Raw genomic sequence first — 72089 nt, forward strand, 5'->3', positions numbered from 1 at the left:
TACAAGATAGCTTGCGCCTTGAGGCAGTTGAAGCCTCATGAGGCAAATTACCCCACTCATGACCTGGAACTGGGGGTAGTGGTGTTTGCCCACAAGATATGGAGGAACTATCTATATGGAGTGCGGTGCACCATTTATACTGATCACAAGATTTTAAAGTATTTAATGGATCAGCAAAACCTCAACATGCGACAAAGGAGGTGGCTGGATGTGCTGAAGGATTATCATTGTGAGATCCTATACCATCCAAGGAAGGCCAATGTGGTGGCCGATGCGTTGAGTCGCAAGACGGCGGGGTCCCCAATTGGGAACATTTGTATGAGGATAACGGTTATTTCTCCTTTGTTGGATATAATCAAAGAGGCCCAGGTCAAGGGAGTGAAGAAAGAGAATTGGAAGATAGAGAAAATTCGGGGAGAGTATCCTTTGTTTGTTAAGGATAGTCGTGGCCTCTTGACACAGTGTGGTCGGGTGTGGGTTCCGGTTACTGGAGGAATGAGGCAGATGATATTAGAGGAGGCTCACAAGTCCAAGTTCTTTATACATCTAGGAGCTACGAAAATGCATAAGGACTTGAGACTGAGTTATTGGTGGCCCTGCATGAAGTGGGAGGTCACCTGGTTCGTAGAGCGGTGCCTGACCTACAGGAAGGTCAAGGTCGAGCATCAGCGGCCTCATGGAAAGGTTCAGTCGCTACCCATTCCCATGTGGAGAGATCACTATGGACTTCATCACAAAGTTACCGAGGACGGAAACGGGCGTGGACCCCATATGGGTGATCGTAGACAGACTGACGAAGAGTGCCCACTTCATTCCGATTTCTGAGTGTATATCCGCAAAGAAGTTGGCAGATATTTATGTATGAGAGGTGGTGGCTAGGCACGGGGTGCCAGTGTCGGTAGTCTCTAATAGGGATGTTCGGTTTACATCCAGGTTTTGGAAGAAGTTCCACGATGAACTGGGCACTCAGTTACATTTTAGCACTGTACACTACCCCCAAACTGATGGCCAAAGCGAGAGGATGATCCAGACACTGGAGGACATGCTTCGAGCATGCATGTTGTATTTTGGAGGTAGTTGGGACACATACCTCCCACTAGCAGAGTTTTCGTATAATAATAGTTATCATGCCAGTATTGACCAAGCATCATTTGAGATGTTATATGGTCGGAGGTGCAGGACCCCAGTTTGTTGGGATGAGGTTTGGCACCGGGTCATGGGGAGCACGGAGGTAGTGCTCAAGACTACCGGGCTAATTCAACAGGTGCGCGACCAGCTGCGGGTCGCGTAGAGCCATCAAAAAAGTTATGTTGACCGACGTCGATCGGATCTTGAATTTCAGATGGGGGATTTTGTGTTGCTGAAGGTGTCACCCTGGAAGGGAATTATCAGGTTTTGGAAGAGGGGCAAGTTGGGCACTCGGTTCATAGGACTGTTCAGGATCACGGGTGGAGTGGGCAAGGTGTCATATCGCTTGGATTTGCCGGAGGAGCTTAGCCAAATTCACAACACCTCCCACGTGTCTCAGCTTTAGAAGTGTGTCACTGACGAGTCCTCAATCATTTCATTGGACGATATTCAGGTGGATGAGGGCCTAAACTACGTCGAGAGGCCGGTTGCCATCTTAGATAAGAAGACAAAGGGTCTTCGAAACAAGGAGGTGAAGCTGCTAAAGGTTCAATGGCAGCACCAAAGAGGCTCCGAATGGACTTGAGAGTCGTAGGAAGAGATGCGGGAGCATTACCCCGATCTATTCGAAGCCACGGACTTCGAGGACGATGTCTAGTTCAAGTGGGGGTGTAAGGTCCTGAAAACGAATCTTACCAGTGATCAAACAATCAAAAAGAACAAGAATTGGAGTAGAAGTAGAATAGAAACAAGCTTACACACGCTTTATAATTGAAAAACGCCGGGTACAACTTGTTTATAGTGATCGTGAACTCTCTCGTATCAACAACTGATAATGACCTACACAACCTCTATTTATAGGCGAGTTGGGCCGGAAACAGGGTTTACGGACGTAAAGCAGTTTACGGCCGTAAATGCACTACAAGGTCATAAACAACAAAATAACCTACTATTACGTCATAAAGACTCAAAAGAACTATTACAATTGAAAGCCTAGACCAAACCACTAACTGGACCCTTCAATATCCCCCTTGGTTTGGTGCTAACTTCACTGAATCTTTGTCGACGACCATCACGTCTGACTTCCCCATTTCCCTATTCCACATCCTTTTGTTAATGATATCGGCAACCATAGTAGTATATTCTTTAGTAGCTGGCTCAAAAATGTCTTCTGCGACCTTGATCTGATGATGGTTCGGCTGATGAATATCCCATTTCCCAAACTGAAGAAAATCTCTTTTGTCATATAAACGAATGCATCCATTTTTAAGCTTTATGACAGCAGAGGCTGTAGTTTCATCAAATACCCAGTAAAGCATAGACCGTAGAGATCGATCTGGATGATTCTGAAGAATAGGAATCTGCTTTACTTGATCGGTAGCAGGCCACATCACAGATCGAACAGGTTGATTGGTTTTGGGATCAAGTACACTTGGGTATAGTTTAATAATCAAATCTGCAGTCTTCATTGAGGGAAAACCCTTAAGCACTTGATCTTCCAAGAAATGCTTGAATTGTGTAGCCTTGGGATTTTTAGAGGGATTTGCGAAAGGAGCCTTTGATAATTCTGAAAGGTCAACCCTGGTCCAGGAATGGAAGTCATGAGCATCTTTATACAGTTTTGTGTTGCCACTCTTCCATCTCACAATCCACGTATTTAAAGTGTCGTGAAAGCCCCAAGAGATAATCCCTGACCTATCACCATATACATCTCTAAAGCGATTCTCTCCAAGATCTGTAACAGTAATGTTAGGGTTGACCCCCAGGAGCATTTTGATCTGAGCTCCTTTTAAAGAAAAGTTGACCTTTCTCAGTTGCTTTGGCCAATTTGGCATGTTTTAGAGCTACCACATTTGGAGCTTGAGCTGGATCCTTATCAAATCGGTCCACAACTTGAGGAGTGTGAGCAGAAGCTGGAACAACGGTAGCATCTTGATTGGTGATATAAATTCTAGGCTCATCAACGGGCGACTTAAACTTATCTCCAAGTTCTTCTTCCAAGTTCTTCTTCAATTCGTAGTAACTTGCAGTGAGAAGACCGAAATGAGTCTAAAGATCAGTGATTTTCGTTGTCTTTAACACCTTGTCTTCTTCAAGATCAGCAACTTGAATCTTCAGCTTGGAGTTTTTAGTTAAAGGATCGGCCACCTGAATGTCAAGCTCAATATTCTTCTGATTGAGCACATTTATTTCCTTTTGAAGACCAAGAAGTGTGGGATTATCTCTTCCTGGGTGACCTTCTCCGATAGAAATTCCCTTGGCTCGGGAGGAAGGCATTGAGCTTTGTTCTTGAGCCAAATGCATGGCAAGCCTCACAGAGGCAACGTCATGATCAGGACTGTGAGGAGAGAATCCAGCGGGAGTTGAAGAACCACCAGCTTCATATGTGGTGCTAGGTCCTTCATTGATAAGTCTTGATGAAACAATAGGAGTAGTGGTTGATGGTTAGGCTGGAAGACCTTGAAGTATATCAGAATCAAGAATTCCCTGTCTAGCATCATGTCTTCTTCTTTTTAGAGGAGGTTGAGAGGTCTGGTTTGTTGTATGATCACTCTGAAGTGGTTCTGTGGTAGGAGAAACAATATCAAGGGGAGGAATCCCTGACACTGTCTCCATAGGAGTTGTGTCAACCACTTGTTTGGTAGTAGGAGGCGTTGATTCCTGAATATCTTCTATTTCCCGTATCTCCGTTGCTGGATGAGCAACATCATGGATATTGTCAAAAAACAGGTCGAAGTTTTCATTGGAAAAAAGGTTTGCATTGCTCTCAAGGGAAACTGTAATATCATCCTTGTCATATCCCGTAAGGCCGAGATCATTAAATGAGTCGTTTTCACCTTCCACAACTTCTGTTTCATGTGCCATGGTATCTTTACCGTAGTCGCTTTGAACACGTACTGATGTTAGATCATGTTCCTTAGCCACAACTTCATCAGGAACTGTTGTATCTTCTTCTTTCTCGTGATTTGACACCGTGATAACATCATTATCTTAATTCACCTTATCTGAATACGTAGGCTCAGAAGATAACTTGTCAGAGGATCCATGAGAATCAGAAGCTTCGTTCAGTTCAGCAAATTTTCCAAACTTCACAAGTGGATACTTTCCTTGGAACACAAACTTTCCCTTGCAATTCTGCTTGATTAGCCCACCAATATGTGGACCTAGAGACTTCATATCTAAGGTATATCCTTCCTTGACCATCTCGGGGAATTGTATGTCAATGAACACTTGGATGAACCAAGGATACTATAACACCCCGAGATTCAGGTGCATTTCTTTCACCCTTATTTTTTGTCGATTGGTCATGATTAGTCCTTGAGTGGAGGGAATATAGCAAGTGAGTACGCTGGGCGTACCAGAGGGGTACGCTGCGCATACTCATGCGCTTAATTTGGACGCGGAGTCGCCAAGGTACGCTGGGCGTACCCAGAGTTACGCCGGACGTACCCGACCCAGGTGCAAAAACCCTAATCCGTCTTGTGCACTATTTAAAGAGTGCTAAGGCTCATTTCTCAGCCTCCATATCAGTGAGTGAAACCCTAAAAGAGAGCCTCCCATCGTCCTTAGTGTATGAGAGTGTTGTTGGAGCTAATTGTGCTTTGGTGACTTAGTGAAGAAGAAGGAAAGGAGCACTTGGAAGCTAAAGCTTGAGGTGCCATTTTGGATCTGAGATCTACAGAGAAAAGGACTACACTTGGAGGTATAAAGTTCAAAACTTTCCTCTTCTTTTGGTTGTTGTTGCATGTGCCATTTCTAGGGCTAAAAACCCCAAAGGTGGAGACTTTATGAGTGTAAAGTGCTCCATGGTCCGAGACCTGTCCCTTTTCAGTGGTATTAGTGATTTAGAACCATAAAGTTTCCATCTTGGATGTTAGTTTGAGGTCATGCTTGTGTAATAAGCCTTCTAGAGTTAAAGGATGGAACATTATGGGAGTTGGTGGCTTGTTCAGCCATGCAAAGGATTAAAGTCATCAACTTTATGGATTAAGAGGCTTAGATGTGGTCAGATCTAGAATTTGGACGTGGGTCTTAACTGTTTAAGACCTCGAGAGCTAAGGGGCTGAAGTTGGGGTGTACGTCGGGCGTAATCCTAGTACGCGCCGCGTACTGGGTAGCGTTCCCCGATTCTGAGATGCAGTCGCGTACGCTCCGCGTACACATCTGGTACGCGCAGCGTAACTCGGAAAGTTGACTTTTGGTTGACTTTTAGGGTATGGTCTATTGTGGGGCCTTTTGAGTTATGAGAGGTGTAAAATGGTCTTTTACCCTTCTGAGAGTGTCATAAGAGGACATAGTCTAGCCTTTCAGAGTTATATTAAATAGAGTATTTATTTCATATGATTAGGCGGAGGCTAAGCCAGCGTTTACTGAGTCAGAGATTTACCGAGATACCAGAGGTGAGTCTTCTCACTATACTTTACCTAGTGTGGTAACAGAGTTATGTGACAGTGTACTATAGAGTTATATGCCAGTGTATTTGGATGTTATTTATGCGTTGTGATTTATTGTGATATGTGATATGCATGATTCAGAGTTACAAAGTTGGGACTTTCGGGGTCCCTAGAGTTAGGGCCAGAGGGCCCACAGAGAGTTGGGGCTGGAGGGCCCTACTGAGACACACTGACCAGAGGGTCGACAGAGTTACAACCTCGAGTGGCTATTATGTGTTAGAGTGGTATTTTGGGGAACTCACTAAGCTTATGCTTACAATGTTACGTGTTATGTGTTTCAGGTACCAGTGATGACCGCGAGAAGGCGCCGGCTTGATTCGTACACACACATGGGATTTTTTGTATTTTGATCTTGGGAGATATTTTGTGAAACAAAGACATGATACTATGACATTTTATGAATGAATGAGTTTGTAAAAATGTGTTTGAAAATGCGAAAAATTGTTTTAATTTTTACGATGTTACAAGTTGGTATCAGAGCCTTGGTTTGAGGGATTCGGGTTCACCTTCGGGCGTATCTGAACTCAAACCGAGGATTTGAGGAAATTTTGATAATAAAATAAGTTTTTAAAAGAAGAACTTACGAGACAAACAGAGCAGAGTCGTGTGTACGAACAGCCAGCGCCCGAACGGTGATTTCCCAAAATACCATTACTATAAGTGTTATAAGATATGATGTGATATGTTATATGATGAGCTATGCTATGCATGCTAAAGTAGACTAGGTATTCTTATTAGGACTAGAGTGGCCTGATATGTGATGCCTGAGTCTAGGAGTCTTGCTGCTAGGAATACTTCAGAGTGTTTAGGTAGCAGCGAGGAGGTTGTGAGAGATCTGTTAGCGAGTATCATAAGATTAGAGAGAGTAGAGTACTTGGGACTTGGGAATCTGGGAGGAGGACTTGGGGTGAATCCTGATGCGGTGTGGACGGTAGTATTGGGCCCGTACTACTGAAGACACCGGGTCAGTGCACAGTCCAAGTAAGAATCCTTGGAGTACCAAGGGACAAGTAGGGTGGAGTATTCGAGTGTGAGCATACTCGAGCGAGTCCCTGATATTTATTCTTGTGTTATATTTCAGAGAGAGGGAGACCATGGTTGGGACGCGCCATACACCAGGGACCAGCAGTACGAGTGATGAGGATATCCGTAGGATCATCCAGGAGGAGGTGGTTGCGGCCATCAAGGCAGAGATACCAGAGATGTTCGGGTCTATCAAGACCACGCTGATAGAGACATTTGATGAGAAGTACGGTGCTCTTTCTGAGGCTACTGTTGCTGCGGCCACTGCAGCTATAGCTGCGACTAGGCCGCAGGGTGGTGATGCGTTGCTGTTCCGAGAGTTCAGCAACACAAAACCACCGGAGTTTGACGGGACCCAGGACCCGATTTCGGCGATGAGATGGATTTCAGACATAGAGGGGTGTTTCTTTACTTGTTCATCTCCAGAGCATCTGAGAGTGCGGTTCACGCTGAACTAGCTTCTCTTGGGAGCGAAGGATTGGTGGAAGTTTGTGACGGCGCACTATACGCCTGTTGAGCTTGCTATAGTGACCTGGGAGAGGTTCACTGCTATGTTCCGAGATGAGTACATTCCCCAGGTGGAGAGGGAACGTTTGGCCCAGGAGTTTCTAACCCTCAAGCAGGGTACTGAGTCTGTTACAGTGATTACGAGGATGTTCCTGTTGGATTAGTGTCTAAGTCCATAACTATTTTGGTATGTGCTTGACCCGATGGTGCATGGTCCTTTTGGGTTGCCTTCACCAAAGCAACTTGATAGGATGAATTATGAAGAGAAAGGATTAAATATGATTTATTAATATATTATGAGAATAATATATTAAAGGAGAAATCATATTTTTTAATTAATATTAGTCAATAATTAATTGGTAATTAGTTTTGTGACTAAAAGAGATTAATTAAACTTAAGGGACTGGAATTGTAATTATAAGATAATTGCAATTGGGCCATGGATTGCCTTGTATTAAGGGATGGACGAATTCTATGGGGAAACCCATAAGGAAATCGTCCAAGGCCCTAATTAAAGGAGTCTATGGGTTGCTTAGGGCTTAAGCATCCAAATTAGGGTTTCCTTGTTAGATAACCCTAATAGTCTCACTATATATAGATCCCTAAAGGACCAAAAACGTGGACAAGACTTGTTCTAGGGTTTGTAGACGTTTTGGGCAGCCTCTATCCTCTCTCCTCTTCATCCTCTTGCTTATGGTGTTTGTGAGCCATTAGAGGAGTGACATTTGTGACTCTAAGCTTTCTAAAGTCAATACAAGGAGATTTGGGATTGTTATTGCTACATAACAATCAAGGTAACATCTTAAACCTATTATCATGTTAATATGATTACTTGAATGCTAGAATTAGGGTTTATAGTCTTGGATAACTTGCATGTACAATAGAGAAACCTAGATCCAAGCATTAGGGTTTGTATGAGCACATAGGATGTTCTTAGGACCAAAACCCATCAGTGGTATCAGAGACTAGACTGGTTTCTATTGTATTGATGCATTATATGTTTGAAAAATTCGAATTTTGTGTTTCTGGAGGCTGGACTCGCCGAGTCCATAAATGAACTCGCCGAGTCCATGCCTGACTCGGCGAGTCGGCTGGTCAGATGGAGGGAAAACCGGGATTTCTTGTTGTTTTTGCTTAAGGATAGTTGCCTTATCATATTAGATCAATATTAATCCGATTTATGATATATTTGACTATATTCTTGATCTAATTGAAGATATTTATCAATTAATAAGATAATTGTTTCCTTATGTGATAATTGATTAATTATTTTGATTAAATAGATAAATTGTTTCGCAAGAAATCATTAAATAAATCAAATATGGATAATTATGTGATTACTTGTTAATTTAGATTATTTGTTATTTGATCCTTGTGTTATGAAAAGTTTCATATTTTCCCCTTTAGGTTTTATAGTTTAAATTTGAACCCAAAAATTTTGTTGTTTTGAAATTTAAATAGTTAAAACCCTAATGTTTTGAAAAAGGTTTCAAAACTTGCCCTCAAGTTTTGGAATTTAAATTTTGGTTAATTGTTTAATTTTGATGTATATTTAAATTCTAAACCCTAATGTTTTGAAATGTTTCAAAACTTGCCCTCAAGTTTTGGAATTTAAAAGTTGATTAAAAGTTTAATTAGGAATGTTAAATTCTAAAACCCTAGTATTGTTTTGAAAAAGTTCAAATTACACCCTTATGGTTTTATTAATTAATTAAGGTGTATAATTAAAAGAGGTTTAATAAATCCATAAAAGTTTTGGTTTACAATTTAATTGAATTAAAAGTATAATTGTTAAATTTGACCACCTAATATTTTAAAAGTGTAAAATACACCCTATACTATATATAACATTAAAAGTCTAACATTATATATATGTATGAGTAGAAGTCAGTCTTACCGTTAGTAGGCCTCATTCACGAAGCTGGTCTATAAGGGATGTTCAAGGAAATTGCCTATAAAATGGCGATTGAATGGGTATCCACTCTTACCCACCGCACTCTTGACTAGTGGAGGGTCGTTAGCCGAACGGGTAGGATAGGACGAAACCTTCCATTATAAGTATAATGAATTACTAAAGTAACTAAATGTTTTAAAAATTCCCAATCTTAGTTACTTAGGCTAAAGTGAATTGATGCAATTCCATGAAATTACACTTTGTGCCCTTGCGAAGACGTTAGTGGAGCGTGTGTGGTTTAACGGCACAGTAAATAGTTCTAAGCAAAGGTAGCAAAGCATGACTCAATGTTTGTCATAGTTCGGTGGAGCGTGTGCGGTTTACCGGCACATTGAATAGGTGACTGTAACATGTGAGGGCACCATGTAGTTTGCATGGTTATTCACACCCGCTTTGTGATCCTCGGCATCCCAGTCACAAATAAGAGGGGCATATCGAGATTTAAACATGCCATTGAAATGTTCAATGAATCTCAAAGATTCTAGGAGTTTTCATAGATTTAAAACTTAAATTTCTTTTTCGTTTTTCATGGTGGAAATTAGTGAATCGTCATTCACTTACCTTCAAATGTTCTGCAATTTGGGTTACGACATCCTTCTCCCGAGTTGTAGAATATTGTATTGGGTCCTAGCCTTAGTATCTCATTTGGCTGATTTACTAAGGACTCAATCAATCAACTAACTTGAATTCGTTTTTCTCCCGTTTTGTAGATGTCAAAGTTCGAAAACTATGGTCTTCCCAAACCCCGTGGAACAAGCATTCCACATGAAGATGATATTCCATGATTCGATCGAGGAACAAGAAATCATCCTTCACTTCCTCCACCTCCTCCAATTATTCTCCCTAACCCACAAGTTCGAAGGATTGAAAAGTTCAAGCTCACTCAAGCCCTTTTGGCAAGTAAACATAAAGAAGGAAAGTCGGTGTGTGCACATGTCCTAGGGATGAAGTCACACATTGATAGGTTAAGAATGTTGGGATCCGTTGTCTGTGAGGAAATGGATGTTGATTGGGTTCTTCAGTCACTTCCTAACTCATATAGTGAGTTCGTAAGAGAGTACTATATGATGAACCGCAACGTGACCCTTATAGATCTCACCTATATGCTTATTGTTGCTGAATCAGCAATGGTTTGGCGCAATAGAAAAGCAAAGTTGATTGGTGAATCTGCCTTCAAGACCTCTATGGATATAGACAATGGCAACGAAAGACATGCTATGATCGAAAATTTTGATCATAAGAGAAAGGCAATGTCTGAAGTAGCTCCATGTCATGTTCCAAAAGAGTCAATTTGCTTTTATTGCCAAGAGAAAGGGCATTGGAGACGAAGCTGCCCCATTTACCTAAGAGATCTAAGAGATGGGAGAGTCGAAACGTATGGCTCTAATATAGGTAAAATCCATTAACTAACTCTTTTAAGCTTCTATTCTAGATTCTTAATACATAATGTGATAAGATTACAATTGATGTTTTGTTGGATCGAAGAAAAGAAAGAAAGCTTAAGGGAAGAAGTGAGCAGAATCTAACCGTGAAGGAATGGATTTCGATCGCATTCTCGAAGATTAGATTCTTGAGCTACTACTTAGAGTTAGAATTAGATTGCTAAGAAAGATGTATTAGCATAGTTTTTCAATGAATTGCATTGTAAGGACAAATTTTTCCGCAATAAAATAAATTTTGATTTTATATTATTTATTTATCCTTGCAATGACGTATATGAAAAATTGATGTTTGAATATTAGCAATAATGGATTTGGTTCTTATTATGTTATTTATGGAAAGTCGAGAATTTACCAAATAGGGAGAGTTTCTCATCGCCCAAGTTTCAATTGGACAGAAACTTGGAATCATGCAACTTGGTTGCACGATGAATGAGAAATTTCATATTTTGGAAATTAGACTAATTCATTGACAAAGTGTCAAGTGAAGGAATAGGAGATCGAATACACAAAGTTGCGTGTTGATCAAGTCCACCATAAGAGTAACAAAGATATTTTTCATGATTTACTAAAGGTTTAGTAAATATGATTATACTTACAAGATTAAGTGTAATTCTGAATTGATTGAAAAACTTTAAATCAATAGCAGAACGAATAAGAAGAATCAAGTAGGCAGAAAGATAAAAGTTTCTCCATTCTAAGAAGAAGGGAGAGTAGCTTTTATGCTTTATGATAGGTCTTAATGATTAAGAACCATATCTCAATTGATCCTCTAAGTGAGTCTTAGTACAATTGTATGTCTAAGAAGAGGAATCAAGAATTGAAGAAATGGTTAAATCAAGAAGTCAATCATACTTCGTTCCAAAACAAGTCTTAAAGTTAAGATTGTGACATTGAGTGAAAAGTATTAAGAACGTTTGTAACATTCATCAAATGTGGAAAGTTGTGATGTCTTGGATAAGACAAAGACCAACTAGGACCAATTTATGAAGAGTTTTGATAAAAGCTACACTAACTCTTGAATATTTGTTTGTCAATAAATGTTTTGACAAGAGAATCTTATATGTCAAGGAGTAAGTGGGAGTCTTAATGGTCTTGAAAGGTTTCAAGAACAAATCAAATAAACCTTATCGATCATCACTAGCATACGAGTTGAGGTTTACAACCTATCGTGTTGACATTATTTTGTTTATGTGCCAATCCAATCGAGTTAATTATGCATGTGAGTCCTATGAGTTCTCATTTGAATGCATAAAAGGCAAGGACCTTGATCAATGAAAAGTACATTGATAAGAAAAGGTGAGCTGATTAACTACTTGGAAGATGTGGTGGGCAGCTGTGCTACCATAAGGCAAGAAATCGAGATTAAGAAAGTTCGATCCATATGAGTTTGAATTTGTCGTAAACTTTGGTTTTGACAAATTCACATGGATAGGAACAAATACACCATTTAAATCTAAGTGTCATAAGATTTCCTCCTTCATGAAAATGATTGTGAGGAAATGCTTTCACTAAGAAAGATTTTAAGAAGATAGTGATTGTAAAATTGCATTCTTGAATTCAATTATGGTTACGGTATCCCTTTCCATGATTTGAATTATGAGGTTTGGAAATTAGTCTTAATTGTTTAGACACACATATGAACTATCTAAGGCAAAGGTGTATAAGTTCAAGAAGCCTTAATAAAAGATTATCAAAGCACTAAGTATTAGAAACATGAACTTAAGAAATTCAATAAGCATTGTTTTTCTGAAAGTTAAGCTGTTTCTGAATACATGTCAAAGCTAGTGGGAGCATAAGTGTTATGTTTATAATAATCATCATGATAGTGGGAGCATAAATGTTATGATTGTATGATTATTAAGGAAAGTATTGCAAGTTGGCAATATTAATTATAGAAAACAAGAGTCATTCTTTGCAAAGTTGTAAGGATGGAATAGTTGTTTTGCTATAATTAAGGGAGAGAATATTATGCTTCATTTCAAATCTAAAGGCTTAGGTGGTGGAATGTTAATAAATTTAGTCAAAGGTACATAGTGTGTTCTTAAATTTCGATTATGATTGCGGCATTCCTCTTCACAATTCGAATTTTGAGAACATAGCAAATAAAATATTATGGCAGAAGATTGATAAAGTATCAAATCTTTATGGAAGACATTATGCATCGTATCCTATACGCTTTGGGTATAGGATCGATTGCAAATGCTATAATATTTGACCATTCTAAAATTTTCCAAATGTCTAGCGCATTTAGAGGGAAAAAGAACAAGAATCGGTTTTGACTAAGATAATTAAACAACTATCAAAGGACAATCCAAAGTTCGCCGAGGATTGGTCGCTTGTGAGTAGTTGGAAGTATAGTATTGGATGGACCATATCGACATTATTATGAATACAAAAGATTCTATTAAGAATGAGTTGTCATATGGAAAATATGGAAATGTATCCATATTGGAAATTGAATATTGAAAAATCTATGACTAGATTAGAAACTTTTATGCAAAAGGATGTTCAAAGGAATGTTATTTGAGTGAGAGACATCATATCTAAGGAATTGTCTTGTAACAATCTCCGATAGAGGACTTTGTAATATCATTGGCAATAGTCTTTATGACTTTGGTGCAGTGACATTACGAAAGGATCATTGCATAAAATGTTAGAATCTAACATATTCCATAAGTGGCAAGAATTTGATATTCTTTCACTTATGAAAAAGGATTTGGAGTTGTGAAATGATAATGATTGGAAATGTGCTCAATTTGGTCTATTTCACAAAGTAAGAACCATAGGTAACCATTGTGTGCATGCTAAGAGCATGGGACAAGTGTAATAATTCAAGTAAGAAGTTGATTATCCGAAACGACAAATAATGAGTAATCGATATGGTGATAAATAAAAGGTGTTTTGTTTATACTCAAAGGTTTGAGGCCATATGGGATTAGTATTATTCTTGTGTTTCACATTTGCATGTTTTGACTTCCTGAATAATTTAATTGGTTAAGAACAGTTAAATTATTCGAACGTGCCACGGTAGTTCATATGTTGGAAGTAGGTATGAATGAAGACTGTCGTGAATTGGTGTGTGGATTGTCTAAAGAGCATTAGACATAAGCAAATGTTTGCTGCAACGTTCATGAGTGCTTATGAATATGAATTTGAGCGTTGGATTAAACCCACGCTCACTTGGATCATTCCATGAATTGTATCACGAGTAACTGGTGAGACGATAACATCTTATATTCTTGAAACCGAGATGTGTGAGTTGTATCTTGCAAATCGATTGCACATTGATAATATGTAAACGCATTAGTAACTTGGTGTTATAAAACATATTGTTGTGTGTAATTCGGTGGGTGAGTGCAAGCAAGCATTGTATCAAAGTTTATCCGTTCCTTTTATCCAGAGTAGGATAAAAGTGATATCTTTGGGCCCCTCGATGATTTAATGATGACAAACATAAATGCTCGGTCGGGCTAGGGCTAATTTGATTTGTTCAATTAGTCAGTCGTCATAAATCGGAAATCGAGATATAGTACAAAGAGAATGATTTGAAATCATATCTCATATGATATCTAGAATGGAGGAATATATGATCCCTTATCTAAGGACACGCGTATCTGATAGGATGAGAGTTAACAGCGGCTTTGGAAAGCTACGATTGCAGATCAGGATCTGAAGTTATACGCATAAAAGTTTTTACACTTATCCAAGTGGGAGACTGTTGGATTAGTGTCTAAGTCCATAACTGTCACACCCCAAAACCACGAACGGCGGAAACGTTTAGGGGTGGAGGACGTCATGTACAGTATCACAATAGTGTAAAATAATAAACAAGCAACAACATCATCCATTGCATTATCAGTAGAGTTTTAATACATGTGTGTTATTTCATAATGCACAACAATAATATGAATAATCAAAATAAGGCGAGTCATGTCTGTGCTCCATCTTCTCAAAAATCTGGCCTTCACTCCTGTCTAACTGATGACCTGAGAATACAAGTTATTTTGAAAGAGAGTATCAGCTTTAAAGCTGGTGAATTCATAAGTAATTAAGTGTCGTTGTCTTGCTTATGAAAATCTAGTGTGAAGGCCATGTAAACCTTTAATGAAAGTGTTGAGGTAAGTATGAAAAACCCTAGAAAATCCCTTAGTTTCTATTAGTTTGAGATGTAGTCTTCTACCAAGACCCGAATGTTTTGTAGCTAAAATGATAGTTTTTCCTTCAATTGTTTAGTACTAAATTACTTAGTCTAACTCATCGTTTATGTGAAAGTATCACAAAATAAAGTTAACAGGAAAAATGTACTACTGTAAGTGTTGTCACTGGGTACTAGAACTAACACAACATCGCAATAAGCGAAAGATATAACCTAATGAACATCCGAAGATTGTCCACTTGTCCTCTGTAGCAGCAGCAGGTGGGTGGAGGGGTTAGCCCCCGGTTATCGATCTACCTAGTATAAGTAGTAACCATAGACCTCCGTAGATGGTCATCGACCACTGGTGTTAATCAGATGGGATTCGGAATGGTTAGTCCCGCCTAGATATCGATCTACCTAATATAAATAGTAACCATAGACCTCCGTAGATGGTCATCGACCACTGGTGCTAATCAGCGGGGTTCGGAATGGTAAGTCCCGCCGAGCTATCCCATTGAACCGGGGTAGGAAAGATAATTTACACAGAAAGTACTAATAAATCATCCTCGTAGTTCTAAGTACAAGTATCCAGGTAAGTGAATACAGGATAATGCACCTATATAGAAGTGTTCCTGTATGGTATTCATGTAAGAGTGTTCATGTAACAGGTAAGTATATGTAAACATATTCATGTATCATGTAATCCTAAGTACGTGTACTCATGTATCATGTAAGGTATTGGTATAGACTCAGGAATGAACTGACTCTTGTGTGATTCCTTATAGTAGGAATTATGTTTGAAATCTCCAAATTATCCCTATGATAATTTACTAGAAGGTAATTGGTTGTTCAAGTATGTTTATACACTCTTACAACTCAAGAGTGTGAAAAACTAAATGAAAGTTGTAAACTAAAACATCAATACATATATAAGAATATAGGTGTACATGTATTAGTTCAAGAGTGTAAAAATGGTTTTGTAAGACATCTTATGGATTTTGAACAAAATTTAACAATGACTTGATGTCAATTTAATATACATTTCAAAGGTAAAACATTTGATAACAATGTGTTTTTAAGATTTAAAACCATTTCTTGCGTCACATTTTGTAGTATGTGAAATCTGTTAAATGACAAACACAGTTATAAAATACATATCAATGTTTTAATAACATGTTTGTTTCTACTTATATTCCCCCCCTTTAAAGCATTTTAAAATCATTTAAAACATTGATTAGGGGTATGAACTCACCTGTAGTTGGTGATTGGGATGAACTGAACGGTATAGGATGGCTAGGTGTCAAGCGAGGACTTGTACACGCACTACGATCCTAATGAACATATAATCACACATATATGCACTCAATTAGACTCAAATCACTAATTGATAATGTTAAGACATCCTAGACATAATAAACACTTTACATAAGTGTTTTAAGCCTTAAGGATTGCATCTAAGCTATTGTGGGATAAGGTATTTGTGTTTAGGGTTCCAAAGGACCCTACATGTGAGTTTACTCCCCATAAACCATCACACATGGAGTTTACGGTTGTAAACTCTTGAGTTTACGGCCGTAAACTCCCAACCATGGGGGTTTGGTGTGTTTTGAAGTCCCAAATGATTCCTAGAATTATTCTAACTTGGTGGTTAAATTCTTGGAAGGGTTTAAGGTCTAGAAACACTCCATTTAGGAGTTTACGGCCCTGAGGCCATTCCCCTTAGAGTTTACGGCCGTAAACTCTAAGTATGGTGTGTTTTTGATGCTTTCAAGTCCTTTGCATTTGTGGTATAGGTTCTAGACTTTTATTCCAAGCATATGAAGGCATTAGGCACACTTTGGTGCCCTTTTTAGGAGTTTACGGCCCAAGAACCATGTCTTGGCCGTAAACTCACTTTGTTAAGTGATTTTGATGTGGTTCAAGCCCTTGATTTAATGGGAACAAGTCTAGGTAATTGTCTAAGGCTTTAGGAGCCTTAAAAGTACAATTTGAGTTTGATTTTTGGAGTTTACGGCCTATGATATTCTTGGGCCGTAAACTCCCAAACTTGGGTGGATTTTGATTGTTTTCTTGTCCTTAATACACCTACAATTTAGTCTAAGGCAGTTGTATAACACAAGGGTCGGTTTTGGCTTCGTTTCGGGAGTTTACCGCCCAAGAACACCTTGGGGAGTAAACTCCTAGATCTAATGATTTAGCCATCTAAATCATGTTATAAGCACATAATAAGCATTCTAACACTACTAGAAAGAGTTACTCACGTTTTGGTATAAAAACCCGCAGATCCGTGAGAGAGAAAATGACTTTTCTCTAGTTGGAAATGTGAATAATGAATGAATTTGGTTCAGAAATCTATTTATAGTCCTGAGATATTTTTGGCAGAAAATATTTTTATTCCTGAAATGACTTCTCATATAACAAAGTGTTGGAATAGCAGTGTTGCACAAAACCCTAGTGTAACCACTCTCCTGATATCTCCTTAAGTGTAAATCCTGAAAAACTGCCAAACTTATACCCGAAGTCTGGGATTTCCCTGAAACTGTTCTAAGCTCTATTGTCTTGATATGGGTTGTTCAAAATGGAAATTTCGGGTTGTCACAATAACTATTTTGGTATGTACTTGACCCGATGGTGCATGGTCCTTTTGGGTTGCCTTCACCAAAGCAACTTGATAGGATGAATTATGGAGAGAAAGGATTAAATATGATTTATTAATATATTATGAGAATAATATACTAAAGGAGAAATCATATTGTTTAATTAATATTAGTCAATAATTAATTGGTAATTAGTTTTGTGACTAAAAGAGGTTAATTAAACTTAAGGGACTGGAATTGTAATTATAAGATAATTGCAATTGGGCCATGGATTGCCTTGTATTAAGGGATGGACGAATTCTATGGGGAAACCCATAAGGAAATCGTCCAAGGCCCTAATTAAAGGAGTCTATGGGTTGCTTAGGGCTTAAGCATCCAAATTAGGGTTTCCTTGTTAGATAACCCTAATAGCCTCACTATATATAGATCCCTAAAGGACCAAAAACGTGGACAAGACTTGTTCTAGGGTTTGTAGATGTTTTGGACAGCCTCTATCCTCTCTCCTCTTCATCCTCTTGCTTATGGTGTTTGTGAGCCATTAGAGGAGTGACATTTGTGACTCTAAGCTTTCTAAAGTCAATACAAGGAGATTTGGGATTGTTATTGCTACATAACAATCAAGGTAACATCTTACACCTATTCTCATGTTAATATGATTACTTGAATGCTAGAATTAGGGTTTATAGTCTTGGATAACTTGCATGTACAATAGAGAAACCTAGATCCAAGCATTAAGGTTTGTATGAGCACATAGGATGTTCTTAGGACCAAAACCCATCAGTTCCATGAGCGGGCGATGTTCTGCCCAGAGCACGTGTCCTCCGAGCAGGCACATATGAGCCGATATTTGAGCATTCTAAGGAGGGATATACGAGAGTTCGTGGCGAACTCGACGTACCGGACATTTGCCGAGCTTCAGGAAAATGCCCGGAAGAGGGAGATAGAGCAGGACACCCAGGCTAGGGAGGAGGCTGAGTCTCAGGGGAGGGATCGGCGACCGGTGCAGTCTCAGCTGGTAGCCAAGCGGGCCAAGCCCGCTAATTCGAGATCAGGGAGTCAGAGGGGCCGCACTTGTGGCAAGTATGGCAAGAGCCACAATGGGGTGTGCAGAGTAGGGTCTTGCTACAAATGTGGCAAGGAGGGGCATATGTCCAAGGATTTCCCGAAGGGGTTTGTAGTATGTTTTCACTGCAACCAGACCGAACACCGGAAGGCAGAGTGTCTGCAGCTGCGGGGATCAGCACAGGGAGCATCTCAGGGATCTGCCCCTGCTGCTATCAGAGCTACCGAGAGCCGGCCAGTGAAGGCCGAGGCCCTGAAGGCACGAGGGAGAGCCTTTCAATTGACCGCGGAGGAAGTCCTCGAAGCGCCCGATGTCGTGGCTGGTATGTATTCTTTCATATATTTATTTTGATGTTGAGATATTGTGCTTATATTATGTTATGCGTAGGTACTTTTCTTGTGAGTTATGTACCTGCCTTGGTGTTATTTGACTCGGGTGCGAGTCGGTCTTTTGTATCTTTGGCTTTTAGTCAGCACATCAGTGTTAGTCGTGAGGCGTTGAGTCGACCTCTGAGAGTTTCCATAGCTGAAGAGAGGGTGGTATATGCCACAGAGGTGATCCGAGGGTGTGTACTCGAGATTTTCGGTGTTGAGTTCCCGATTGATTTAGTTCCTATTATGATGGGAGATGTCTGTGTCATCGTGGGCATGGACTGGTTGAGCAGATTCGGAGCGGTTATCGACTGCGAGCGACAGCTGGTGACCGTACGAGACCCTAGTGGGGGAGTTCTTACGGTGTACAGCGAGGGTACACGTTCTGGGTTAGCATTTTGTTCGGCCGCTAAAGTGAGACAGTGTCTACAGCAGAGCTGTAAGAGCTTTGTAGCGTATGTGATGGATACAGGGGTTGATTCAGAGAGACCGAGGTCAGTTGATGACGTTCCGATAGTGCTTGAGTTCCCGGACGTATTTCCAGAGGAGTTGTCGGGCGTGCCTCCCGTGACGCAAGTGGAGTTCAGTATCGATTTGGTTCCGGGGGCCGTGCCTATCGCCAGGGTGCCCTATCGCCTTGCACCTCCAGAGATGCAGGAGTTATCCTTGCAGCTTCAGGAGTAGCTAGGAAAGGGGTTTATTCAGCCGAGCAGCTCACCGTGGGGAGCGCCTATACTTTTTGTCAAGAAAAAGGATGGTTCACACCGGATGTGCATTGATTACCGGGAGTTGAACAAGCTGACGGTCAAGAACCGTTACCCACTGCCGAGGATCGACGATTTGTTCGATCAGTTGCAGGGAGCATCTTGGTTCTCCAAGATCGATTTGAGGTCTAGGTATCATCAGGTAAGGGTGCGAGATGAGGACATCCAGAAGACAGCGTTCAGGACTCGTTATGGGCATTACGACTTTGTGGTGATGCCTTTCGGACTCACCAATGCCCCGGCAGTGTTCATGGACCTCATGAACAGAGTGTGCAGGCCGATGTAGGATCACTCGGTGATCGTACTCATCGACGACATTTTGGTGTATTTGAGATCTAGAGAGCAGCATGAGGAGCATTTGAGGGAGATCCTCGGAGTTCTGAGATCGGAGATGCTTTATGCCAAATTCTCCAAGTGTGATTTCTGGTTGCGAGAGGTCCAGTTCCTAGGACACCTCGTTAACCAGAAAGGGATATTGGTCAACCCGGCCAAAGTTGAGGCAGTGATGAGTTGGGTGGTGCCGAGGTCACCCACCGAGATCAGGAGTTTCTTAGGGCTGGCAGGCTATTACCGGAGATTTATCAGGGATTTCTCCAGGATCGCCGTGCCACTCACCAGGTTGACCCAGAAAGAGCAGCAGGCCTCCTTCAAGACACTTCGCCAGAGACTATGCGAAGACCCGGTGTTAGCCCTTCCGGAGGGAATGGAGGGCTTTGTGGTGTATTGTGACACGTCGATATCGGGGTTGGGAGCGGTGCTGATGCAGAGAGGGCATGTGATAGCATACGCATCGAGGCTGCTGAAGCCTCATGAGACGAGGTATCCCACCCACGATCTAGAGTTGGGGGCAGTGGTGTTCGCCCTCAAGATCTGGCGTCACTATCTATATGGGGTTCGGTGTACCATATACACGGACCACAAGAGCTTGAAGTACTTGATGGATCAGCCCAACCTGAATATGCGCCAAAAGAGATGGTTGGATGTGGTAAAGGATTACGATTGCGAGATCTTGGACCACCCGGGTAAGGCTAATGTGGTAGCTGATGCACTGAGCCGAAGGGCGGAGAGCGCCCCGATGTGAGATGTTTGTTTGAGATTAACAGTGATGACTCCGCTGTTGGACACCATTTGTGGGGCCCAGTCTGAGGCCGTGAGATCAGAAAACCAGAAGAGAGAGCGAGTTGTTGGGTTGGTATTGGAGTTCGTTACCGATAGTCGGGGGCTTATGACATTTTAGGGTCGTATCTGGGTACCGTTTGTGGGCGAGACGCGTACCATATTGATGGAAGAGGCTCATCGATCGACGTTTTCGATCCATCCTGGGGCCACTAAGATGTATTTAGACCTGAAAAGGGAGTATTGGTGGCCCTGTATGAAGAGGGATGTCGCGTGGTTTGTTGAGAGGTGCTTAACCTATCGTAGGGTTAAGGCCGAGCACCAGAGACCGCATGGTAAGTTGCAGCCGTTGGAGGTTCCCGAGTGGAAGTGGGAAAAAATTAGCATGGATTTTATCACCAAATTGCCAAGGACTGCATGGGGAGTCGATGCAATTTGGGTGATTGTGGACAGGTTGACAAAGAGCGCCCACTTCCTTGCTATCAGTGAGAGCTCTTCCTTAGAGACGTTGGCAGAGATGTACGTGAGGGAAGTGGTATCACGGCATGGAGTGCCGATCTCGATTGTCTCAGACCGAGATGTGCGTTTCACTTCCAGATTCTAGAAGAAATTTCATGAGGAATTGGGTACTAGGTTGCATTTTAGTACCACATACCACCCCCAGACTGATGGACAGAGCGAGCGGACGATTCAGACGCTCGAGGATATGCTCTAGGCATGTGTGTTGGATTTCGGTGGGAGTTGGGACACGTATTTGCCCTTGGCAGAGTTTTCCTACAACAACAGCCATCATTCGAGCATTGGTATCCCACCCTTTGAGCTGTTGTATGGGAGAAGGTGTCGGACCCCCATTTGCTGGGGAAAGGTCGGGCAGCGTGTTATGGGTAGTACAGAGATCGTGCTTCAGACGACTGAGCAGATACAGCAAGTCAGGCAGAGGTTATTGACCGCTCAGAGTCGTCAGAAGAGTTATACGGACAGGCGCCGGTCCGAGCTCGAGTTCCAGGTTGGCGACTTTGTGGTCCTGAAGGTCTCTCCTTGGAAAGGAGTGATCCGATTCAGGAAGAGGGGCAAGTTGGGGCCCCGATATATCGGTCCTTTTTGGGTGATCGCGAGGGTAGGCAGGGTAGCATATTGTTTGGAGCTACCTAAGGAGTTGGGGCAGATTCATGACACCTTCCACATGTCGCAGTTGCGAAAGTGTATAGCCGATGAGTCGGCAGTGGTACCATTAGAGGATATTCAGGTGGATGCGAGCCTGAATTATGCTGAGAGGCCGGTGGCAATCAAGGGTCGGAAGATCAAGGTTTTGAGGAACAAGGAAGTACCTTTGGTTTTGGTTCAGTGGCAACATTGGAAGGGGTCCGAGATGACTTGGGAGTCAGAGTCGGAGATGCGAGGGCAGCATCCAGAGTTGTTCGAGGAATGAGACTTCGGGGGCGAAGTCTGGTTCTAGTGGGGGAGAATTGTAACACCCCGAGATTCAGGTGCATTTCTCTCACCCTTATTGTTTGTCGATTGGTCATGATTAGTCCTTGAGTGGAGGGAATATAGCAAGTGAGTACGCTGGGCGTACCAGAGGGGTACGCTGCACGTACTCATGCGCTTAATTTGGACGCGGAGTCGCCAAGGTACGATGGGCGTACCCAGAGTTACGCCGGGCCTACCCGGCACAGGTGAAAAAACCCTAATCTGTCTTGTGCACTATTTAAAGAGTGCTAAGGTTCATTTTTCAGCCTCCATATCAGTGAGTGAAACCCTAAGAGAGAGCCTCCCATTGTCCTTAGTGTATGAGAGTGTTGTTGGAGCTAATTGTGCTTTGGTGACTTAGTGAAGAAGAAGGAAAGGAGCTCTTGGAAGCTAAAGCTTGAGGTGCCATTTTGGATCTGAGATCTACAGAGAAAAGGGCTACACTTGGAGGTATAAAGTTCAAAACTTTCCTCTTCTTTTGGTTGTTGTTGCATGTGCCATTTCTAGGGTTAAAAACCCCAAAGGTGGAGACTTTATGAGTGTAAAGTGCTCCATGGTCCGATCTTTCCCTTTTCAGTGGTATTAGTGATTTAGAACCATAAAGTTTCCATCTTGGATGTTAGTTTGATGTCATGCTTGTGTAATAAGCCTTCTAGAGTTAAAGGATGGAACATTATGGGAGTTGGTGGCTTGTTCAGCCATGCAAAGGCTTAAAGTCATCAACTTTATGGATTAAGAGGCTTAGATGTGGTCAGATCTAGAATTTGGACGTGGGTCTTAACTGTTTAAGACCTCGAGAGATAAGGGGCTGAAGTTGGGGTGTATGTCGGGCGTAATCCCAGTACGCGCCGCGTACTGGGTGGCGTTCCCCGATTCTGAGATGCAGCCGGGTACGCTCCGCGTACACATCTGGTACGCGCAGCGTAACCCGGAAAGTTGACTTTTGGTTGACTTTTAGGGTATGGTCTATTGTGGGGCCTTTTGAGTTATGAGAGGTGTAAAATGGTCTTTTACCCTTCTGAGAGTGTCATAAGAGGACATAGTCTAGCCTTTCAGAGTTATATTAAATAGAGTATTTATTTCATATGATTAGGCGGAGGCTAGGCCAGCGTTTATTGAGTCAGAGATTTACTGAGATACCAGAGGTGAGTCTTCTCACTATACTTTACATATTGTGGTAACAGAGTTATGTGACAGTGTACTATAGAGTTATATGCCAGTGTATTTGCATGTTATTTATGTGTTGTGATTTATTGTGATATGTGATATGCATGATTCAGAGTTACAGAGTTGGGACTTTCGGGTCCCAAGAGTTAGGGCCAGAGGGCCCACAGAGAGTTGGGGCTGGAGGGCCCTACTGAGACACACTGACCAGAGGGTCGACAGAGTTACAACCTCGAGTGGCTATTATGTGTTAGAGTGGTATTTTGGGGAACTCACTAAGCTTATGCTTACAATGTTACGTGTTATGTGTTTCAGGTACCAGTGATGACCGCGAGAAGGCGCCGGCTTGATTCGTACACACACATGGGATTTTTTGTATTTTGATCTTGGGAGATATTTTGTGAAACAAAGACATGCTACTACGACATTTTATGAATGAATGAGTTTGTAAAAATATGTTTGAAAATGCGAAAAATTGTTTTAATTTTTACGGTGTTACAAGTTGGTATCAGAGCCTTGGTTTGAGGGATTCGGGTGCACCTTCGGGCCTATCTGAACTCAAACCGAGGATTTGAGGAAATTTTGATAATAAAATAAGTTTTCAAAAGAAGAACTTACGAGACAAACAGAGCAGAGTCGTGTGTACGAACAGCCAGCGCCCGAACGGTGATTTCCCAAAATACCATTACTATAAGTGTTATAAGATATGATGTGATATGTTATATGATGAGCTATACTATGCATGCTAAAGTAGACTAGGTATTCTTATTAGGACTAGAGTGGCCTAATATGTGATGCCTGAGTCTAGGAGTCTTGCTGCTAGGAATACTTCAGAGTGTTTAGGTAGCAGCGAGGAGGTTGTGAGAGATCTGCTAGCGAGTATCATATGATTAGAGAGAGTAGAGTACTTGGGACTTGGTAATCTGGGAGGAGGAGTTTGGGTGAATCCTGATGCGGTGTGGACGGTAGTATTGGGCCCGTACTACTGAAGACACCGGGTCAGTGCACAGTCCAAGTAAGAATCCTTGGAGTACCAAGGGACAAGTAGGGTGGAGTATTCGAGTGTGAACATACTCGAGCGAGTCCCTGATATTTATTCTTGTGTTGTATTTCAGAGAGAGGGAGATCATGGTTGGGACGCGCCACACACCAGGGACCAGCGGTACGAGTGATGAGGATATCCGTAGGATCATCCAGAAGGAGGTGGTTGCGGCCATCAGGGCAGAGATACCAGAGATGTTCGGGTCTATCAAGACCACGCTGATAGAGACATTTGATGAGAAGTATGCTGCTCTTTCTGAGGCTGCTATTGCTGCGGCCACTGCAGCTATAGCTGCAACTAGGCCGCAGGGTGGTGATGCGTTGCTGTTCCGAGAGTTCAGCAACACAAAACCACCGGAGTTTGACGGGACCCAGGACCCGATTTCGGCGATGAGATGGATTTCAGACATAGAGGGGTGTTTCTTTACTTGTTCATCTCCAGAGCATTTGAGAGTCCGGTTTGCGCTGAACCAGCTTCGCTTGGAAGCGAAGGATTGGTGGAAGTTTGTGACGGCGCACTATACACCTACTGAGCTTCTTGCAGTGACCTGGGAGAGGTTCACGACTATGTTCCAAGATGAGTACGTTCCCCAGGTGGAGAGGGAGCGTTTGGCCCAGGAGTTTCTGGCCATCAAGCAGGGTACTGAGTCTGTTACAGTGATTACGAGGATGTTCCATGAGCGGGCGATGTTCTGCCGAGAGCACGTGTCCTCCGAGCAGGCACGTATGAACTAATATTTAAGCATTCTGAGGAGGGATATACGAGAGTTTGTGGTGAACTCGACGTACCGGAAATTTGCCGAGCTTCAGGGAAATGCCCGGAAGAGGGAGATAGAGCTGGAGACCCAGGCAAGGGAGGAGGCTGAGTCTCAGGGGAGGGATCGGTGACCGGTTCAGTCTCAGCCGGTAGCCAAGCGGGCCAAGCCCGCTGATTCGAGATCAGGGAGTCAGAGGGGCCGCACTTGTGGCAAGTGCGGCAAGAGCCACCATGGGGTGTGCAGAGCAGGGTCTTGCTACAAATGTGGCAAGGAGGGGCATATGGCCAAGGATTGCCCCAAGGGGTTTGCAGTATGTTTTCACTGCAACCAGACCGGACACAGGAAGGTAGAGTGTCCGCAGCTGCGGGGATCAGCACAGGTAGCATCTCAGGGATCTACCCCTGCTGCTATCAGAGCTACCGAGAGCCGGCCAGTGAAGGCCGAGGCACCGAAGGCACGAGGGAGAGCCTTTCAGTTGACCGCGGAGGAGGTCCGCACAGCGCCCGATGTCGTGGCTGATATGTATTCTTTCGTGTATTTATTTTGATGTTGAGATATTGTGCTTATATTATGTTATGCGTAGGTACTTTTCTTGTGAGTTATGTACCTGCCTTGGTGTTATTTGACTCGGGTGCGAATCGGTCTTTTATATCTTTGGCTTTTAGTCAGCACATCAGTGTTAGTCGTGAGGCGTTGAGTCGACCTCTGAGAGTTTCCATAGCTGAAGAGAGGGTGGTATATACCACAGAGGTGATCCGAAGGTGTGTACTCGAGATTTTCGGTGTTGAGTTCCCGATTGATTTAGTTCCTATTGCGATGGGAGATGTCTGTGTCATCATAGGCATGGACTGGTTGAGCAGATTCGGAGCGGTTATCGACTGCGAGCAACAGCTGGTGACCGTACGAGACCCTAGTGGGGGAGTTCTTACGGTGTACGGCGACGGTACACGTTCTGGGTCAGCATTTTGTTCGGCCGCTAGAGTGAGACAGTGTCTACAACAGGGCTGTAAGGGCTTTGTAGCGTATGTGATGGATACGCGGGTTGATTCAGAGAGACCGAGGTCAGTTGATAAGGTTCCGATAGTGCGTGAGTTCCCGGACGTATTTCCAGAGGAGTTGTCGGGCGTGCCTCCCGTGAGGCAAGTGGAGTTCAGTATCGATTTGGTTCCGGGGGCCGCGCCTATCGCCAAGGTGCTCTATCGCCTTGCACCTCTAGAGATGCAGGAGTTATCCTCACAGCTTCAGGAGTTGCTGGGAAAGGGGTTTATTCGGCCGAGCAGCTCGTCGTGGGGAGCGCATATCCTTTTTGTCAAGAAAAATGATGGTTTACACCGGATGTGCATTGATTACTGGGAGTTCAACAAGCTGACGGTCAAGAACCGTTACCCGTTGTCGAGGATCGACGATTTGTTCGATCAGTTGCAGGGAGCATCTTGGTTCTCCAAGATCGATTTGAGGTCTGGGTATCATCAGGTAAGGGTGCGAGATGAGGAAATCCAGAAGACAGCGTTCAAGACTCGTTAAGGGCATTACGACTTTGTGGTGATGCCTTTCGGACTCACCAATGCCCCGGCAGTGTTCATGGACCTCATGAACAGAGTGTGCAGGCCGATGTTGGATCGCTCGGTGATCGTGTTCATCAACGACATTTTGGTGTATTTGAGATCTAGAGAGCAGCATGAGGAGCATTTGAGGGAGATCCTCGGAGTTCTGAGATCGGAGAGGCTTTATGCCAAATTCTCCAAGTGTGATTTTTGGTTGCGAGAGGTCCAGTTCCTAGGACACCTCGTTAACCAGAAAGGGATATTGGTCGACCCGGCCAAAGTTGAGGCAGTGATGAGTTGGGAGGTGCCGAGGTCACCCACCGAGATCAGGAGTTTCTTAGGGCTAGCATGCTATTACCGGAGATTTATCAAGTATTTCTCCAGGATCGCCGTGCCACTCACCAGGTTGACCCAGAAGGGTGTTGCTTTTTCTTGGGGCCCAGATCAGCAGGCCTCCTTCGAGACAATTCGCCAGAGACTATGCGAAGACCCGGTGTTAGCCCTTCCGGAGGGAATGAAGGGCTTTGTGGTGTATTGTGACGCGTCGATATCAGGGTTGGGAGCGGTGCTGATGCAGAGAAGGCATGTGATAGCATACACATCGAGGCTGCTGAAGCCTCATGAGACGAGGTATCCCACCCACGATCTAGAGTTGGGGGCAGTGGTGTTCGCCCTCAAGATCTGGCGTCACTATCTATATGGGGTTCGGTGTACCATATACACGGACCACAAGAGCTTGAAGTACTTGATGGATCAGCCCAACCTGAATATGCGCCAGAAGAGATGGTTGGATGTGGTAAAGGATTACGATTGCGAGATCTTGTACCACCCGGGTAAGGCTAATGTGGTAGCTGATGCACTTAGCCGTAGGGCGGAGAGCGCCCCGATGCGAAATGTTTGTTTGAGATTGACAGTGATGACTCCGGTGTTGGACACCATTCGTGGGGCCCAGTCTGAGGCCGTGAGATCAGAAAACTAGAAGAGATAGCGAGTTGTTGGGTTGGTATTGGAGTTCGTTACCGATAGCCGGGGGCTTATGACATTTCAGGGTCGTATCTGGGTACCGTTTGTGGGCGAGATGCATACCATATTGATGGAAGAGGCTCATCGATCAAAGTTTTCGATCCATCCCGGGGCCACTAAGATTTATTTAGACCTGAAAAGGGAGTATTGGTGGCCCTGTATGAAGAGGGATGTCGCGTGGATTGTTGAGAGGTGCTTAACCTGTCGTAGGGTTAAGGCCGAGCACCAGAGACCGCATGGTAAGTTGCAGCCGTTGGAGGTTCCCGAGTGGAAGTGGGAACAAATTACCATGGATTTTATCACCAAATTGCCAAGGACTGCATGGGGAGTCGATGCAATTTGGGTGATTGTGGACAGGTTGACAAAGAGCGCCCACTTCCTTGCTATCAGTGAGAGCTCTTCCGCAGAGACGTTGGCAGAGATGTACGTGAGGGAAGTGGTATCACGGCATGGAGTGCCGATCTCGATTGTCTCAGACCGAGATGTGCGTTTCACTTCCAGATTCTAGAAGAAATTTCATGAGGAATTGGGTACTAGGTTGCATTTTAGTACCACATACCACCCCCAGACTGATGGACAGAGCGAGCGGAAGATTCAGACGCTAGAGGATATGCTCTGGGCATGTGTGTTGGATTTCGGTGGGAGTTGGGACACGTATTTGCCCTTGGCAGAGTTTTCCTACAACAACAGCCATCATTCGAGCATTGGTATCCCACCCTTTGAGCTGTTGTATGGGAGAAGGTGTCGGACCCCCATTTGCTGGGGAAAGGTCGGGCAGCGTGTTATGGGTAGTACCGAGATCGTGCTTCAGACGACTGAGCAGATACAGCAAGTCAGGCAGAGGTTATTGACCGCTCAGAGTCGTCAGAAGAGTTATACGGACAGGCGCCGGTCCGAGCTCGAGTTCCAGGTCGGCGACTTTGTGGTCCTGAAGGTCTCTCCTTGGAAAGGAGTGATCTGATTCAGGAAGAGGGGCAAGTTGGGGCCCCGATATATCGGTCCTTTTTGGGTGATCGCGAGGGTAGGCAGGGTAGCATATCGTTTGGAGCTACCTGAGGAGTTGGGGCAGATTCATGACACCTTCCACGTGTCGCAGTTGCGAAAGTGTATAGCCGATGAGTCGGCAGTGGTACCATTGGAGGATATTCAGGTGGATGCGAGCCTGAATTATGCTGAGAGGCTGGTGGCAATCAAGGGTCGGAAGATCAAGGTTTTGAGGAACAAGGAAGTACCTTTGGTTTTGGTTCAGTGGCAACATTGGAAGGGGTCCGAGATGACTTGGGAGTCAGAGTCGGAGATGCGAGGGCAGCATCCAGAGTTGTTCGAGGAATGAGACTTCGGGGGCGAAGTCTGGTTCTAGTGGGGGAGAATTGTAACACCCCGAGATTCAGGTGCATTTCTCTCACCCTTATTCTTTTTCGATTGGTCATGATTAGTCCTTGAGTGGAGGGAATATAGCAAGTGAGTACGCTGGGCGTACCAGAGGGGTACGTTGTGCGTACTCATGCGCTTAATTTGGACGTGGAGTCGCCAAGGTACGCTGGGCGTACCCAGAGTTACGTCGGGCGTACCCGAACCAGGTGCAAAAACCCTAATCCGTCTTGTACACTATTTAAAGAGTGCTAAGGCGCATTTCTCAGCCTCCATATCAGTGAGTGAAACCCTAAGAGAGAGCCTCCCATCGTCCTTAGTGTATGAGAGTGTTGTTGGAGCTAATTGTGCTTTGGTGACTTAGGCAGTCACATGAGTTATATATATATATATATATATATATATATATATATATATATATATATATATATATATATAAGGGTTAACTACTATAAATAACAATGTACTTTACTAGAGTTAAGGAAAGTTTATTGCTATTTATTGCACTTAATCCTAAAATATAATTAAAAAAATTCTAGAATTGTGATAAAGTTTAATCATTATCACAGGGTTAAAGTATCTAATCATAGTCATAGGTTTAAATGGAAGTATGGTTAGAATAGCATTACAATTTGTAATATTACAAAAGTTATGAAGTTGTTTTAGTAGGTCAACCATGAGATACAATTGTGTATTCATCGTAATTTAACAAGACCCAAAGGTTTAAAATTTTTAATGGCTATAACTAATGTGTTGTGCCATCTTGATACATTACACCTATTGTCGAGTTTTGGAATTTCTTATGCATGTTGGCCTTGTCCTTTATGACCATTTTTGAGTCTTAAAACTAATTGAAATCTGGAAAGAAATAGGATTTTCAGGTGACTGATAACAATGGTGGTTTTATTTTTTTCCTATTTATTAAATTTAGAGTGTAACAAGGGAGGAGGATGTCTACACCTATAAGGAAGAGGTTAATGAGGAGCTTTAAGAGGTTGTAGCAGGATCTTCCTGCTTGTATTAGTGGGGGACAAGGTGGATAACAATATAATGCTATGGAATGTTGTCGTTTTTTTGGGTATGTGGGTGTGTAAATTCATATTATGTTTATCATCATATAGTATTTTCTTCAAGGTAGTCTTATTATATCCTTAATTTTATATTTTACTAAGAAAATTGTAATATTTTATTTTTCTTGTAGGAACTTTCTTCATTGTTTTTATAACATTTATCGACTTATCCTAGTATTAACGAACTTTATTTATATATAAAAAATAAAATTATATTAGGGGCTCATTTATATTTTTCGCACATGGCCCTCAAATGGACGCCTTAACATACATGCCAACCAAAAATCGTATGACTAGTACTAGGCTGGCCAAGCAAAGCATGCGGGAGTTAGTGTGATGTTTTGTATTTCGCTGGACCAAGATTTAAGCAAGTTATGCCGAAATGAGACGGTGACAATTGGAATTCATTCAAAACACCTACCGAATAAATTCAACTTGTGTTAACCTTTAGACTCTTATGATGTGCCATACATAAAACACCTACCAAATAAATTGGAAAAACCCGAAAAAAAACATGGGATTTTTAGGTCTATAGCCGGCTTGTTTTCAGTAAAAGGACCGGGTGAAGTTGTATGTCAGGTTGCATTGACCAGGTTTTGACCATAAGCTAGGGTTGGGTCGGACCGACCAGCCTGTTGTGCACCTCTAAGCCAATTGTTATAAGTTATTTAACTTATGAATATACTAAAACTACTTTTATTGTGAATGTAGATTTTCTTTTAATTTTTGAATCATTAGAGGTGATGGTGGTGGGTTACAGCAGAGGAGGGGAAGGGCATGATTTCTTGTTCTTTTGAATTTTGATTGTATATTTCATTTGATTGTGTTCTCTATATGTGGATTTGCATTAAAAAATCAGTTTGTTTGTGCATTGGTTGCCAATTGAAGCTTTTTGTATGAGAAATCTTTGGGTATTTGAAGATGTCCTTGTGGTTTGCTTACATAAATTGGTTATGGTACACATAGATTGGTTCAAAGATAGTATAACTGTAAAAATGGTCGAATATGGGAGTTAAAATTTCCAATATGGATTAGTTTCTTCAGGCATTTGACTCTTATATAGTTGTTGTATGTCCCTGCATGATACCAATAAGACATAGCATAGTGTGGTTCAACTTAAAAGGTTGTCTCTTTTATATGTTTATTTTTCGTATAGTTCTTGAAGTCCCATTTACATGAGGGAAAAACACATGTATCCGTTAACATTTGTTATTCCGAAAAAAAAAACAAAAAACAAAAAAAAAAACACCTCCTATATGGGCATAAGAACATGAAGAATCATGATGGTGCAATTGAAACCTTTTCGACCTCAACAATATACTCAAGTGTTGCATTAGGAAGAATCTTAAAACCAGAACCAAAATCCGCACCCTCTTCTCCAAAACCGAGAGTCGAAGGAACTATAACTCGTCTTTTGCCACCATTTTTCATGGTTCTTAAAACCATCTCAACACCTTCACACATTCCCTTGCTATAAGGCCTTGATCCAACCACAAGAGCCAATGGTTTCTTGTCCTTACCAAAAGTATCAACAAATACACCATCTCCTTGGACACTTCCCTTGAGATCTATCACCACTAAATCCCCTTTCCTTGGTGTAGCACCACCCCCCACTCTTAGCTCATAATACCTACATAACCAAAACCACTATTTAATTAATAAGATCTCAGATTTAAGCATAGACATAGTCACTTAAACATCACCTAAGAGATTGTAATTTACATCCCCTAATGGATGGTTAGACCAATTGGTTAGGAGGAGTAGGTCAATTCTAAGCATTAGGTAAAATAATTATCAAGGGTAGAATAGTGTTTGTCGTGATGGAATAAAGAACAAATGAAATGACTTGTTTTAATGGAAATAATTGTTCGATGCGGCCGATGAAATGGAATAAACCACTTTTTTCCCATCCTTTAAGTAGGAGGGATATTCATTATCATTTCGTCATGAAATAAAATAAAGTTTGTAATATGACACATCTTTTGTTTATATAATTTTTAATAACACAATTTTTTTATTTACTTTCTAAAACAAACTAGAATTTGTTTTACTATTATGATCTTAGTCGGTTTTAGATGTTTTTTTCTTTTAAAAAATCATCAGAAACTTATAAATGTTCATATATATGATATAAAAATTTATTATATTCGTATTCAATTAAATACATTGCTTACTTTATTTATTTCTCATTTCATTTCATCCCATTAAACAAACCATAAATGATATTTAACATCTCGTTCTCGTACCTTATGCCATTAGGTAAAACCACCTCCTCTTCCTTCTCAACATCTCTACAAATAAAAATCATCAGAAACTAACATCAAACTTGAGTACTACATCAGCATTTTGATGCATCCAAATATCATTTGTTCCTTATAATCATTACTGCATAACAAACCTTGTATTGGCTTCTTGTTGATTAACTTCAAAACGTGTCTTGATTTGCTCCGAAACAACACCAAATGCTAGAAAACCGGCCCAAGCCAACCCCGCACCAAGACCAAACCTTCTCGTCAACCCCGAAGCTATCCAATCGGTCGAGTCAGCACTTGTCCCCCTACCACCCCGTTGCACTGGCGGCAGTGGTGGTGGTGGTGGCGGTGGCGTCTCTGGTGAACTGTTACTGAGGGACGGCAGTTGTGGTGGTAGAGATACACTCTGAGTTCTTGCTACAGGTATACGTATGGTGGACACAAAGAGTGGAGAACCAAAAAAAGTTGCCATATGAATACTCACTCACTTAGGTGTTGTGATGCAAATATTTATACCTATGGTCCCTACCTTATCTCAACTGATAAGATTTTTAGGGCTCTTATAGCTCTTGTATAAGATAATTACCTTTTGTACTATGTACAAGTGTACGACTATTCATGCATATAATACAAGACTGCTCAAATCATAATTAAAATATATAAGCTACAAATGAACTTTTTTTTTTACATTGGGTATCCGAATTTACAATGCGTGCAAGCCAACAGTACATAAAAATTACAACAAAAATAGAACAATTTAGTCCCGTGAGGTTTTTGAACTAGTGATCGGCTTTTGAAGGGGTTTCAATGCGGCCATGATGTCAGCAAATGAAGGCCGTAATTTTGGATCTCTGTATAAAATAGTAAGTGTCATGTTAAAACTTAAAACACCTTTTTATGGTAATCATTATGAGGGATAATTATTCATTAGGAATGAAGTACTTACGTTTGCCAACATCTTTCAATAATTTTAGAAATGGTGGGGTCCACATCATTAGGAATTTCAAGACGACGATGTTGAAACCCAACAGCACCAACAACTTGCATCGGGTTCATTCCACCCCATGGTTGTTGCAACGTAAAAAGCTCCCATAAAATCACACCAAAACTATAAACATCACACCTGCATTGCATTGCAATAATTCATCTATCAAAATCAATAGAAAAATATTTATATATTTACTTTTTTTTATTCCCTGAAACATTAGTTTTTACATCAAAGCGACCTATTTACGAAAGATGATTTAAAAAAAAAAAGACCAACTTTTCATCTGAAGGTTCATTTCGTAGGACCTCGGGTGCCATCCATTCTGCCTGAAAAACATGTGTGTACATATTGAATTGTCAATACAAGAAATGGTGTTGCTTTATGTTAAACATGAGGATTATTATTTATTAATTCGTGTTGATTATTATATTTATGTTAGACATTGCTCTATAGAAGTAGGAACTAGGAAGAGAGTATGTATGTATGTATGTATTAGACTTCATAGGAGCCTGATGGCATTGTTGAGAATAAAAAGAAGATAGATTCATAAAAGTTAGATTCCTCATTCTACTTATACATGCAAGTAGAAAACACGCCCCTAAGTTGTGTTTAAATGCAAGAAATAACAGCCTACTTTCATTCATCCTAATTTCATTTCTTTTTATGACCTTTACTTTCAATTTTTTTCTTATTACAGAATTGTTTTTTGAAATATCTAACTGATTATCGCATTGTACTTGTACTTTTAAATTTTTTACTACAACATTGTACATTGAAAAATCCACCCAATTACATCAAAACACATTGCTTTGTATTTAAATGCCATTGCTATAAATGCACCAACTTTCATAATGCAATGTTGTAACAAGAAACGAAAGCAGGATGCCATGATAAAAACATTAAACGAAACAATGGAAGTACATTGCTACTTGTTGCATTTAACCCAAAATGAATCTATAAAAAGGACTATTTTAGGTTAAGTGGGCTTAGCAACAAATTAAATAAATCGGGTTAAGGTCAAATCGGTTGATTTCACGCTATAGATTCCCACAAACATTTTTTTGTCCGTTTTCAAAAACTTGTATAAATAATTTAGGATGTGATCACAAAAACAATATTAGTATAAGAATATTCTAATCTTTTCAATAAAATGCATTTCGGGCAACTTCAACCCATTTGATCAGTAGTTTCTTTTTTAGCTAAATGTTATGATTTTGGCCATTGTGTGACTCCAAATTACCACCTCTAAGATGTGTGCTCTCTATTGTGTTGTCCTTTTTGCATTAACTCAAAAAGATACACCCATATAGGGGGTGTTTCTTTTTGACTTAATGAACTTAATGTGTTAAGCACTTACTCTGTACAACTACATACAACTGTTTCTTTTTTACTTAATCCAGACAAAATGACTTAGTGGGTTAAGCCAAAAAACTTGGCTCAATGTATTAAGACGCTGACCCTTTACCTTTTTTCCCTTCTTTTTTTTTTCTTCCATCTCCTCTCACGTTCAAATTGATGAATATTGTTATAAATGATGATTGTGAATTTTGTTTTGTTTTGGATTGTAAGGGTAAAATGGTCATTTAGTCTCGTTCATACAGTTTATTAGGTCCATAAAAGGAAATAAACCTTATGTATACAAAAGATTAAAAAAAGAAACAGGCACACTATGTCACAAAGAAAGAAAACCTAAGACTACCCCATGAAAATAGACATAAACAAGGTGTATAATTAATATTTAGTAAGTTGATAGGAGAAACAAAAAAGGTATTATAGTTTTGCAAGGCAACAACATACCGTTCCTGCAGTAGACCTTGATGAAAGGAATGTGCTGTACTTCATCCTCGACAACCCAAAATCACAAACCTGAAGAGATGAGACGAGATGACAAAATTCAATTCATCATATGATATTTGGCCAAATTATAATTCAAAAATTCCAAGGGTTATAAATAAGATTTGAATTCTACCTTCACAACCCAGTTTTTGTCAACAAGGAGATTCGGGGACTTCAAATCACGATGAACTATAACCGGGGTGCAGTTGTGCAGATAATTCATACCACGGGCCTGAAAGTTTGGTTTTAAGTATACACAATTTTTTTTATTGACTTTTTTTAATATTTGAAGACAGAAAAGAAGTATTTATTAAAGGCAAACCAAGATTGGAAAATAACATACGGCATCCAGTGCGATCCTCAAACGCCTTCGGATATCCAGTTGATTGTTGGGCCGGTGGATTAATCTATACAAACTACCTCTGCAAAAGATAACAATAATATTAATATGTTTCACTTTCATTGCATAGAGTTAACAATCATTATTCATGAAGGGAAAAATACAATGTTTTATGCACTCACTCTCTTCTACGTGATTAAGAATATTGTACTTTCATTTTATTTTTTATTTTATTAAGGCATATCATATCTACCTAACAACTCATCTTCTCATCTAACTCTTGTTTGTAATCACTTCACCTTCACCTTGTGAGATCAATAAAGAATACCATTGCACTTACTAAGGTACGTTTGTTTCACGGGGAATCTAAAGGAATTTGAATGGAAGATTCCTTTGATAACACGTTTGGTTGACAAAAAAAAATCAATGTAATTGGATTCCATCAAAATCCATGTATGAAAGAATTAATCGTTACTTTGGGGAGTTGGGGTATAACCAAAGAATCTAAATTCATCTCTCTGAACCTATTAACAAGACATTTATCCTTCTATACTTTAAAAACTAAATTTGAGTACATTATAAATTCTATAACCAATAATGAGTTGATCCTTACTTTGGGTACAACCAAAGAATCTAGATTTGATTGCTCTACGCCTATTAAGAAGACACGTGTCCTTTTAACTTTAAAATAAAATACCACTACTTTATAAAAAAATAAAAAACTAAATTTCATAACGATGTTGGTTCTTGGTCATTCGTCACTTGTTATCTACCTTTCTGTTTTGGTTAATGTTTTTTTTTTTTAAAATTTAAGTTATCTTCAGTATAAGTTTTCTAAGAAAATGAAAATTTTCATTTTCCAAACTGTATGCAAATTAGAAAAGTGATTTTTACAGTTTTCCAAAGGTTTCTAAATTTCTTAGATGGAAAATGAAAACTCCACCAGCTCCAACCAAATGCATTTTCTAAAATTTTCATTGAAAACTGAAAATATAAACTCAACTTTATTTTCTGAAAACATTTTCTTGGAAAATGAAAACAGTTCTCTGTTTTCCACAACCAAACACACCCTAAGTTTCTCTAAAAGAGGATTTTAAACCGATCATATCTCCTTAGGATTGTTTCAAAGGAAAATAGCTATCATCTAAAGGGAGGCTTATAATTTGACACCTTGTTTCCATATAAACAAAGAAGCAATTCTTTATCTTTCAAAGTCAAAGGCAGCTTTGGAAACTATATGTTAATCAATGTTGACTAGCATTGGAAGAAGACAATAAATGGACATTTGGAGTTACGCCTATCTTAGTATTTATGTGAAGTGAGTATGTTGTTAGTTTTTAGTTATATATTGTCCATTGAGAAGACATGAATTGTAATTGTACAATCATATATGGAAGCATTAAGTATATAAGATAAGAACCAATGAGGTTTTTAACTTCATTTTGAAGGGCTTTCCTTGGTGAAAACTTTGTCTTCATCATTATATTTCCATTTTCTGTATTGCTCGTCATAGTGAAGCTATAGACACTAATTAATATTGGAGTTTTATATTTCTACATAATTATGTACCTAAAATCATGAAAGGTGATGTTTCATCTTTTTCTCCAACTTATGCAACCAAGTGGTTTTTTAGATGAAATATGCAACCAAGTTTTAGTCTAGAACCAAATATACAACAATGCAACCAAAACTGTCTATCTCATAAATAACGTAGCACGTTAAATGTTTATATATGCAACCAAATATACAACTATGCAACCACATGTCAATTGATTAAATAGGTTTAGTGTAAAATGGGGCATCTTTTGGTGCTAAAATGAAATGATGTTGCATATTTCATATAAAATACTACTTTGTTCCATAAGTTGAAAAAAAGGTGAAACATTGTTGCATAAATGTGCATCTAACTCTTGAGAGTATATATATACATAACGTGACATACCTAGGAAGAAATTCAGTAACAATTGAAAGGTGTGGAGCACGTGTTATAGCTCCCATGAAGAGTACCACATTTGGATGCCGAACTCTTTTCATAATACCAACCTTTAAGACAAAAAAAAAAAAAGAATCAATAAGGACATAAACATTTACAAATTAGTATAGGAATTTTCTCCACCCTAAACAAGAACATGGATTAATGATAAAATAACATATTCCAATGATTTTCAGTCATTCCATATATATATTGTTAGGACCCTATTTATGTTTTTCCCATTAAATGGATGAAGTGTTGTTTGGATAAATGATAACTATTTGAGCAACTGACATCCACTTCAGGAAAGCCTAATTTCGCTGACATTTTCTATTAAGTAGTTCTTTCCTGTACTAAGTCAAAGAGAAACACCCATATATAGATTACCAGATAAAGTCATGTCCCTACTAAGTAAAGAAGAAACAACACAACACCTTAGTTCAATATGAGGGTGTGTAGTGTAGTCACTTGCATGTTGGTATAAATGATCACATTATTATGTTGATAACATGCAAGCAATATGTCATTAATTAGTGTGAATGTTAGAAAAGAGAATATTTTACCTCACTTTTGAACTCCTCAAGGGATTCAACAGTTACTTCTTGGTCTAGGAACTTCTTAACAGCAACTTCCTGATATTCAAAAGTGATGGGAAAGAAGATAAATGTATATATCTCCAACATTGAAGAGACATGCATGCATAGAAGCTATCAGAAGTTGTAATACTAATACATATGCAACACATCTTGAGCATTGAAAGTCTAACTATTAAGTGTATGCCTAGTTCATACATGAAAAAAAAAAAAAAAAAAAAAAAAAAAAAACATCTTTCTTTTTTACTCTAACCTCTTCTTTGAAAACCTTTTTTGGGTTTGTGTAATTTCTTTTTTGTGTTCTTCGTTTGTTCTCTATTATTTATTTTCAAATTTTATCTTGTCCATTAATTGTGTGTGTGTAGATATAGCATGTACATATAGGTATACATTTATCTACTTATATAATATATGCATTTGTACATACAAATATACCACACACATGACTGTCTGTTTTGCATGTGTGCATATATAGTTCTTTTTTTTATTTTCGTTTTATGATTATGATACCCCATATTACTTTCATATTTCTCATTTTTCATTTCTTTTTAGTTTATTACATTGTATGCAACATCATAATAGTATGAACATTTAAAAATTATCTTACAGTTCCATGCCAATCACCACGATAAACCTCACCATATGATCCTGCAACAAAGAGACCATTATCAATTATCAATTGGATAAGAAAAAGGAAAAATAATAGCAATTTACTTCGATTTATTTGTTCATTATATATAGCACCCCTACTTAAATTCATTTCAACTACGAGCATTATATTTTCAAATTTTTCTTATTAAACCATCGTAATTCCAATTTTTTCTGACTATGACATTGTACTCTGAAAAAAATATGCAATTGTAGCAACAAAAATTACTTTGTTATAACTGGGTAGATTCTTCAAAATACAACATTGTAATAGGATGAAATAATAAGTATATGATGTAATAAACAAATATATGGAAGTAGAAGTAGGTTGCTATTTCTTACATGTAACCCTTTATTACAAAAAATGAAAATTCGGAATATTAAACTTGAATACAATACCTAATCCGATACGTTCACCCAAGGTGATATCCTCCCATGCAATCTCACAATCCGCCACATCATCAAGGGAAACTTCCGATTTCGTGCTATCATTACCCGCAGACCTATCCGATACTCTCTCTCCTTCATTCTCACCCATTTGTAAATTACCAAATTGCCCATTTCCATCCCTTTCCACTACACCAGAAGCCGCCGCCTGACACTTCTTGTCAACAGCCGCCACCACGGCCGCAGCAGTCACCGTGGCGGCAGCCGCCACCGGTAGTTCTATGTTTCGATTTGTAGCGGCAACCACCATCGACGATGCAACAACCGCCGCAGCTGCTGCTGCTGTCGCGGCGGCAGGAACTTTGGGCAAAATGGGTAATTTACATTTTTGACCCTTTTTGGGATCCCGCTTGTTTTGATCATCTTGAGGAGGAGGAGGAGGAGGAGGAGGAGGAGGAGGAGGAGGGCGTGTAACTAGTGTATCCTCTTGTTGATCATAAACTTCTGTAAAGAGATTTGCAGGGGCAACAACACCGCTTTCAAGTAACACATCATGCAGTTTTTGTGCTAATTGAGGGTTTTCTTTAGCAGCATCGATCATGTACTGTGAAACGTCTTTTACCTTCATTTTTCTTACTGCAGGTGAACTCACACCTTCGGTCCATGAAGGTGATCTGGCATGGCTGTGATGAGAGGGTCTCAAAGGTAAAGATTTCTTGGGTTTTGGTTGAATGGCTCCATCATCGGATCTTTCTCTTTCTCTTTCTCTGGTTCCAAAATCGGAGCCTTCTTCTGATGAATTTGTGAGGCCGCTTCTTGAAGTTAAACGAGAGGAATCATCATCGTGGGACCATGGACTTGATGTCAAGGAAGATTCATCATGATCTGTGTGGGCTGTGTCTGATGGAATAAGGGTTCCGGGGTCTGCCATTAGATCAACAATGTATTCCCTGGGACCCACACCCACACCCACACCCACATAAATAATTGTAATGAGCATCAAGATAATAATAAGTTGAGTATTAGTGTTAAGACTAGAGGTAAAGGGCACAACCTTCCATCACCAATCTTTATCAAGTTCATGGCAACATCACTAGAGCCTGTATATTGCTTCCCTTTTACCAAACGGCATGGTATACCAACACTATCAGCCAAAACCTATGAAAATATAATATTAATTAATATTTAGTTCAAAAGAATAAGATGTTTCTTTTTTACTTAATGAGTACAAGTCGTAGGTGTTTCCTTTGAAATTGATGCAGAAATAACAATTTTTTAAAGAGAGTAGGGAATGGAGGCTTTCAAAGTCAAATAAATCATAACTTTCCCTCATTTATTTTTTTCCTTCCATTTCACCAAGCATTCAAAAATCCATACATCATGTACCCCGATAGCAGAAGCACTTCTTACTTAATGTGACAAAAAAAAGAGACACTAAAAAGAAAAGCATGTAAGCCCTCTTTTCCTAAACATGTACTTTCATAATAGTGTAATAATACATTTGGACAGGTTTTGTAGGGCTATTTTCGATGATGAGAATGACGATTCTTTTCACAAACAAGAGATCGCCTTTTTGATATTGATAGTATGTATACGCATAAAGTTACAACTTTTGTCCCATTAACTTACATGAGTCCCAGATTTCGTTCAACCTGTTTTGTGATGTCATGTCCTTTAAAAGTCTACTTTATGTTTTAGAAGACACAGAAAACACCAATAATATATATATATATATATATATATATATATATATATATATATATATATATACCTTAAAAAGCAATGCACGATGGCGTGCCATCCCAATTTTTAGCAAGCCAAGAGGCAAAACCATGCTTCGAAGAGTTGCCTTCAATTTATAGCTAAAATTTTGCCATGCGCGCAACATCTTGTCTGGATCCCCAACTGGACCACCCATGAAATTTGAAACTAAAACTGCAAGTCTCTGCACAGTAAGAGATTCTGATGCTGACTTGGCAGTAACTTCCAGTGCAGTTTGTTCAAGTTGTAACAGCTTGGCATCCACAGCCTTGTTCACAACAATGGCTTCCCATGTGACATTATCAGACACAGGGGTCCCTTGTAAATCCACCAGTGAAGGCATCTTTGATGATAAAGCTCTCGTTGTTGAAGTCTCGCACAAATCGTAGAATCCATCAAGGATTTTATCGTCATAGCTAAGAGCACTGTAATTCTGTCAAGTATGAATGAGAGTCTAGGACATGAGAAAGAACATACATTTATTTTCTAAATTCTAATCTAAAACTGTCTGTTTGCTCGATGTTAATCATATGATGGGATTGGGAACTGAACTTACCCAATATCTATATGAAAGGACTTCAGCAGGAGTATTATTCTCAGCAGGAAAGGACCCCAAACTGATCTGTTTAACGGCTTCAATCTGAACAGCTTCAGGATCCTCTCTTGCGCTTAACTCCAAAGCCAATTGTATTTGGTACTCTTCTTCTACCTCTGGATCCCTAGAATTACCAGACCCTGAATCCCCTGTCCTAACAGCTTCCATGGCAGCATCAAGTGCTTCACTACTCATTGAATCAAACCCTTCATTCTTATCCTCTTTTTTCACATTTGAAGATGAGGGAGGGCTAGGACTAGGACTAGGACTTCGCCGATTCGTTACTGAATTAAGCCATCCCGAAATACCAGATAAGGGTTTATTGTGTTCATGGGGGAGGCTCTCGATTGATGAAGGGACATCGATCAATCTTTGATTATTGCCCTTCGAGGAAGAATTACACCCATCTGAGTCAACATCCGATGTTTGATTAGGCATCATGTGTAGCTTCTTTAGAAGATTCTTCATACTGTTGCTAAGTAACTGAGAAAGTCAATGCTAAAGAAGAAGAACAAAAACAACACATAACGCCATAAACGTCTCCATTTTCTTAAACCAAGCATGTATTTCGTTAACCAATTGAGAACCCCATAACCTCAGGACTACCGCCGATGAAATCCAACAACAACCCTGACGCCAGTAATTCCTTCAAATTAGCAATACCCAGATGCTTAAATTAGCAAATTATTGCACATTTTTGCTCATAGGAACCAACGATCTTGAAGACTACACGAAGAATACAGATGGATTACAAACACCGGCAAATGAGGATGAAATAAACGTATGGTTTAGGCTATTCTATTCTATTTACTTGGTTGATCTATAAACTCAATATCCAATTTGCTACCACCATGAAACACACAAAAAAAAAACTGGATTTCAGAGAGAAAAAGCAAAGAGAGATCAACCAATGAAGGGGAAAAGTATTAGCAAAAGAGTATGGCAGAGACAGCAAAGAGCAACAAGTGGGAGCAAAGATGATGACCCACTTGAGGTTTTTGAGGTACAATCGTTAATCCAGAATTTTTATTTATTTATTTCGTGAAAAAAACAAATAAGAAAACAGCTTGCGTCGACTCTGACTCCGTCTCTCGTATGCAAGGATTTTCATTCTCCTATCAAAAGATTCAAGATGCGGGTTTTATAAAAGCGTGGGATTTTGGACGGCGAGCCGGGCAGGTAGAGCTGTACACAATTTATTTATTTTTTTTATTTTTTATTATTTTTTTTAGGTTTTAAGTTTGTATGATTAAGTTAATAGAAATCCGTTAATAAGAAAAGTCTTTTATCAAGTGAGATAATCTTACGTTGATAGAGTTGTAGCCAATTTAAAGGGGCACACGATTTAATTTCTGAAACTTATATAATATATATCATGTGTGATGATAATAGTCAAAAGCTCTATTCTATTATAATGTTTTTTTTCTATTACATTACTTTACATATATTCTAGTCGGCATAATTTATTTGCTTTTATATAATCAGATTTCTATGTGATGCTATTAAGTACATTTAGAATATATAGTTGAGTATGGAATGAACTGAAATGACAAGTTGACATATAATAAATCAATATAGGGTTAATTTCTTTAAAATAAAACTTAATATTTTTATATTTCTTTTGTATTAAATCAAAACTCTTTCTTTATAAAAAGAAAAAGAAAAAAAAAAGAACTAATATTTTCATTTACTTTTTTGTTATTTAGGTGGGAGAACGCCACCAACTGATAAACTTACTTATTTGGCTCAATAAATGACATATCAATTCATATATTTCACTCAAACGGCGAAAACCAAACAACTCTCTTCTTTTTCTCCTCCTTCGTGATTTGCAAATTTCATAGTCATGAGAACTTCCTAAATTATTAGGAACATGAGGTTGGTTACGAATGTTGGAATGGAAATATGCAATTGTGAGGATGAAGTTATGTTATTGACATCCTAGACTCCAATTAACTTAGGTAGAAGGTTTTATGGATGTCTAAATTTCAAAGTTTGGGTATCTAATCAATACCATTGATGTGTAATTTATCAAAGTTTGGGAATCTAATCAATACCATTGATGTGTAATTTATCGGTCTTAAATTTATAAACAGTTTTAACAAGACTTGAGACTATTACACACCGGACAAATGTACATAATCGTATAATTATATAGTTGAGATAAGACAGAGTTGTCAGGAACATGTATAATTTAATTTAGAATATATAAAAATTAGTTAAACTAATAATCATAAAAGTAAAAAGGGAAAGTGTGTTTAAACTAAGTTATACGAAACTTGAAACAAAGTAAAACCATATAAATATAGAAAATGAATTTAATATTGAAAGTATTTTCTCTTAGATTTGATCTTCCATGACGTGGGATAAATTATTTATAAAATATTGATCGAAGTTTTTAATTAATAAAATTTATTTTATCGCAGTTGGATTGTAACATATATTAGGTAGTGTACATAATCGTATAACAGTATAGATGTGGTGAGACCAAATGTCGAACACAAGGAGAACGAGTATGATTTTAATTAAAATAAAATTATTAATTAAACCAGACAAATAATTTAAAATTAGGGTATTGTTTACATCGAATTAAACTCAAATTTAAACTAGCAAACGAAACTAAAAACTAGATTAAATACATGATATTAAACGTACTTCCATTTAGATTTCAAATCCCCCTCCCCCCCCCCCCCCCCCCTCAATTATGGTTGATAAGTAAAAGGTGCAATGATTTTATTTCGTTGTTTACTGATTCAAAAGAGAGATGAGCTAAAGGAACAGCTTAATACCTTTCAAGGAGTGACAACTGATGAACCTCTTAGCTCCCCACGAGTTCCTAGCCTTGATTTCCTTGCTTCCCCAAGTGTAACTTCAGATCTGGACTCCCTTTGACCTTTAGATCCATAAAGTCATCAGCCTTGCCTGGTAGGAGCCTTCCCTCAAGTGTGAGACTTCATTGCAAGCTTAGTTTTGCCATTTAAGGATCTTAAAGCCTTGCATGCACGTAAAGTTTGCGACTTTACGTGATAAACATGCCCTAGAAGCTTGGATCTGTAATTTGGAACCTTGTCATGGCTTCAAAAGTGTGACAACCAGAAATTTATCCCGTTATATTTTTAACCTCATATTCCGTTAATAAAACCCGCTTTATTAATTGTCCGTTAACCTTTTGGATTAGGTTAATTAAATTGGGACTTTTATTAAGACTTCGTAAGGGTAAGATCAGATTAGAAACACCCTCAATAATCCCTTGAAAAGCTTTAGTTTCAACCAAGTTAAAATACGACCATTTAATCGGGTGCGACCAAAAGCCCCATTTAACGTTAGTATCGGGTAGATTTCCTCCGAGCCACAAACTCAAACCCTATATAAGGGTGAGTGGACTCCATTTGAAACTTTTCCACCCTCTCTCTACTCTCTCTCTACAAGTTGCTTTCGATCCAAAAACCGCCCATTTCGAGCCCCAAACTAGTAAGTGATCTACCCTAACTTGTTGTTTAGCTCATTTAACATGCAAATTCATGTTTAAGACATCCAATAGGGGCCAAATCATGTGTTTATGGCCCAAGAACACTCTTGGACCGCAAACACCCATAAGTGGGGTTTTGAAGCCCCAAATCACTCCTAGGGCTTAGATATGACTTGTGGACTTACACCTACGAGCTTAGAACACCAAAATCATATCATATGAAGAGTAAACATGAGTTTACGGCCCAAGAACACTCTTGGACCGTAAACCCCTATTCATGGGTCGTGAACACCTTTTAAGGTGTTAAACTTGCCCTTAAACACCTCCTATGACCTGGGAAAATGTCTAGAACCAACCACCATTGCATTAGGGGCTTTAAACATCAATTAAACCAAGGACTTAGGAGTTTACGGCCGTAAACCCCCCAAGGATTGGTCCATGGGCCGTAAACTCCCTTAAAGAGGCCAAATGATGCCCTAACTTCCCTATATAGCTTGGAAAAATGCATAAAACTTTATACCCTTCCATTTAAGACCTTAACTCATGAAGGGAATGACCAAGTGAGATTTTAGGTTGTAAACTCCTTGTTTACAACCGTAAACTCCTTAAATTGGTCCATTTGATGATTAAACCACTTCCTATGCCCTAGATTTGAACCTAGCCTAATTCTACGAGTATTATAAGACCTTAAAACATCCAAGAACACACCACCCATGAGTTTACGGCCATAAACTCATGGGGATATGGTCTTAGGGCCGAAAAATCCATAAAGAGTTTACTCTTGAAGAGTAAACTCCCTAACTAGGCCATACACTCCCTTATTGCAACCCAATAGCCTCTTAGCACTTGACCAAAGTGTTTTCCGCACACTAGGATGCTTATACGTGTTTAATTAGTATTATAAACACTAAATGTATGTAAACATATGTCACCATATGTTAATAGGTCACTAAGTGTGTTCAAGTCTCTACTTGGCACCGAGCACCCAACCGGTACCTCCATCCGATCCACTTACAACAGGTGACTTCATACCCCTGAATTAACCTTTTAAATGATTTTACTGCTTTTATAGGGGGGAATACAAGTTGAACTGTACAGTTATTAGATAAATCCCATGTGATTAATAACTGTATAGCAAAATAGAGTTTGCATATTAAACTGTTTATCTAGCTTAAAGATTTCCAAATTATGTTTTCAACTCTTGATAAAGTATGAAAGGTTTTTCAAAGGATTCCAAAGATTTTCAAAGCTTGTTTTACAAATTGACATCAAGTTGTAAATTTCTTATGTGTAAAGGTTTTTCCAAAGTTTTCATCAGAGTTTTCTTCTATGCTTTTATTTAGTTAAATGCATGCCTGTATTGGTATAGTTATATAAATAATGTTTAAAAGACTTAGGAAGGCTAGTCCGCCCTATTTCCTTTTCCTCGTTGGGATGTGGTCTGGTGGGTATCGGTTATCTGTCCGAAGGTCGTTTAAACATTAGTTATATATCATGTATACACGTATAGACATAAAGGTTTTCATCGACCAGTTCACTTCCCTTGGATAGCAAGGGCATCCTTCCATCCATCATTCATAGATCTTTCGTTAAATGCATGCCTGTATTTGTATAGTTATATAAATAATGTTTGAAAGACTTAGGAAGGCTAGTTCGCCCTATTTCCTTTTCCTCATTGGGATGTGGTCTGGTGGGTATCGATTATCTGTCCGAAGGTCGTTCAAACATTAGTTATATATTATGTATACATGTATAAACATAAAGGTTTCCATCGACCAGTTCATTTCCCTTGGGTAGCAAGGGTATCCTTCCAGTCACCGTTTATAGACCAGAGACACTAGTAACTATTATAGGAATAGTTAAGAAGTTCTATTTACTCTTTCTAGTACGAGAATTCCAAAGGAGTCAGTTCATTCGTGAGTCTCTATCATTAGTCCAGTACCTATATTAGAATTCAGTATACGAGATGCATCTTCAGGACATGGATTTCCCCGTTGTTAAGTTGGTAACCAGAGTCTCCTGTAGGGAGAGCGGGCATTGTGTGTATAGATCTATACGATACTGACACTCCCACACCCTGACTGCTAGCTATAGTCCCCGGCCTACCAAGCCAAGGGGTGACAAATGTCACATTCATTCCGACGCTTGCAGGGCGTCAAGTTCTCTACTGCCAATCAGTATGGTTACGAGTATCTCCATGTTTACCTTATAATTCATGGCCTTAAGGTAACAAGATTTATCACTGTATTTCCTTTTTTTAGACTTTGCTAGCTGTGTCGTTCATTTGACACTGCCTGGAGTCTGTATTCTCTTGTTTTAGACCTTGCTAGTTGTATCGTTCATTTGATACTGTCTGGGGTCTGTGTTTCTCTTGTTTTAGACCTTGCTAGCCATATCGTACATTTGATACCGTCTGGGGTCTGCGTTTCCTTTTGTTAGACTGAGCCAGGCGTATCATTCACTCGATACTCTCCTGGAGTCTATGATTTCTTTTGCCTTAGTCAGCAGTATTTCTGCTAAGGCATAGGTTATTTTCCCCTAGTATTTTTACTAGTGATATTCTCCTACTTTCTTTAAAGTCAAATACCGTAATTTGGTAATGATAGTGTTTAAGGGAAAATTACTCTTTAAAACATAACTCTGTTGAGTCTTGGTAGAAGACTGCTTTTATTTAGAAAATATAGGATTTTCTGGAAAGGACGCTAATACACCGTAGATTCTAAACTACTACTTTTCATAAAGTTATTTTGAATAAAATGCTTACTTACACAAATGACACTAAATACTTATGAACTCACCAGCATTTATAAAAATGTTGATACTCTCTTTCAAAATAACTTGTATTCTCAGGTCAACAATAGACAGGTACACCCGGGAGCTTTTGTGAAGCCAGCCTAGAACCGAGTTGCATCTATACTAGTTTCTGTATTACTTTGATGTCGCTATCAAATGTAACTTATGTAAAACTATTACTATTAATGCAATGGTTGTTGTACTTTGATTACTATACTGCATATGTTGTGATACTTGACATGACGTCGTCCACCCCAGAACGTTTCCGCCGTTCCGGTTTTAGGGTGTGACAAAAAGCATCTGCATGGATGAAGGTCTGCAAGGACTCGGAGAGTTGGATAAACAACTCGGCGAGCCCGTTGAAGATAGCCATGAAATCGACGAGTTGGATGAACAACTCGGCGAGTCCGTTGAAGATTGCCTTGGACTCGGCGAGTCGTTCGAAGACTCGGCGAGTCGGCTAGGGTTTCTCCCAATTCTTGGACGTATGAACTCGGCGAGTTAAAAGGGAACTCGACGAGCCAATCAAGGATTTCACGACTTCTCGAGTTCAGGAAGGACTCGACGAGTCGGTGAACTACACTCGACGAGTCCAGTCAACATGGACTGTTGACTTTGACTGTGAGCGTTGACTTTAACCAAGAATTTACCAAATGACTTCTGAGGGTGTTCTGATAATTTTGAAACTTATGAAAAAGGATTGTATGGTAATCATAGGTAGTGGAGTTCGTGTTGGTGATCCGGGAGCTAAAGCTTTCTAATTTTCTGATGTCAGTTGCGAGGTGAGTTATCCTCACTATACTAAGGGGTCTAAGGCACCAAGGCCGACCCATTGGATTTGATATCCTAGTAGTTATTGATATGTTGAGCTGAGTTAGTAATGTATGCCAGTTGATATGCTAGTCGGGTAGGTCGGTAGGACTGCCTGTGATACTGATTGATTTCTTGTATGTGCATTTATATGTTACATATCGACATGTTATGTGGGGTGGGTTGAGGTTGTACTGCTTCGTGCGGTAGCCAACAAACCCGAGAGTATTCCAGATATGAGCTGAGGGCCCGGTAGCCATTATAGACTCATACCGAGGACTCGGGAGCATTCCAGATACGAGTTGAGGGCCCCGTAGGCATTCCAGACTCACACTGAGGGCTCGATGGCATTCCAGATACAAGCTGAGGGCCCGATAGGCATTCCAGACTCGTATTGAGGGCCCAGGGGTAGTCCAGCTTGTAAAGTTGTGGGCTCAGTGCATGCATTTTCTATTTTGATTGATGTGATATGTTAATGTTGATATTGCTATGGGGACTGTATGTGTATCAATATTTTTGGGGTAACTCATTAAGCTTTCGGGCTTACAGTTTCAGTTTATTGTTTCAGGTACATCAAGGGATCGAGGCATGGCCAATGCGTGATCGTACAGCTCCTCCTATTGTGTTTATGTTTCTAGGAAAAACTCTGATAATCAATATTTTGAAAACAAAGTTGTAATGTTTGATGAACTTGATATGTTTTAAAAAGTTTAAATTGGTTTGAAATTTTGGGTGTTACACAACCATAGTTGACTAAGCCCTTTAGTTAGACTGTGGGAGTTTTAATTGTGTATCTAAAAAATCAAATTTACATAGTTAGTCCTTTTACGTTGTCTCTATCACCATAGTCCGCCACTTAAACCTTTTATGTTTTTTTCTGGAACGGGTAAACATGACCACGTACACTTTCCTTACAACGATATATATATATATATATAAAGAGAGAGAGAGAGAGAGTGTGTGTGTGTGTGTGTGTAAGTCCCCAAATCTGGAACCAACTAGTGATCAAACACTGGAACAACCTATAAGCAATCAAAATAAGAAGGAGTAGACGCATAATTGATCCAAATTGCACACGTTCTATTAGCCTTAAAGGTCAGCTACAATGGAACAACACATACAACCATTAATACTTCTGACAAGACTGACACCTATTTATATGGAACAGTGAACAATAAACAGTTCACGACCGCAAATATACATGCAGTTGCAAACACCACTTGAACCGAAAACAACATTTTTCGGTTCACCCAACCGTAAACACCCTAAATACACAAATAAGCACTAACAAGACCTATACAGAGGATGCCTAGCCCAAACAACAAAATATGACCTAACAGTCTGCCCCTTGGTTTGAGGCTAGCATAATTTCAGTCTTTTTCTATGACCAACACATCATACCTTCCCATCGAACCCAACCACATCTTTTTCTCAATAATCTCCGCAATCATGCTTGTAAATTCTTTCGCAGTAACCTTAAAGATCTCCTGCTTGCATACAATTTGATGGTGAGCCACGATGTGAATATCCCGTTCACGAAACTGCAACAAGTCCTTATCAACTATACGAAAGACACCATCTGGAAATTTGATGACAACGGAGGAAGTGGCTTCATCATAAACCCAGTATTCCATATTGTTCAGCGATCCATCACAAAAATTCATAACAATAGGAATTTCTTTCATCTAATTTGTAGCAGGCCGCATTACATACTTGAAGGTTTTGTTGGTCTTAGGGTCAAAAAGACCTTTGACTCTTTTCACTAAGGACTCAACATTTTTCATCCTATCAAATTTCCTCTTAACTTGATTCTCCAAGAAAAGTTTGAAATCAGTTCCGCAAGGATCATTGGCTGGGTTGGAGAATGGAGCTTCATAAAGCTCAGTGAGGTCCACATTCGTCCAAGAAGAAAAATCATTCTTGTGCTTGTAATATTCCACATTTCTGCTCTTTCGCTTCACCAGCCAACAATTTAATCTGTCATGAAAACCCCACATAAGAATCCCTGACCGATCACCAAATTTATCTCTGAACCGCCTCTTTCTAGGCTCGGACACAGTTTGTTGGGGTTGGTCTCCACGAACATTTTGATCTGAGTTTTTCATGAAGAGCCACTTCCCCTTCTTTTGTGAAGAAGCTTGATTCTGAGCTTGTTTAATAGTAACTCTTGGATTTGCTTGAGTAGGTTCTATCTCAAATCGGTCAACAATTCTTGTGGTTCTAACTGGTGTAGAATTATCAAACAGATCTGGTTAAGATGTATTGGCAGGGACACTTTGAGAGGTCTGGACTGTACTTGGTTTTTCGACAGTTGTTTTGAATTTGTCGCCAAATTCTGCTATCAATTTGTTCTTCAGGTCATAGTAACCAGTGGTCAAGGCTCCAAAGTTGAGTTGTAGAGTAGAGATTTGTTTCGATTTTAGAGAATTTTCTTCCTCAAGTTCGGAAACTCGAATGTCGAGATTTCCAATCAAAACGTCCTTCTTGATAATCTTATGGTTTAATATACCAATCTCTGCTCTAAGATCTGAAATCGATGGGTCCGCTCCCCCTGAACTTCCTTCACCTATAGATATACCTATGGCTCGGGTTGAAGGGTCAAAATCTTGATGCGCCAACAAACTGGCAAGCCTCTCGGAGGCAGCATCATGCACAAGTTGTGGTGGAGAGGAACCCCCAGGAGCTAAAGAGCTCCCGGCTTCATAAGAAGATCGAGAAACACTTGGACCTTCTTTCAAAACTTGACTTTCTTCCAAGGTCGGTTGGGTTGGTGCTGCAGTTGCAATGGATTGTTGGACTGGCGAAGCGTGTTCCCTAATTAGCACTCCTGGCCTTGGATCAACTTTTCTCCTTTTGATTGGAGTCTAGGAGGCTTGCGTCAAAATAAGATCACTCTCAGAATGGTAAAGAGGTTGGAGTGGCAACTGGAAGGGGAGGAATCCTTGAAGTTATATCCAAATTCGCTGAAGTTTCGGCCATCTCATCAAAAGTTGGAGGCGTCACTTTGAGAACATTACTGACTCCCTCTGTCTCTGTTGCATGTTGTACAACATCATTGAAATTGTCAAAGAAAGAATCAAGGTATTCATTACTTAGCCTTACATCATCATTCTGCTTAAAGTCGAAGAATAATTCATCGTTATCATATCCAGATAGATCACCACCTAGATCCATAACATCTTCATCATCCTCCTCCTCCTCCTCATCATCATCATTCACCTCCACATCAGTCAGTTGAACATGTTCCTCGGCAATGATAGCAATAGAAGGAGCAGGCTCTTCTTCATGCTCCGAGGAAGTAATAACATCATCTTCAACATCTTCATCGTCAGATGAGCTTTCTGATTCTGATGCATCATTAATCTCCTCAAATTGGCCGAATTTCTACAGTGGGTATTTTCCTTTGAATTCAAATTTTGTACCCTTTCGGTTCTGTTTCATCAACCCAAAAGTATTTGCTCCCTAGGACTTCAAGTCCAAAGTTTTTCCTTTTCTTTCCAACTCTAGATATTTGCAGTCAAAAATCATTTGTAGATACCTCGGGAACATTAGAAACTTATCCTTCCTCTTTCCTTCTAGATTGCTCTTCATCTCATTCAGAATGTATTTTGAGAAGTTGAAATCAAGACCCATAGCAAGAGCAGCTACAACACCAGTGTTTTGTAGTGAGATCTCATCACAACCAGCTCTCCTGCCTGAGATGTAGATAATGAAGGAGTGTTGTAACATCCGGATTTCTAGGTATTATATTTTATCATTTATTTTTGAGTAATAGAGAGGGACTCGACGAGTTGAGTTGTAGACTCGTCGAGTAGGACCGCAATTGCTGACTGGATTAATGAACGGACTCGACAAGTCGGAAAGGGTGGACTCGACAAGTCCGTGCTGTGGATTGAAACCCTAATTCTCGGGGTCTGTGCCCTATTTAAAGGCCTTTATGGCCTCCATTTGCGGCTACCAGTCCTAAGAGAGAAACCCTAGAGAGCTTGAGCGAGTTGTAAGAGAGATTGAGCTAATTTGATCATTTTTGGTGTGATTTTGCAAAGGAGAAAGCGTTTCCAGCAAGGGGAGGTCAATAGGATTGCATTTCAGTGGGTTTTCAGCTTGGATCTTCAAGTTTGAGGTAGCTATTCGATCCTATCCTTATGTTTTGCTTAAGGGCATTGAATTTAGGGTTTTCTATACCCTTTTATGGCTTGTTTAGTTGAGTATAGTGTCCCATTGAGTGCTAAACTCTATATCTGGACCTTTTGAGGTCCAGAGAGCCTGAACCATTCTGCTTTTTATGGTTCTATGGAGGAAATGCACATAAGTTGCCATGTTAGAAGGGATTTCACCAAAATAAGCCTTGGGAGCAATGCATGTGTAGCAAGATTCGACCTTTACGTGGTTATTGGTCATGGGGGAGCCATATCTATAGATTAGTGAAGCAGACCTGACCTCGGGAGGTCAGATGAGTGTTGTCATGGGAGCAACTCACCGAGTTCATAAGTGGACTCGACGAGTCAAGTCGGGATTGCCCCGCGATTCGTTGCTGAGTAACCCAACGAGTGGAGAGGGAACTCGTCGTGCCAAGTGGGGCTTGGAAGGATTCAGAGGGCCAGTGTGGAATCGCCGAGTCGCCCGAGTGCACTCGACGAGTCTGGTCAAAGTTTGACCGTTGACTTCGTAGACTTTTAGGGATTAGTCAATGCTTGGACTCTTGGAGCCATTATTGGGGTAGAATGGTCTTTTACCCTTCTTAGAGAACTTATAGAGAGGGGTTAGCCTAGCCTTTAGAAGTTGTATTAATTAGAGTAATTATTTATGTGATTAGGCGGAGGCTAGTCCAGTATTTCAGAGTTCGAGGTTTACCGAGTTATCCGAGGTGCGTCTTCTCACTATACTTTACCTAGAGTGGTAATTAGAGTTATGTGACAGAGTATGTTGTATGCTATTACATGATGTGATATCGATGTGATTCTGTGCTATATGTGATTCAGAGTTTACAGAGTTAGGGCCGAATGGTCCACAGAGTTAGGACCAGAGGGTCCACAGAGTTATGGGACTAGAGGGTCCCACTGAGACACTTTGACCAGAGGTTCATACAGAGTTATAGCCTCGAGTGGCTAATATGTGTTGCATGTGGTATTTTGGGGAACTCACTAAGCATTTATGCTTACAGTGTTTTGTGTTATGTGTTTCAGGTACCAGTGAGGATCGTGGGAAGGCGCTGGCATGATCAGTACACACATATTAGGAGTTTTTATACATTATGATCTTGGGTTGTGTAACAACCCGAAATTCATATCCCTAAATGTAACCTCTTTTTTCGCGACTCGTTCCGATCATCCAATCGCCGTTTCCGATTTCGTTTCCGATTTCGGCATTTTATTAAGTCATTATTGAATATTTTATTTTATGAATTAATGAGTGCCCAAATACCCTTAGAACTCATTCTAACGCCTCGTATTAGTGATCAGAACATTTTTAGAAACAACCATATCGGATTACGGCAAATTGGCCGGGTGCGACCAAAAGCCCCGTCTAACGCCGGGATCGGGTAGAATTCTACCGTGTCCCGAACTTGGACACTATTTAAAGTGATCCAAGTCTTCATTTTGAAGCTTTTGCTTCATTCTACAACTGTCACTCCAACCTCTCTCCTCAAACTAGATTTAAAGGTTCAAATCTCAAGTTTAAGGTCTCAAATCTTCAAGGTACCTTCCTATACTCATTTTGCATCATATTGGACCTTCAAATTCGAGATTAATTCATGATTTAGAGGCTTGTATATGAGTTTACGGCCCAGGAAGGTGCTTAGGCTGTAAACCCATATTTAAAGGGGTTTTAAGCCCTTAAACCCTTCCATGACTCAAACTAGACCTAGATATGACTTTTAGAATATTGGTAATGGACTTAGAACACTTTAAACATGAATTTTGAGGGATTTATATGAGTTTACAGCCAAGGTATGTTCTTGGGCCATAAACCCCTCAATAATGAGAGTAAACTCATTTCCAATGTGTTAGAAAGCCATCCAACACCACCAAAAGCCTTGGAATAAATCATAGAACCAACCAAAATAGTTTAGGGACCTTAAACATAACAAAACCTCACATATGAGAGTTTACGGCCATAGAACATGCTCCATGGCCGTAAACTCCTAATTATATGTTGTTTGATGCCCTAAATTCACCCCAAGCCTTGGAAAATTAACTAGAATCACATGTGATTGTCCTAAGCATCACAAATTAAATATGGTTTGAGCATGGGAGAGTTTACGGCCGTAAACTCTAAGTTTACAACCGTGAACTCTCAAATGTGATGTATATGTTGATTCAATTAAATCCATGGCATTAGAAAAATCCATTCCAATATTCCCTTGTCCATTTAAGCCATTTTAGCACTCAAAACCACCCAAACATGAGTTCACGGCCGTGAACTCATGTATATAGGGGTATATGGCCGCAAACTTCATTAGGGAGTTTAATCTTGGGGAGTAAACTCAAATCCCAAGTCCCTCGCTTCAATTCCCATCCGTAGATGTCACCCGGGTCACTCCAAACACCCGTTTTGAGGTGTTTTCGTTCGTTGGAGTGTAACTTCATATCTAATTAGAGTTTATGAATCTAATTAGATATATTTGTATGCCATTTCATTTTACATAGGAACCTCACGTGTTATCAGGCCTCGATTCGACGTTTAGCATCCGAAACCGACACATTTCCGCGTCCGGTGAGTTCATACCCCTACCCCTTTTCAATGGTTTTTCAATGTTTTCAGGGGGGGGGGGGAATACAAGCAAAAGTACAAGAATATCTTGTACTTAAACACATGATTTCAGTTAAATGGTTTCATAATTGTACATTTTTAAGAATTGAAAACCTTTTAACAAACTATATTTTAACTTGCAGAGTTGTTTGTTTTAACCCGATTTTCAATTCTTATTATACACTGTTATATTGTATACTTTACATTTGATTGTTCACACTTAAACTGATAGAACTCATAAACAATTGTAATGTCTGTAATAAAACACTAAGGTTCAAGTGTAAAAGTCAGACACCATTAGAAAACATAAAACATCTGTATGTCCTTAACAATACACCTAGGCACGAGTGTGATAGATAAATACCATCGTAAATCACAAATCAACTGTAACGTCCTTAATAATACACCTAGGATCGAGTGTAAAGGACAAGTAATCATTAAATAACTTAGAACAACTGTAATGTCCTTAATAAAACACCTAGGCTCGAGTGTAAAGGACAGTCATCATTTAGATAACACCTAGGATCGAGTGTAAAGGACAGGCACGTTAGAACTTAGTTAGTCATAGATACTACTTCCTTAGGCGAGAGGTGATGAGTAATCTTAAAGATTGGAGACACGTCCTTGGTAACACGTCCCGTGGCACGAGAGTGGAGGACTACCCCTGTAACCAGAATCTCCGAACGTAGGAGAGCATGACTTGAGTGTATAGATCTATACGGGACTGACAATCCCGCACCTGGCTGCTAGCTACAGCCGAACCGAAAGGTTCAAGGGTGACGAAAGTCATAAAAAGGATACTGGCCACGACTCGAGTCATATCTAGTCTGAGTATGGTTAAGGACTCGCAATCTAGATTATTAACGCTTTAGACTCATTTACTAGCTTTATGTACGTAGTAAAGCTAATGTACGTTCAAGGATGACAGGCACACACATACACACATTCAGGAAAACATGGAGTTTTCCTTGGGAGAACACTGAACACAACCAGAATCGGTAATGATGCACACACACACATTCAGGAAAAACATGGGGTTTTCCTATGGATAACAATGAACATAATCAGAATCGGTAACAGTTAGCACACAGAATTGGTAATAGTACACCCACACTCATTCAGGAAAACATGGGGTTTTCATATGGATAATAATGAACATAATCGGAATCAGTATCAGTTAGCTCACACAGAACCAGTAATAGTTCACACTCACACATGTAGGAAAATATAGGATTTTCTTGAGTAACAGTAGTACGTAACTAGAAAAGTATAACAAGTTAAATAACTGAACTACAATTCACAAGAACAATCATGTTTTCATTGTACATCGTTTACTTTACTTTTCGGATTTGGAAACTAACTTTACATGGAAACTAACTTTACATAAGAAAATATGGGATTTTCTTGGATAACCACGTTTTCAGAAAACTAAGGGAACTCATACATTTTCAAAAAACAAAACCGCTTATGAACTCACCAGCTTTATGCTGATTTTCAAACCGCTTATATTCTCAGGTTCACATTATATAGGTACCCGACAATCTCTTTTGGTGAAGAAGAAGTGCGTAGAAGACTCGTTTCGTGTTGTTTATATATGATATGTATCACTTGTATAATTTGTGCTTTTAAAACGAATGTAAAACTTTCATATATGTAATGTAATGGTTGATTTACTTTACTTACTATGTACATTGGATTTGATACTCAACGTGGAGTCAACCCCGGAAATGTTTCCGCCTTCGGTTTTCGGGGTGTGACAGGTTGTGTTTCTATGGATTGATATGCGATACAATGAGATTTTTATAATATTATGAATGAAAGTATGATTTTTATAATATTATGAATGAAATTATGCACTAGAACATGTATCTAGCTTCCTGATATAACCCAGTAATCAAGAACTGCCAAAGTACTCCTTACTTTAGATAAGCAGACAATTATTAGGAGGGAAGTCCGATTTAGAAATGCATATGTCTTATTCCCAGGTCGGATATCTTCCAATCACACAGAGGGATTAACATATGACTAATAAAACTTAGAGAGATTGAGAAATAGAATGTTGCATATGATGTGTTCTATGTCAGATAAGAACTTATCACGCAAAGAAGACAACATATGACTAATAGATAGAAAGAATTGCATATAGAAGGAGATGCATAGAGATAGAGTTGCATATGTTGTAGTCAAGGTCGGATTTTCCAATCACGGAGAGGAGGCAACATATGACTAACAGAAAGAAAGCAAGAAAATAACCTTCTACAGACCTACTTTATCGGAATTCCCCAGTCACCCTATCAGTACCGGAATTAAGGACATGCGTCCATACATCAATGAAAAGTTACGCCACAGTTCTAGATACATAGTAATTTTAGTGTAGCCCGTAGATTCCCATGTATATCTCATTGCTCAATCTACCTGAGCGTCATATTGTTAGACCAAACGGAACTATCTAAGTCAATATTTGTCAAATCCTTTTAAATGTCCATCTATACCTAGTCTGGTCCATTGAAATCTTTTGTGCCTACCAGCGCATTGAACACAGAGCCTACACAGTTCAACGTTGGTACCTTACACAAATTAAAATTGTCTGTTATCACTTGGTTAATATCATTTCCCAACACATCACCTGCAGACAACCTCCATTAGAACATATTTTTGGATTTTTGAATTTTATGATTTTTGTTTTGTTTTTATTCTCCCCCTAAATTTGTGCATAGGAGAGAAAGGAAATTAAATGCGCAAATTGAAACTAGCCTAAAACAAAAATCAGTCTTCAAAACATATCATTTTGAGAAAGCCCACAAGCACATCGAATTGAGCTTTGTTAAACGGTTTGGTGAACAGATCCACCACATCATTATCAATGTGAATATGCTCCAACCGGATGAGTGAACACTCATAACAATCTCTGATAAAATGAACTTTGATGTCAATTTGCTTGGTTTTGGAGTGTTGGATAGGATTTTTAGCGATTTGGATTGCAGCATCATTATCACTGAAGATAGGGGTTTCAAGAAAATTCAAACCGTAATCCAACAACTAATGTTGAATCCAAATTACTTGAGATCAACAGGCAGAAGCAACAACGTATTCCGCCTTCGCCGTTGAGGTTGAGACAGCTTGTTGTTCCTTGAACCGCCAAGACACCAGATGGTCGCCTAAGAATTGACATCCCCTAGAAGTTGATTTCCTGTTAAGTTCACAACCTTCATAATTGCTGTCAGCAAATGCATATAAATCAAAATAAGAATCTTTTGGATACCAAAGACCCAATTTGGGCTACCTTTGAGATACCTAAAGATTCTTTTGACAACAATTAAATGAGAGAGTTTAGGATTAGCCTAATAACGTGCACACTGACAGACTGCGAACATGATGTCGGGTCTGCTCGCAGTCAGATACATTAGGGATCAAATCATCGATCTGTACTCTGTTTGATCTACGAATTCACCATTAGGATCTCGAGACAACAAGGGTCGTTCAGCCATCGGCGTCAAGGAAACTTTGGAGTCCTTAAACTCAAACTTCTCAAGCATGTCTTCAACATATTTTCCTTGATGCAAAAGGATTTGGGTTGAATCTTGACAAACCTGCAAACCCAAAAACATAGTCATTTCTCCCATGGAACTCATCTCAAATATCTTCTTCGTAACAGTCTCGAACTCTTTGCACAACTTCGAGCTTGTCGACCCGAAAATGATGTCATCAACATATATCTGTAAAAGAATTAGGTCGGCATCCACAGGCTTGATGAAGAGTGTCTGATCAATTGTGCCTCTAGTATAACCATGTTCAAGCAAATGATTTGTTAGAGTGGCATACCAAGCTCGAGGAGCCTGATGCAACCCATATAGAACCTTATCTAATTTGTAGACATGATTAGGAAATTTTGAGTTGACAAAACCAGGAGGTTGATCAACATAAATTTCTTCTTTCACAACTCCATATAGAAAGGCGGTCTTGACGTCCATCTGATAAACAATAAACCCCATGTAGGAGGCATAAGCCAAAAAGATACATATAGCTTCAAGGTGCGCTACAGAACCATACACTTCAGTGTAGTCAAGCCCTTCAATTTGCCGAAACCCACGAATGACCAGACAGGCTTTGTTTCGCACAATCACCCCACAATCGTCTTGCTTATTACGGAACACCCAACGCGTGCCCAAAGAATTTTTGCCCTTAGGTAATTCAACCAATTTCCATACCCCCAGTTTCTCAAATTGATTAAGTGCCTCATGCATCGCATCAACCCAACTAGGCTCATTCAATGCCATTTCCACGTTCTTTGGCTCGATCTGAGAAATGAAGAAAGAGTAGAGACATGTATTGACATCTCCACTTTAACTCCTTGTTTTTACTTCGTCGCCTAGTTGACCAATGACGTTTTCAATCAGATGATCGCATTGAAGTCTAGTGGGAACTTCATGGCTGATGTCATTGAGTGTGACAGGAAGGTTGTTGATGTTGATGAGTCTATCATCTACTGAATCATCCGCCTCAGACGATTTGGAACCGTGATAGGTGCTTGCCACGTACTCATTTGCGATTGGCTCAGGAAAAAGAAGCTCCATGAAAGATTGAGTAGCAGCGGAAGTATCTATGGTCATGAACTTGTTGGGTTTTGTAAACTACAACATCCTATGGTGCACATACAACCCTAAAAGCTTTGGATCTATGTTTTCTCTAATTATACATGCATATGGTTTCCAAAGCTTTAAGCCTACAACTAGAATACAAATAACATATGTATAATAAGACAAGTTTTAGACATACCTCTTGATGTTGTTGATGTTGCTAGGAAGACTTTGGCCTTTAAGAACTTAGTGCCCTAGGTGTTGCATCTCAAATGGAATCACAACTCACCTAGGAAAAAGGTGAATCTTGAGAGAGAATTTCCATGCACCAAAAAACACCTCCATGAACTCCAAGAACTAAAAGTATGCGTTGTTAGGTTATGGAGCTTATATTTATATGTAGGATTCCAAGAGTCATGGGTATAACCCAAATCCATAACCATGGGTTTTATGATCCATGGTTCATGTGGCCTAACTCTTATGTATCCATACATAAACTTAGTCCAATATGGATCATAAGCCCAACACATATAAATATAACCAATTACCATAATTAGTCCCCTTAGATTTAATTAGTCTCTTTTGATCACTAAATTAATTCTAAACTAATTCTTGATCAATACTAATTAAATCATATGATCTCATATTAATATATTAGAACTTATAATATATTAATAAATCATATATAACCTTTTCTCAAAAGTCCATCCTAACATATTGTCCTGATGTTATGCAACCCAAATGGACGATGCTACTCTCGGGTCGAGTACATACCAATAATAGTTATTGGCTTAGACATCTAATCCAACAGTCTCCCACTTGGATAAGTCTAAAACTATTATTGCAAATATGACTCAAAAATCCTGACTAGCAATCGTAGCTCTTAAAAGCCGTTGTCGAACAATGACCTAGTCAATGACGTATGCATTAGATAAGGGATCATATATTCCTCAATTCTAGATATCATATGGACTGAGACATGGATGATAATCATTCTCTCTGTCCATCTGTTGTTTCTTAATTTCTGATTTATGACGACCAACTAATTGAACAAATCAAATCAGTCCAGGCTCGACCGAGCACTTAGGTTTGTCATCACTAAATCATCAAGGGGCCCACAAATATCGCTTTTATCCACATGGGGTAAAAGGAACGGATAAACTTCGACCCAAATGCTCGCTTGCACTCACTCATCAAATTACACACAACGATATGTCTTATAACATCCAAGTTACTGGTGTGTTTACATATGTCAATGTGCAACCGACTCGCAACTACAACTCACACATCTCCGTTTGAAGAATATAAGATATTATCGTCTCATGATCACTCATGATAAAATCCATGAAGTGATTCAAATGAGCGTGAGTTTAATCCAATACTCGAATCTTATTCCAGGAGCACTCATGAATACTACAGCTATGTCTAAAACACCTAGATATACTACATACCCATTCATGACAGTTTTGCCTCAATACCTACTTCCAAAGTATGATCGACTGTGGATGGTTTGAATAACCTAGTTATTCGGGAAGTCAAAACATGCAAAGTGAAACACAAGAATAATACTAATCCTATATGGCCCCAAAACTTTTGAGTCATATTGATTACTCATTATTCAAAAGATGTATGTCAAGAGGTCAGTGGGAGTCTTTAAGATCTTGAAAAGTTTCAAGAAAAAATCAAGGGTATTTTTTTTATCACTAGAACACGACTTGAGGTTTATAACCTATCATGTTGGCATATTCTTGTTTATGTGCCCATTCTAGTTAAAAGTTGACTATGCATGTGAGTTCTATGAGTTCTCAATTGTTTGCATGACAACTTGGAAGACATGGTAGGGCGTTCTGCTGCCAGGTGGCAAGAAGTTAATATTGAACAAGTTCAGTCCATATGAGTTTGGATTTGTCAATAACCTCCTCTTGTGGTTATATTTTGATAAATTCACATGGATAGGAACACATACACCATAAAATCTAAGTGTCATAAGGTTTCTCTTCGATTCATGAAAATGATGGTGAGGAAACGCTTTCACTAAGTACACTTTAAGGAGATAGAAATTATGATATTTGCATTCTCAAATTCGATTATGATTACAGCATCCCTTGTGACATCCCCTAATTTCTCGGCCAGAAAAGACCGATTTAATTTATGCTTTTTAAAATAAAATCAGAGAAATCTTTTCAAAAGATGTTGCGGAATTGGTCCCCAAACAACAAATGATAAAAGTTTATCAAAACCCTTCATTAAGAAGGTATATGTTTTCCATATATATATATATATATATATATATATATATATATATATATATATATATATATATATATATCAAAACCTCGGGATGTCATGTTCCGATACAGATCAAAAGCATAAACAAGACATTATAAGCCTTTCAACAATTATTTACAACTACTGGCCTATAATCCAAAAATCTGTCGTCGTCCTCCGACTATGCTCGTGGTCCACTACATGTAACATAAAAAGCTGAGTGGGTCAGGCTTGGGAGCCTGGTGAGCATATAGGGTTTTCAACCCACAATAATAATAAACTTACTAAGTTCATCAATCAACAATAACCCTGATTACCCGTTCCCGTTATCCTCACTTTATGTCCCTAAACACTTGTCACAAGGGACCTAGCTTAAAGAATATCATCGGGATGGACACTACTGCTAAGGGGTTTCCTCAGCTATACATGTCCTAAAGGCAACCATGAGGGGGATGGAGTACAGCGAATGAACACTCTCAGTTCATTAACACCTACAGGTTGCAGACCTGCTAATGTTTCCCACTGGACTGTCTAGAAAGTCCGTGGTCGTCATCCAAACTCCGCTAGATGACTGGATCTCAAAACACATCGAGGCCTCTCATCAATTTTATTTTATCACACATCACTATCTACCCATGTTCTACCCAACATATTTGTAGATAAAAATACTTATACAGTTTAAAACTTGTATAAAACATCAACACAACAATCACCTCGAATAAACAATTAATATATTTACACATAGCACGTATTATATGGTAAATACTTCATATCTATGAGTAAAATGAAAGTGACTATACACTCACATGATTTGATGATAATCGGACAACAATTCGTTTCCTAAAACGATCGTTTCTAATAAAACCGAGAGTTTTATTGAGAAACCGGGCTTTGCAAAAGTCGGGCTTCGAAACCGAAAAAATAATTTTTCCGGGCTTCTCGGGCACTTCGTGGCGAATTCCGGGCTTTACAATCGATATCGGGGCTTTGGGGGATTCTAAGATGAAGAAAATATGAAGAGTGTGACAACCCGATATTTCAACTCTTTGTAATGACCTAAAAGGGTCAAGTATTGTAACCACTTTTGAGTAATAAAATTTACTTTCATAATAAAATGTACAAATAGTTCTATTTAAATTCCTTCTATGTTTAAATGTCTTTAAACCATGATCGTACGTAAAAAGAACGCCCAAATCCGACTTCATATATCGAAGTTATGATTTTTCCAAGTTCAGCTTAGCATCAGACAACTAAAAACTCGAATCGGAGATCGAGCGACTTTTGGTCGGAATGACCTAAACGAGAATCGAAGGTCTCGACAATGGTATTTCAACGGTAAAAAGTCTGGCAAAAACCGACGTCAGATAAAGAAGTTATGAATTTTTGAAGAAATTCCTTAAACACGATGAGTTATAAAATAAATAATAAAAATAATTTCGGAATTTGCCAACGGAGTCTAAACGAAAGTTGTAGAGCGTAGTCTCACCTACGCGTGGATATAAAGACCATCGAAAATGGAGTTCGTATGAAGAAGATATGAATTTCTGAAGTTAGTTAAATAAATTATATATTTATTTAAATCAAAATTCAAGCCTTATCCGAAGAGGAGTCAGCGTCCTCATCCGAGGTACGCGCTGCGTACCCCTGTACGCCCTGCGTACCCAAGAGACTTGGCCTCTGATCGTCCACGTCGCCCTATCCGAGGCTTCCGACCCGTCCGACCCGCCCGTCCGACCGACCCATCCGATCCGTCCCATCCGAAGCCGAGGCAGTCGAGGCTTCGGTCATGCATGACGTACGCGTACGCGCTGCGTACGAGCGTACGCCCCGCGTACGAGGCTTCTCAGACCCTCCTATAAATAGAATGCGAGGGCTTCCGAGAAAAATGCTCATTTCTCTCCTTTCTCTCACAATCTTGCCTCGGTTTCCGTGCCCGTTCAAATTCGAAGTTCTGGTCTTTTTGCTCAAGTCCCGAGGGTCGATTTTATTCCCGAGATTCCCGAGAATCCCGAGAAAAATCCGTTTCCCGAGACGAAACTCTGCCTGGTTTTCCATCTCGCTATCTCCAAACTTTCAAGTGAGTTCATACCCCTTAATTTACCTTTTAAATATTTTATAAATTCTTTTATATGCTTTCAAGGGGGGGATTACAAGTAAAACACACGAGTATTATCGTGTGTTACATAAAGAACTCTTTTATATGCTTTCATATATTCAAATCACATGCAATTTACAAACTTTTAAGGAACTTTCATATATATAACATATGTTAAAATAGCATTCTATCTTTTGAAATATAAATTTGTTGTAATGCATGTATAAACTAAACTTTTCGTAGATTATACTTGTCTATCTTAGACTCTACACCAAAAATCTATGCTTTCATAAACAAATGATTCCTTTTCTAGGTATTTCTAAACAAACAAGACACACTGTTAGAAAACTATAATAGGTATAGTTTTACGAACAAATTTCTAACTCTTATGTACTAGAACATGAATTTCAAGAAGTCACTTTTGTGTACAAGAACAAACGTAACATTTTAACAAGTAGATCTGTTTTTATACCACGGTTTTGTGAGACACTAACTTCATGTACGTTCAAGTACACATTTCAAGTCCTGTATTATATACCAGAATCCCTTGGAGGGGGAGCATGGTGTTTGTGTATAGATCTATACGGGCTTGACAACCCGCACCCTGACTGTTAGCTGCAGTCCACCGTTTGGGGTGACAAACGTCATAACATTCCAACGCCTGAAGAACGTTGTGTATAGGCATTCCGAGTCAATAGTATGGTTATAAAACTCACATGGGTATTAAAAATGCATTGATTTACAAGGTTTTCAAAACACATTGGTTATTTTACACTTACATACATTTTGGAAACAAACATTGGTCTTGAGTGAAGGCTACTTTTATACTAGTAGAAAATATAGGATTTTCTAAACACAAACAAACAAAGACAAAACATTTCATTTCATATAAACATTGTCACTTAAATACTTATGAAACTCACCAGCTTAAATGCTGATCTACTCTTTCAAAATTACTTGTATGTCCCAGGAAATCAGTAATTTCAGGTATTCATTACGCTTTTGATGAAGGGATGCTGCGGCGCCAGTTTAATCTCGTATTTTTGACATCATATTGTAATTGGTTTTGAACATGTAACTTTTGACAAATGTAAACTTTCAATTATATATATGATGGTTGTATTGCTTTCTTTACTATGTATTCAATTGTTACGTTACCACATGAAGTCATCCGCCCCCGAACGTTTCCGCCGTTCAGGTTTGGGGGTGTGACAGATTGGTATCAGAGCAATGTTTATAGTGAACTAAGTATATCGAACCACATAAGATATACAAACTATAAATGCTTAAGGGTCTAATACTCTCTGACAAAACAAATTTTCTTTTTACGCTTAAGCAGCATTGCGTTCAACTTAAATTGATAGTTCATTTAAGTACAATTACATGCATACCACAAATTATTTTCATGTTATCCAACTGTACAAGTATTTAGACAAGTTGACACTACGATTGAGACTCGATATATGTAATCAGATTTTGGTCAAATATAGCGTGATCAACTATATTTGCCCGAGATTGGACCAACGTATATCGAGGAATGATCATAGCAAGCAACAAGTCAAAACTTACCAAACCATTACAAGGATCAAACACAAGAATTTAAATACTATAGGAGTATTTGCTATCTAAACTAGTTTAACTTACATGTTTTGCATGTTCCAACTTTATTCAATTCTTATAACCCTATTTCTCGTACAGTCAAATGGCTGGATTTCACCACCCTGGCGACCCCTACTTTCCCAACCAAGGCAACGGAGGATGGATCGAAGATGATCCCAAAGAGGACGAGGAACCCATAGAAGTGGGTGATGACTCCGGTACCGACTCAGAGCTGGAAGTTATCGATCCACCACCCATTCAACCTCCCGTCTTCGTAAGGAACTTTCAAGGACCGATTCCCGTCTGGGGAAGTCACCTCCACCATTGGAGCCAACAGCAAAACCTACGCCCTCCCTACGGCATGTGCCGAGACTTCTATGATGTCCGTGGCAGAGGTTCGGCTGATCGAGCACTCCCGGTAATGGTGGGTAAGTTAGCCAATCAGTCTTATCAATCTGGAGTTCAAGCTAGTCGACTCCGGGATGTCAACGTGGAAGTGCAGGTTCACACTTCTGACATCCGTAGGCTGGACAAGATACAAGACAATGCTCAACTCCAAACCGAAGCATTTCAAGCGCAAATGATTGCAGCCCTCGCCGAACTGAGGGAACAACAAGCCGCTTTTGATAGGCGTCTAATGGAGTCGAAGCAATCAGATGCGAAGTCAAGCTCCAAGCGCAACCTATGACGCAAGTAGTGCTTGTCAAGGACTCAAATTTTGTTATAGCTTAGGACCTCGGCTAAAAGTCTTTAAATTTCTCGAACTTTGTAATCGGAGACCCTTATAGGGGTCAAATTTTCATGATCGTTGTAACAACTTTTATATTAATATAAGTGACACTATTAATACTATGTTAAGTATTTCGTTCGAACCTTGAATGGTCTTTGTGAAACCAAATACTTTTTTCATACCTTCAGTCTTACAAATAACTTTCATTCTTCTATTTTAAGACTCATACTATCATCTGTTGTTGAACTATAGCGATTTAGTTCATGAGACACATACATTTTCTATTCTATGAAATTCTTATCCCTGTCCTTTCAACCTATAGTTGAAGGATGCCTCCGCGTAAAAATCCAAGACGAAACAACGGTGGGGAAGCACCAGTACCACCACCACCTCCACCACCTCAATTTGATGCTGTTATGTTTCAAGCAGCAGTCACCGCAGCGGTGGCAGCTGCCATGTCACAGATCAATAACTCGAGTACTAATGGCTCGGGATCTGGCACACACCTATCCAACCATGGCGAGAGTCATGGACCACCTCGAGAATGCACCTATAAGGACTTCACCAATGCCAAGCCCCGGATGTTTTATGGAAGTGGTGGTGTGATGGCCCTGAGGCAATAGATTGAAAGGACGGAGGCAGTCTTTGAAATCTGCTCCTGTCCCGAGCACAACAAAGTCAAATTTGCAACTTTCACCCTTATTGATAAAGCTTTAACTTGGTGGAATGGCCACGTTAAAGTACTTACCCTAATCGTGGCAAACTCCATAAGCTGGGAGAGCCTGAAATCCATGATGATGAGAGAATACTGCCCACGGGGAGAGATTCAAAAGCTTGAACACGAGCTATGGACTCTCGGAATGGTTGGTACCGACATCGCTACTTATACCAACAGATTCTGCAAGCTGGCAATTCTTTGTCCAGATATGATTGCTCCCGAGAGCAAGAAAATAGAAAGGTACATCTGGGGACTGACGCCCCAAATTCGATCAAGCGTATTAGCTTCCAAACCTGACACCTTTGAAAGTGCTAAGGAACTGGCACAATCTCTGATTGACTACGGAGGTCATCAGAACTCAACCACTTTTGTACCAGAACCACAGAAAGGAAACAACAACAACAACAACAACAACAACAACAACAACAACAACAATAGCAGGAAGAGAGCGTGGAATAAAGGGAAGGGTGGGTCTTCCCAGGAATCTGCAAAGAAACAACTGGTTTCAGTGAATGCTGCCACTGTACCTACTACAGCTCCTACAAATACTTACCCAACAAAGCCTTATGTAGGTAACCTCCCAAAGTGCACCAAATGCAATTACCACCACCATGGACCTTGTCGGGAAATGCAGTGCGCCAACTACAACAGGAAGGGACACACAGCCCGTTTCTGCAAGGACCCCGCAAAGCCGATCACTCAAGTTCCCGGTGCGGGTGTAGGACAGACTTGCTACGGTTGTGGCGAGGTGGGCCACTACAAGAGGAACTGTCCTAAGGCAGCAGGCACCGGAGGTGTGGGACGAGTTTTGGCAATAGGCCACGACGAAGTTGTAGCTGACCCAACTATAGTTGCTGGTACGTTCCTTCTCGATAATTCATATGCATGCATATTATTCGATAGTGGAGCGGAGAGAAGCTTTGTGAGTCAAAACTTTATTCATTTACTTAAACCTAAACCTAGCAAGTTAGAAAAATCATTCACTGTACAGATGGCCAATGGAAAAACCGAAAACACTAACTGCATATACATGGGCTGTACGTTAACTTTAGACGGCCATTCTTTCCCAATCAATCTCATGCCGGTCCAAATTAAAAGTTTCGACGTCATAGTCGGCATGGATTGGTTGAGTGTTCTTCGCGCCGACATCATGTGCTTTGAAAAAGCAGTTTGTCTTAATCTCCCTAACAACGAAACATTAGTTATCTACGGCGACAAATCTAGTACAAATCTTCGCATCATTTCGTGCATCCAAGCTCGCAAGTGCTTGCGAAAGGATTGTCGAGCATTCCTAGCGCACATCGTTGATACAAGTCAAGAACTGAAGGACATCTAGGGCATCTCGGTAGTACGCGACTTTCCCGATATCTTTCCAGAAGAACTACCAGGATTACCACCGCAACGCCAAGTCGAGTTCAGAATCGACTTAGTTCCAGGAGCTACCCCAGTAGCGAAGTCGCCTTATCGTCTTGCACCAGCAGAGATGCAGGAACTTTCCAGTCAACTTAATGAACTCCTTCAAAAAGGATTCGTAAGACCAAGTTTCTCACCTTGGGGAGCACCAGTCTTGTTTGTAAAGAAGAAAGATGGATCGTTCCGTATGTGCATTGACTACAGAGAACTGAACAAACTTACTGTCAAGAACCGCTATCCTCTACCCCATATCGACGACCTATTCGATCAACTTCAAGGGGCGAACTACTTCTCAAAAATAGACCTACGATCCGGATATCACCAATTACGAGTTCTAGAGGGGGACATTCCAAAGACAGCTTTCTGAACTCGTTATGGACACTACGAATTTGTAGTGATGCCGTTCGGGTTAACCAATGCACCAGCAGTATTTATGGACCTAATGAATAGGGTATGCCGCCCTTACTTGGATCAGTTCTTCATCGTCTTTATCGATGATATACTTATCTACTCTCGAAGTGAGGAAGAGCATAGTCAGCACCTACGAAAAGTCCTAGAAACACTGCGAACGAAGAAACTCTATGCGAAGTTCTCTAAATGCGAATTTTGGATTCGAAGAGTCGAATTTTTAGGCCACGTTGTTAGCGAGAAAGGTATACACCCTCCAAAATTTAGGCCATTGAGAACTGGTCGGCACCAAAGATACCTACAGAAATTCGTCAATTTCTAGGTCTAGCTGGCTACTATCGCAGATTCATAAAGAACTTTTCGAGCATTGCGAAACCTCTTACTTCATTAACCCAGAAAGGCGTTGCCTTTGACTGGGAAGCGAAACAAGAGAAGGCATTCCAGACACTAAAGCAGGCCTTGTGCACCGCACCGATACTATCCCTCCCCGAAGGGATAGAAGACTTCGTAGTGTATTGCGATGCGTCAAATCAAGGACTTGGTTGTGTTCTTATGCAGAGAGGGAAGGTTATCGCTTATGCCTCCCGACAGCTTAAGACACACGAAGTGAACTATACAACACACGATCTCGAGTTAGGAGCAGTGGTATTTGCTCTGAAGATCTGGAGGCACTACTTATACGGAACAAAGAGTACTATTTTCACCGATCACAAGAGCCTTCAACACATTTTCGATCAAAAGGAACTCAACATGCGACAACGACGATGGGTTGAGTTACTAAATGACTACGAATGCGAAATTTTTTATCATCCTGGCAAAGCCAACGTAGTAGTTGACGCCCTCAGTCGAAAGGAATACACTGGTCGGAGGGTCAAATCTCTGACTATGACTATCCATTCCCACTTATCCACACAAATTAAGGAGGCACAAATGGGAGCTTTGCAACCTGAAAATGTGGCGGGTGAATCCCTGCGAGGAATGGAAAAGAATCTTGAAGTCAAGGGTGGCGGAGCCTACTATCTCATGGACCGAATCTGGACCCCGAAACATGGTGGTTTCAGAAACGTAGTCATGACCGAAGCTCACAACTCAAGATATTCCGTTCACCCGGGTTCAGATAAAATGTATCTGGATCTTAAGAAACTGTACTGGTGGCCTAACATGAAAGCAGAAATTGCTACCTTCGTGAGTAAATGTCTTACTTGCGCTAAGGTTAAGGTCGAGTATCAGAAACCGTCAGGATTACTACAGCAACCAGAGATACCAGAATGGAAATGGGAGCGGATTACTATGGACTTCATAACCAAGTTACCCAAGACGACAAGTGGACTCGATACCATATGGGTCATTGTCGACAGATTGACCAAATCCGCGCATTTCCTACCCATCAAGGAGACTGACAAAATGGAGAAGCTTACAAGAACTTACTTAAAGGAAGTAGTGCGACTGCATGGTGTTCCGATATCCATTATCTCCGATCGAGATAATAGATTCACTTCAAGATTCTGGCAGTCACTACAAAGTTCCCTGGGAACTAGGCTAGACATGAGTACAGCTTACCACCCACAAACAGACGGACAAAGTGAGAGAACAATACAAACTTTAGAAGATATGCTGAGAGCCTGTGTGATTGACTTTGGAAAGGCATGGGATATCCATTTACCCCTTGTCGAATTTTCATACAACAATAGTTATCATACAAGCATAAAGGCTGCTCCGTTTGAAGCCCTCTATGGTCGAAAGTGCAGATCCCCTCTATGCTGGACTTAAGTTGGCGATACCCAGTTAGCTAGAGGAAGAGTTCCTGAAAGCACTCTCACCGGTCCGGAAATCATACGAGAAACGACAGAGAAGATCGTTCAGATTCGTGAATGATTGAAAGCCTCTAGAGACTGACAGAAAAGCTACGCTGACCAAAGGAGGAAACCTTTGGAATTCCAGATAGGAGACCACGTCTTATTAAAGGTCTCACCGTGGAAGGGTTTAATACGCTTTTGAAAGCGTGGGAAACTAAATCCAAGATACATAGGGCCTTTCGAGATTCTTGCCAGAATCGGCCCTGTGGCTTACAAAGTAACCTACCGCGCGAACTTAGTAACATCCATCCAACCTTCCACGTCTCAAACTTGAAAAAGTGTCTGTCCGACGAGACTCTTGTTATTCCACTCGACGAGATCGAGATCAACAAGAGCATCAACTTTGTGGAAGAACCAGTAGAAATCATGGACCGAGAGGTCAAACAAACAAAACAAAGTCGCATACCCATCGTGAAGGTTCGCTGGAACGCCAAGTGGGGACCTGAATTCACATGGGAACGCAAAGATCAGATGAAACAAAAGTACCCTCATCTCTTTCATGTTCACTAGTATCTTTACTACTTTAAATTTCGGGACGAAATTCTCTCTAACAGGGGGATGATGTGACAACCCGATATTTCAACTCTTTGTAATGACCTAAAAGGGTCAAGTATTGTAACCACTTTTGAGTAATAAAATTTACTTTCATAATAAAATGTACAAATAGTTCTGTTTAAATTCCTTCTATGTTTAAATGTCTTTAAACCATGATCGTACGTAAAAAGAACGCCCAAATCCGACTTCATATATCAAAGTTATGATTTTTCCAAGTTCAGCTTAGCATCAGACAACTAAAAACTCGAATCGGAGATCGAGCGACTTTTGGCCGGAATGACCTAAACGAGAATCGAAGGTCTCGACAATGGTATTTCAGCGGTAAAAAGTCTGGCAAAAACCGACGTCAGATAAAGAAGTTATGAATTTTTGAAGAAATTCCTTAAACACGATGAGTTATAAAATAAATAATAAAAATAATTTCGGAATTTGCCAACAGAGTCTAAACGAAAGTTGTAGAGCGTAGTCTCACCTACGCGTGGATATAAAGACCATTGAAAACGGAGTTCGTATGAAGAAGATATGAATTTTTGAAGTTTATTAAATAAATTATATATTTATTTAAATCAAAATTCAAGCCTTATCCGAAGAGGAGTCAGCGTCCTCATCCGAGGTACGCGCTGCGTACCCCTGTACGCCCTGCGTACCCGAGAGACTTGGCCTCTGATCGTCCAC

The 72089-nt window shown here is 39.9% G+C and overlaps 2 protein-coding genes across 3 annotated transcripts; both read right to left on the bottom strand.

Annotated features, from left to right (window-relative positions):
- Nucleotides 1-31108: 31108 nt before the first annotated feature.
- On the bottom strand, nucleotides 31109-32750 carry LOC145065455 (peptidyl-prolyl cis-trans isomerase FKBP17-2, chloroplastic-like). The gene is made up of 3 exons (XM_079012439.1): nucleotides 32397-32750; nucleotides 32245-32289; nucleotides 31109-31628 (listed from the first exon to the last, which is right to left on the bottom strand). The coding sequence occupies exons 1-3, from the start codon at nucleotides 32720-32722 to the stop codon at nucleotides 31277-31279; spliced, it is 723 nt and encodes a 240-aa protein (XP_078868565.1). The 5' UTR covers nucleotides 32723-32750; the 3' UTR covers nucleotides 31109-31276.
- A 139-nt stretch (nucleotides 32751-32889) lies between these two features.
- On the bottom strand, nucleotides 32890-42454 carry LOC145065454 (putative serine/threonine-protein kinase SIS8). 2 transcript variants are annotated; one of them, XM_079012437.1, is made up of 13 exons: nucleotides 41332-42454; nucleotides 40786-41208; nucleotides 40069-40172; nucleotides 39027-39964; nucleotides 38587-38627; nucleotides 37950-38018; nucleotides 37357-37457; nucleotides 35418-35496; nucleotides 35208-35306; nucleotides 35036-35104; nucleotides 33515-33564; nucleotides 33197-33373; nucleotides 32890-33101 (listed from the first exon to the last, which is right to left on the bottom strand). In XM_079012437.1, the coding sequence occupies exons 1-13, from the start codon at nucleotides 41836-41838 to the stop codon at nucleotides 33008-33010; spliced, it is 2751 nt and encodes a 916-aa protein (XP_078868563.1). In that variant the 5' UTR covers nucleotides 41839-42454; the 3' UTR covers nucleotides 32890-33007. The 2 variants fall into 2 exon arrangements, with proteins under 2 accessions (XP_078868563.1, XP_078868564.1); XM_079012438.1 differs by having other exon boundaries at nucleotides 40786-41200; nucleotides 41332-41471.
- Between the last annotated feature and the right edge of the window lie 29635 nt (nucleotides 42455-72089).

This window comes from Lactuca serriola, chromosome 8 (assembly GCF_051521515.1).
Source record: "Lactuca serriola cultivar US96UC23 chromosome 8, Lser_US96UC23_V15, whole genome shotgun sequence".
Lineage (NCBI taxonomy): Eukaryota > Viridiplantae > Streptophyta > Magnoliopsida > Asterales > Asteraceae > Lactuca > Lactuca serriola.

Excerpts from the sequence above, each read along its gene's own strand:
- LOC145065454 (XM_079012437.1), bottom strand. The coding sequence starts at position 41,838 with ATGAAGAATCTTCTAAAGAAGCTACACATGATGCCTAATCAAACATCG. Across the intron at positions 35,497-37,356 it reads GTTACTGAATTTCTTCCTAG|AGGTAGTTTGTATAGATTAA; the intron begins GTATGTCACGTT and ends TATCTTTTGCAG. Across the intron at positions 35,307-35,417 it reads TGAGGATCGCACTGGATGCC|GCCCGTGGTATGAATTATCT; the intron begins GTATGTTATTTT and ends CCAAACTTTCAG.
- LOC145065455 (XM_079012439.1), bottom strand. The coding sequence starts at position 32,722 with ATGGCAACTTTTTTTGGTTCTCCACTCTTTGTGTCCACCATACGTATA. Across the intron at positions 32,290-32,396 it reads CAACAAGAAGCCAATACAAG|AGATGTTGAGAAGGAAGAGG; the intron begins GTTTGTTATGCA and ends TTTTATTTGTAG. Across the intron at positions 31,629-32,244 it reads GTTTTACCTAATGGCATAAG|GTATTATGAGCTAAGAGTGG; the intron begins GTACGAGAACGA and ends TTGGTTATGTAG.